Below are 70,799 nucleotides of genomic sequence, written 5' to 3'. Positions count from 1 at the left end.
ACCTCAAGATCACATTCGTGCAGCATGCAACTCAATTTTTGACCGTTTGAAGGCTATAGTCAAGGCAAAAGGTGGTCATATCGAGCTAAAGTGAATATACCTATGTTAAAATTGTAATCATTTTTGAACAATTTTGTGTTTGAATGATGAAAACACTTTTGAAGCGTATTTAATCAAGCTTAGGTTTAGATGGGCCGGTGAGACGAAAATGAGCATATATCGGGTAGGATTAAAATGGGTTAGGCTAGAGCAGAATAAGATAGATAGGGTTACGAGTATTTTTTGTTATTTAGTGCTATTTGTGTTATACGAGTATTCCTTAGATTATGTTTTATATTATTTTATGATATGTTATATTACGAGCTTAAAGCGAGCTCGTGGCGTCAGGTATTCTGACCTTAGTACTGCCTTTTCCTAGCAACAGCCGCCTAATTAACACACTTTCCTTCGTCGCGTAGCCGAGATTAGTGAATATTCATAAACTTATTCATTTTATCCAACGAGCAAACCGGTACAGTAGTGATATGACCTGAACAGCGAGACTCTCTAGAAATTAAAAATGGCAGCTACTATAACTTTCCTTACCTTAGCAAAGCTGAGTTTTTTAAACCCAACACAAAAAAAACCAACTAATCGCTCTAACACTTTTTGTATATATGTGCAAAAGACCCTAAGAAACCTTGTGATATCGGTCATAGTTAAAAAACAATTAAAAGTACAAATAAAAAAGTATCCAGCTTTCGGCAAACTTTTTTTGACACTAAGTCCTCTCGAATACCAGAAATCGCTTTGACTATATGTATATCTTGATGGTTAAAGCCGCAAAGAAGCATCTGAAAAGTTAAAACAAGTGTAATGAAAACAACAGATGACAGCTCAAAAAAAGAAAGCACATCAACGTTGGTCCATATTGTGTTAGCTATGCAATTTTTTTATTGTGGCAACACTGAACTAGAAGGGTTGAATAATGCAGCAGGTGAGAGTGACACCTTTGGGCAAAAGCCTATGCACAAACATATGCACACATTTACACATCAGACAGATGTCTTTTGTATTGTTGAAAAATATTTCACAGTAATATTGTGGCTGCCTCAGGGCGACAGGAAATTTAGAATTGGATTGATATCGAATTGGTGTGCGACGTGAACTATGACTGCGAATACCAGTACAATAACAAAAGTAGGTGCCATGAAAGGAAGGAAAGTGTATAATATGACAGGACTGCGGATTAAAAAGAAATGCGATGCCGACAACTGTCAATGGAATTTGCTTTTGTGGTTAAATGGAAATATTATTGACACAATTATTTGGAGACAATTTTGAGCATAGCGGAATTATACAAGTGAAGTAATAAGAAAATAAGTAACATGAAAATAAGTGGTGAGAGCAGTACAGAAGATTTGACACTGCCCCATTGGAGGGGTGTGACTCTTAAGTTTCCTAAAAGGGGTAAAAGACAGAAATCTAAAAAAAATTATTACCCTTTTTGGCTACTAAATGGGTAATTACTTGGTTCTTTTTTGTAATAAATATATAAAATAAAAAATTATTTATGGGGATACTCCCCACTTGGAAAAATAATTAAGCCACATAAATGAACTAATTTTAGGCACATGTAACAATTTTTTGTATTCAAATTATGATAGATATGAGCCAACCAATTTTCAGCATTACACTTTTTAGTAGTGAGCATTACACATTTAGTACTGAAAAGCAATCAATAATAAAGGGATTTAAAGATTTTACAGAAAACCATATGACCTTGCGACGTCTACTACAGCTGCCATGTAAAGTAGCGCAAATTCGGTGACGGATTTGTTGTGGGAGAGAGACTTCGTCGCCAAGTACTGTCGTTCTCTTCGGTGGAAGAGCGTCTCGCAATAATCTGCATAAAATGCATTTTTTAACATCTCGCTAATTTGCGCCCGCGCCCCTACGGAAAAGAAGGACGAGGCGACCAAAGATTCCTTCTATGAGAGCTTGGAACGTTCCTATGAGCGCTGCCCTCGCCACAACATAAAAATCGTGTTTGGCGACTTCAACGCCAGGGTGGTCAAGGAGGGAATTTTTGGTCCCACAGTCGGAAAATTCTACCTGCAGAACGAATCAGCCGGTAACGGACAGAGGCTGATCGACTTCGCCGGGGCCCGAAACATGGTAGTCTGCAGCACCAGATTCCAGCATAAAAAGATACCCCAAGCTACCTGGCTGTCTTCTGATCGAAAAACACGAAACTAGATCGCTCATGTTGTGATAGATAGAAGACACGCTTCTAGTGTATTAGATGTACGTACGATTCGAGGACCCAACATCGACTCGGATCATTACCTTATTGCAGGCAAACTGCACACACGCCTCTGTGCAGCAAAAAACGTACATCGACCTACGCAAAGAATGTTCAACATCGAAAAGCTGCACTCACAACAGACAGCCAGAAGATTCGCACTGCCCAACAAACCGTCATGCACAAGCAATGGAGCAACATTTCTCGTTCCCTACGTACCGCCGCCGAAGAAGAAATCGGATACCGGCGAGCCCGAAAAAACAGTTGGTACGACGAGGAATGGCATGCTGCCGCTGAAAGAAAGGATGCCGCCTATAGAACCACGCTACGATCGGACGCAACGCGAGCCCTGTGGGATCGCTACAGAGAGCTAAAAAAGAAAGAGAGACGTATTATCCGAAAGAAGAAACGAGAGGCCGAAATACGTGAGTGCGAAGAGCTTGAACAGGAACAACGCCCGAAAATTCTACCAGAAAGTTCGACGGCTTACAGAAGGTTTTAAGACCGAGGCGTTTTCATGTATGAACTAAGACGGCGAACTGGTGACTGAAATCCAGAGCTATCTTAAATTATGGAGGGAACACTTCTCGAACACAGTGATAGCTGCGCATGTCACAGAGAATGTGAAGATTCCGGTCCGCTACCGGACCATGAGGAGGTAATAATAGCGATAACGCGGCTAAAGAACAATAAAGCCGCGGGCGCCGACGAACTGCCGGCTGAGCTATTCAAACATGGCGGCGAGTAGCTGGTAAGGTGCATGCATTAGCTTCTATGCAAAATATGGTCGAATGAAAGCATGCCTGCCGATTGGAATTTAAGTGTGCTCTGCCCAATCCATAAGAATCTGTGCCAATTACCGCGGGATTATATACATACATAATTGGCGCGTACACCCTTTTTGGGTATTTGGCCGAGCTCCTCCTCCTATTTGTGGTGTGCGTCTTGATGTTGTTCCACAAATGGTGGGACCTACAGTTTCAAGCCTACTCCGAACGGCAGATATTTTTATGAGGAGCTTTTTCATGGCAGAAATACACTCGGAGGTTTGCCATTGCCTGCCGAGGGGCGACCGCTATTAGAAAAATGTTTTTCTTAATTTTGGTGTTTCACCGAGATTCGAACCAACGTTCTCTCTGTGAATTCCGAATGGTAATCACGCACCAACCTATTTGGCTACGGCGGCCGCCGCGGGATTAGTCTTCTAAATATCGCCTGTAAGGTTCTACCGAGCGTATTGTGTGAAAAGCTGAAGCCCACCGTCAACCAACTGATTGGACCTTATCAGTGTGGCTCTAGACCTGGAAAGTCTACCATCGACCAAATATTTACAAAACGCCAAATCTTGGAAAAGACCCACGAAAGGAGAATCTACACACACCATCTTTTTATCGATTTCAAAGCTGCATTCGACAGTACGGAAAGGAGTTACTTGTATGCCGCGGTGTCTAAATTTGGTATCCCCACAAAACTAATACGGCTATGCAATATGACATTGCTCAACACCAGCAGCGCTGTCAGAATTGGGAGGGGCCTCTCCGAGCCGTTTGATACCAATCGAGGTTTCAGACGGGGTGACTCGCTGTCGTGTGACTTCTTTAACCTGATGTTGGAGAGCATCGTACGAGCCGCAGAACTTAATCGCTCATCAGCCTTAACAACCGCGCTGTTAGTTCTGCCTTCTCCAAACTGGATAAAGAGGCAAAGCGAATGGGTCTGGTGGGGAACGAGGACAAAACGAAGTACCTCCTGTCATCAAACAAACAGTCGGCGCACTCGCGTATCGCCACCCGCGTTACTGTAGACAGTTATAATTTCGAGGTTGGAAAGGACTTCGTTTATTTAAGAACCAGCATTAACACCGATAACAATGTCAGCCTTGAAATCCAACGGAAAATCTCGCTTGCCAACAAGTGCTACTTTGGACTGAGTAGGCAACTGAGCAGTAAAGTCCTCTCTCGACGAACAAAACTAACACTCGCAGAAGCTTGGACGATGACAACATCCGATGAAGCGACGCTAAAAGTGTTTGAGAGAAAAATTCTGCGTAAGATTTTTGGACCTTTGCACGTTGGCAACGGCGAATATCGCAGGCGATGGAACGAAGAGCTGTATGAGCTTTACGACGGCATAGACAAAGTGCAGCGAATAAAGATCCAGCGGCTACGTTGGCTGGGTCATGTCGTCCGAATGGATACAAACGCTCCGGCTTTGAAAGTATTTGATGCGGTACCAGCTGGTGGTAGTAGAGGAAGAGGAAGGCCTCCTCTGCGTTGGAAAGATCAGGTGGAGAAGGACTTGGCTTCACTTGGTGGGTCCAATTGGCGCCAGTTAGCACGAGAAAGAAACGACTGGCGCGCTTTGTTAAACTCGGCCAAAATCGCGTAAGCGGTTGGAAGCATCCATATCCTCGCTTCCTATATAAAAGGTCCAATTACGGGTTCAAAACACTCTAATAGCTTTAGTTAAAAAACAGCCAACAAAATAGTGAAATTAGTGAAAAAAGATTTTGCATAAGTTTTTCACCGAATGCTTAAAAATTGGGTTGATCGAATGGCCTATTGTAAAGCCAGTCGTGACAGTCATTTGAACGATATTATTTGTCATTCATAAATGACAATGTTAAATCTTCGAAATACAAAAAAAAGTTTGCAAAAATATTGATTAGTTTGTTTTTTATAGCCGATTCAAAAAGCAAATTTTACATGGCCCACCCTATATAAGATTTTTTTCAAGATTGTTCGATTACACCTACTGCTCATCAAGCACTTACTTAAACTTTATGCGGAAATGCATCCTGCACTTGAAAAATAGTTTTTGCTACATTTATTGGAATGGCTTAGACAAGCCATAAGCACTTGAAATATTAGTTTAAGGAAGAAGGAATCCATTATTTTCTCGGTAGTTAGCTGTAGTGATCGATGTTTCTTTAAGTATCGATCAAGCAATTTAAATGAAAAAGCAAGGAGAAAATTAAAAATTTAGCTCCCATACTCTAAAATGTTGGTACAGACCTACACCTTCATCAATCCACATTTTTCTAATTTTTCTTCAAATTTCACAGGACGCACTTGCATATTGTTTTAAAACAAAACATGTAACATTATTTTTATTCAAAACTAGCAAACCCGGCCCCCTTCGCTGGGCACACTAAAATAGAATAGATATGATTAAGAACAGAAAATATATGGTTTTCATATTATTTATTTCTTTATTCTTTATTCAAGCGCTTTGGCATAAACAATATTTTTTGTTTTTCTATTTGTTTTTGAGTAAATATAAAATATAAATTGAAAATCAGGAAAAAAGAAGATTGTTTTTAAATTTCAAATCAACGCATATGAATAAACAATCGTCTTTTTTCCTGATCATCCATGAATTTTTCGTTTCAATTTATATGTTTTATTAAGCATTGGAGCTTTTTTAACCATTATCCATTTATATTTTTCAAAAAAAAAAAAACGAAAAAAATTGTTTTTTCCACGAACACATAATTTCATTCGGATTTCACATTAAATTCTCAAATTTCGTAAGAAATTATTCACTGTTCCAAAATCCACTCCAAAAAAATTCACAAACAATTTTTACATGTTGCACTTACGTTTTTTCCTTATCGCATCCAAATCAGAAAGAAATATTGACACATTGTAACTCACACTGTCAATTTGACAGTTCAGTTCCGCCCCAAGCGTTAAAAAAGTAAGCGACATTATGGCTGGCTCAAAAGAACGCTGTACCCGTTGCCACTGCTCCGAATTACAACCAAACTTTACGAAACCCATTTTCAATACTTACTTAACAATGTGCATAAGTTTGGTTTAATTCGGTGCAAAGACACGGCGGGTCCACGTTTTGGCATATATTTCGAGACCCTAGTCATCAATAGGTATGAAAATTACCCCGTATTAAAGCACTTATCAACAGCTTTCATTTGATACCCATATTGTACATACACAACCAAAGGTTACCCGGGTCCACGTTTTGACCTATATCTCGAGACCCCAGTCACGTAGCGGCATGAAAAATACTCTGTACTAAGGCATTCACCAACAGCTTCAATTTGATATCCATATTGTACATACACGTCCGAAGGTTACCCGGGTCCACGTTTTGACCTATATCTCGAGACCCTATCTACCAATAGGTATTCAAACTATACGGAAATCATCTTCAATACCTACTTAACAATGCGTGTAAGTTTGGTTTAATTCGGTGCAAAGACACGGCGGGTCCACGTTTTGGCACATATTTCGAGACCCTAGTCATCAATAGGTATGAAAATTACCCCGTATTAAAGCACTTATCAACAGCTTTCATTTGATATCCATATTGTACAAACACATTCTAGGGTCCACGTTTTGGTCTCTATCTCGAGACCCTAGTCACGGAGCGGATGGAAATACTCTGAACTAAAGCATTCACCAACAGTTTCCATTTGATACCCATATTGTACATACACATCCGAAGGTTACCCGGGTCCACGTTTTGACCTATATCTCGAGACCATATCTACCAATAGGTAGCCAAACTATACGGAAACCATCTTCAATACCTCCTTAAGAATGTGTGTAAGTTTGGTTTAATTCGGTGCAAAGACACGGCGGGTCCACGTTTTGGTATATATTTCCAGACCCTAGTCATCAATAGGTATGAAAATTACCCCGTATTAAAGCACTTATCAACAGCTTTCATTTGATACCCATATTGTACATACACAACCAAAGGTTACCCGGGTCCACGTTTTCACCTATATCTCGAGACCCCAGTCACGGAGCGGCATGAAAAATACTCTGTACTAAAGCAATCACCAACAACTTCAATTTGATACCCATATTGTACATACACAGCCGAAGGTTACCCGGGTCGACGTTTTGACCTATATCTCTAGCCCTATCCACCAATAGGTATCCAAACTATACGGAAACCATCTTCAATACCTTCTTAACAATGTGTGTAAAATTGGTTTAATTCGGTGCAGACACGGCCGGTTAGCGAACACACACAAAAAGTTGACTTTATTTTATATATAAGATTTTTTTCAGTTTGTGTCCGAAAAATCCAAATATCTTACGGAACCCTATTTTTTTCCAAAATAAAATGTAATCCATGTTACTCGTGGATAATGTAGTTTTCGAGTTTAAAATCGGTCCAGTAGTTTTTGAGCCTATTCGTTACAAACAAACAAACAAACAAACAAAGTTTTCCTTTTTATAATATTGGTATAGATATGGCTCTGAAAAATTACATCATTTAAATGTCCACCATGAGCACATCTATGAGTGAAATCCCAATCTCGCCAAACAATCGATTATGAATGCCTAAGTGTTGATAACGTCGAGATATCGATGGTGGACGCCGTTCAGCACTACTTGGCGCTACAGGAGCAATATTCCCAACATAACGTTCAGTTTTTGGTTTGTCAGTTGTTTTTTACCCTGTGATCAGAAAGCACCGGGAATGTTTAAATAAAACAAAGCAGAGTTAAATTTCAGGCAAATTTATTTTATCTCCTTCAAAATATGACTCGTCTGAAGCAACATACATGTGCCAACGTTTAACCCAGTCCTCCATGCATCCCTGGTAGGTCGACGAAGGGATGGCATTCAGCTCCTTCGTCGCATACTCTTTGATCTCTTCTATCGACTGAAATCTCCTTCCATGAAGTGGTAGCTTCAACTTGGGAAACAAAAAGAAGTCGCACGCGGCATATCAGGTGAATGCGGTGATTCCACGATAGTATTTACTTGATGTGTGGTCAAATAATCCAGCACAATTCGGGCTCGGTGCGATGGCGCGTTATCATCATGCAAAATCCAAGATGTTTGCCCACATTTCCGGTTGTTTGCGACGTACAGCCTCTCTCAAACGCTTCAAAGCGGATAAATAATATTCTTTATTGACTGTCTGGCCCGATGGAAGATACTCACGGTGCACTACGCCTTGGCAATGGAAGAAAACAGTCAATATCATCTTCCCGGTACTTTTTGATCATAGGGTAAAAACTCGACAGGACCAGTTTCTTGAAATTTGTTCACCAACCTACGAATTGCCGACTCGTTCGGAAGATTATTCCCAACAAAAAATCACGAATTTTACTATATGTTGTTCTTAATAAGTTTCAATACTTTCAATGCTTTTTTCTATCGTGTAAAATTATACAGGGTTGCCAATATTTAACGGACCCATCTGGCAACCCTGTATCTTTTTACAGATACGTCAGACCGCTTAATGACATACCGCGTTGGAAGCGTTAGTCCAAGCAGATTTTTACCATGGAACAGTACACACCACGCGAGCGCTCCCAAATTGTTGAAATTTACATTCAACAGAAGAAGTCAATTGTGAAAACTCAACGTGCGTACAAAAAATTAAATAATGTGAAAAGTGCGTCTTCTAAGAACACCATTAAACGTTTGTATGAAAGGTTTTCGACTGGTGATGCTCTTTCTGATCCAAAGAGGTCAAATCAAAACCGACCAAGGCGCCGCGAAGGACATCCCAAAATCGCCGTTCTCAGCAGTTGGGCATTGCTCGGACCACTTTACAACGAATTATCTGCATTGATTTGCATTTATTCCCGTATAAGATTGTTGCCTGCGGACAAGCCTCGTCGATTGGAATGGGCCCAAAGAGTCATCGAAATCCGTCGGGCCCGTCGAATATAGGCAACCCTGTACATCTGTCTACTTGGCAAATGTCAAAGATGACACAAAAAAGGTACCGTGTAGTAATTATTCACTACTGATATCTGGGCGTAATTTTTGAAGGCTACCGAATGTTATAAAATCAACAGAGAAAACTGCCTTATTAATTCGCCTGTATTATTCCGTTATGATTTTTTAGTAATGTATCCGTATTTATGTGTGGGTATACATATATATAATATATGTTTGTGTACAATACAGCGAATATTTGCATATGTAGTAGAAATGAGAAAATCTTTGCTTTAGGCTTCTTATCAATTGCAGATAAGACTCATTAGCAAAAGTGCATTTATAATCGGTTAAAATGCAATTTCAATTATTTATAGTATAATTACGTACATATGTATGTATGTTTACTTACATACTCGTTCAACGGGTTTTCTAGAAGGACATAAAATGCTTTGTTTAACCACAAATTTGTTCTTAAATAATTTTTATGATGAGGCAATGCCAAAGCGTTTTTCAAGGTTTAGAGATTTATCAGAATGAAGCAACATTTGAAAATTATTAAAATTTGCTACCAAAATTACCAAAATTATAAATTCGTGATCGCAAATTTAGATCATGTAAGCCGGTCATAATAATCGTCTCACCAGACTGAATGTGGGTGCTCTAGCGAATAAATTCGAGTCCAAACATTCACTATTGAATTAACCAGTGCGGCAAAAGTACCGGAAATATCACCGCCGTAAAGATTTCACTTCAAAATTAGCCAGTTAGTCAATCGGTCTCCCAAATTCACAAGATCTTCAAGTCATCATTTAGTCTACAGTGTGGCGATGCTTGCGTAGAGATCTTACATGTTAAAATAAAATTAACTGAAAACGTAAACCTCTTCGATCAGTATCGTCTAAAGATAGGGGAAAATCGATAATTTCATCGAAATATCGTTTTCAGCAACGAAACTCGTTTTTGTTCAGAGGCTTTCTTAGTAAGCAAAATGAGCAGTATTGCACATCAACAAAGGTTCACATCTTTCAATAGACTCCACTGAATCCACAGAATTTCTTTGTCGAGAAAAATTATCGCTGTGTTGCCTTCAATAAAGGTCGCTACCGCGCTATGTTGGAAGACTACTTTTAACTGGAGATATAGGTGCTGGCGTAAGTGACATATAGTTCCCACAAAATCGTGATACATGCCTCACAATTGGTAAAGCAATGGTTCTTTAGATTAGATTAGATTTGTGGGGGGTTGTACAAGTCCAAGCACCCATTGTACTACACCCGGATAGATGTCAGTAGAAAGAATAGAGATAGGAAAGATAAAAGGTGGATGGTAAAAACGGAGATCACTCTTCCACAAATCTCTTGGATTCATTGATGAATTTTAAGAGATCCGGAAGAGGAAGAGTATGAACTTTGTCCAAATTTGGAACATCGCATCTCAATATCCTAAGTCTGATTCTGGAAAATGCAGGACAGCTACAGAGAAAATGCTCTGCAATGTTGTTATTCTCCAGACAGGATAGGCATATAGGGCTGTCCACGACCCCCATGGTAGCCATATGCTGACCACAGACGTTGTGCCCTGTGATTACACCCACCAGTACTCTCAGGTCCTTCATGCTGAGTTTTACGAGAAAGGCCGCTGTTTCCCTGTTTGGTTCTTTCACAAAGCACTTGGCTACTCTGCACGAGAATCCAAAGAACATTCGTTTTGTTTGTAAAACAGTAAAAAAAAGAACAATATTTAAAGGCACTGCTAAGCCTAACTTCATACTAATTAACACATATCATATTTGCAAGGGAAGTTAGTAATTCTTAACTTGTATTACCTTTCATGGCATAGTGGTTTTCTTTTTGCCTATCCAAAAAATATTTATATTGAAAATATTTCAAGAGAAATCAAAGAGCCTATCCGACCTTCGGAGTACAGGACAATTCAAGCTGAAATTGAGTTCTTATGTAAAAGGTTGGCTATCTAGCGTTCGGTGTCATCTAGTGGCACGTGAAAGTTGTTCGAGCGACACAAAAAAACGGGACTAAGTTCCATAGAATTTTCGCTTAACGATGTGCCACACCTTATTTGCATATGTAAATATTTTTTCTATTCACTGAGCTTATACAGTGTATATACCTATTATTATACAAAAAAACTGAGAAAGTGCTTAAATTCATCGGAAGCCTCCAATTATAAGCTCACTACCAAACTCCATAGACAACTTCAGAGGTCGTAGTGCACTATGGCCCAATAAAACTAACTGATTAGCTCAAATGAAAGATAGCATAGGACTTGCCCTAACAGCCAAAAGTTTGACAAACGTGATGAAAAGCTTCTAAAAAAGAGCACATCTAGCCGCTGAGGACAGTTGCTGTAAGAAATCCCCTTGGACTAAAATAAATTATGCTGGTACACAAATACTATATACCTATGGAAGACTTTTTTTCCAATTTCAATCGTTTATTAACAAAAAATGGTTACAAATTTAATCTTCAAAATAATAGTCATCGCTAGCGACACATTTTTTGGCTTCTTCGTGAGTATTGAAGCGCTGCTCGGAAAGTACATGGCCCGTCGATGCAAACAAATGATAATCGGAAGGCGCCAAATCTGGTGAGTAAGCCGCATGCACCAGCGGCTCCCAATCGTACGTCTCCACCAATTCCCGGGTCGCTCTTATTCGATGTGGCGGAGCATTGTCACATTGTCAGTTCATGCGGCACCCATCTTCCGACCTTTAAAATCATGCCCATGTCTCTCAAACGTTTGGAAATGGTTTTTTTGGTCACTCCCAACTGCTCTGCCATCATTTCTTGCGTTTCACCATCATCTTCATCCAACAATGCTTGCAATCCGGCATACTCAAACCTTTTCGCTAGCCGGCCACGGTCCTCGTTCTCCACGCTAAAATCACCAGTTTGGAATTTTTCAAACCACCTGAAGCACTGTGCTCTACTTAGAGTATGTCCACCATAAGCTTCTACACATAAGCATTTGATGAGCTTGAGAAGCGTTTTTCTTCAATTGATAACAGAAAATCAACGATGTCCGCAAATCGTGGCACGAAATTCGACATGTTTAAGAGCGACAAAAATGCATTGTTGTATGAAACGTAACAAACAATGAACTGAATATTGTTGACAGATTTTTTTTTTTTTTTTATTGAAACGTTATAAATATTTAAATACATTTCATTCTATTACATCTAGTTCACAACTATCAAGTAATATTATTTTTATTTTATTAAATTCGACAGTATTTACAGGAAATACGTATATAACTGGAAGACAGCTGACAGAAATTTACATATATTTATTTGTCAGACATCAAATTTTCTGGAACAAGATCATTTGGTTTTTTTCGTTTAAGTCTCCGGCACTCGTCATCTGAATTGGCAAGTCGCCGAGCCTCCGGGTTAGTATGTTTTTCGAGCCTTTGGGCATGAGCTACAGCGTAATGTTTGACAACTTCTTGAGGTCACGATGTAAATCAGTGTTCCTCACATACCATGGTGCGTTTACTGCGTTCTTTAGAAACTTATTTTGAAATCGTTGTATTTTTCCGATATGAGTTTGTTTGGCACAGCCCCATAGCTGTATACCATAAGCCCACACAGGTTTAAATACATGATTATAAATTAAAAGTTTGTTTTGTATGGAAAGAGGAGACTTCCTTCCAGTAAGCCAGTTTAATTTTTGCATTTTGAGGTTTAGTCCCACGTGTTTTATTTTAACGTGCTCTTTCCAGCATAGTTTGGGATCAAGCGTCATCCCTAAGTACTTCGCCGTATTGGAGTAAAGAATTTTCGTGCCAGAAATATATACAGGATGATATTGAATTTTTTTGTTTGTAAAATCCACATGAAGTTACTTGGCTTCATTAAGTTTTATACGCCACTTTGTAGTCCATTCGGTGATTTTGTTAACATCTTCCTGAAGTTTGCGAGAGGACTGTGTCTCATCGTCTCCAATTGCTAAAATGCACGTATCGTCAGCAAAGGTAGCTATAGTGCTGGTCTCAGAGACCGGTAGGTCAGATGTGAAAAGCACGTAAAGTATACGGCCAAGGATACTGCCTTGTGGAACCCCGGCTTTAATTCGCTTTAGGCTTGAATAAGAGCTATCGCACTTGATCCTGAAGTATCTGTTATTTAGATACGAAGTAAATAGGTTCGAAAACTCCCTTGGAAGCAAGATTTTAATTTTATGGAGTAGTCCGTCATGCCATACTTTGTCGAAGGGCTGATCAACATCGAGAAATATGGAAGAGCACACTTTTTTCTTTTCGATTGCTTCTTCTATCACATTTGTGATCCTATGCACTTGTTCGATTGTTGAGTGCTTTGCTCGAAATCCGAACTGGTGCGTAGGAATAAGGTGTTTGTTTTCAATCAAAGGCTTTAACCGCTGCAGAATTATTTTTTCGAGTAGTTTGGACATTATAGGTAGCAAGGAGATCAGACGGTATGATGACACTTCGTGAGGACTTTTGCCAGGTTTTGGTATCATTATTACCTCTGAAATTTTCCAGTACGTTGGCACATATTTTAGTTTAAGGCATGCATTTATAATTTTTGTTAGCTTAATCAATGTTTTTTGAGGAATATTATTTAAGGTTTCAGCGGTGATAAGATCGAAGCCGGGTGCTTTTTTAGATTTCAGGAGATTTATTTCACGCTTTATCTCTGCAGGCGAAGACAAACAGAACTGGTTTTCAGCTTGATGAATATCTGTAAGCAATGGTGCATGATGTGCTTCATGGGGCTTAAATGTTTTTTCTAAGTGATCAGCAAAGACTTCCGTTTTTTGAATATCGCTCTTAGCCCACAAGCCATTGGTTGACAGATGACAGACGAAAAAAACAAGACATTTAGGAAGGTTTAAAAACACTCCTAGCGACTATGGACTACTAGCTGAAAGTCTCATTTCATAGGTATACTATATATTTTCTTGGAATTTTGTTAACAAAATGTTTGTATAGTAATTTTATGACTGAGCGCTATTGGCTTTTCTGTTGTTTTTCTTTTCAATAACTGCAAAAATACGTAAAAAATAGATTGGAAAAATAAAATAAAACCATTTTCGTCTTCCGCGACCCCTTCTTACTGCAAAAAAATACTTTTTTACCAAAAAATTTTTATCGTGTAAATAGCCAAATGAACGACAAATGAAAAAAGTGTTTTTTTTTTCAAGAATAACTACATCAATGCTATAATCAAGCCATTGCCAATTTTTATCATTATCAAATTATTTACATCAAATTAACTATAACTCTAACTTTATTAAACCGAAAATTAGTTAGTACAATTGGCGAAAATCAATCAAAAAAAATTTAGTACTTAACAAATGGTAATTATTGTAACTATAACTTTTTCATTTATTCTTTAATAAAACTTGCAATTTTTTCCATTTAAAGGCTATTTAAATGTAATGAAAATAAATATCAGCTCATTACCATTTCAATTAATTTGTAGTTCTCACTTTTTCTGCTACTCTCATATATTCTCTTCAATTAGGTAATATAATAATTTCGATGCTCATAAATTTTATGGAGTTACTAATTGCTCATTGTTTTGTTTGTAAATTTATTTATGCATTTTACTGCAATTAACATAAATGAACAGCATTGTCATATTGAACTGATTGTAATCAAACAAATCTCCATAATTGAAGTAAGAGCATAAAAAGCTGGAAAATTTACAAATGCACATTCTACATATAGATACGTACGGTTGCGATCAAAAAAATAGCACTTCATAGGTGACACCACTTTGAAAACCAATATTTCGAAAATTATTGAAGTAACCAATAATTTTTTTCTTTGTATAAACTCGATAGTACACCGAGCGACCAGGGGACAAATAAAGTGCATTTCCCTTTTAAATTTATCGCTCCGACGTTAAGATCTTTTTAAAGGGGGCTTAAAGATTCAAGGAAATGATTAGTTCCGAAAATTTTTAAAAACGTTCAGTGGGATATATAAGTAGAATAATAATATGAGTATCAAATAAAAGAGAAAAATTTCTAGAATTGAAAAAATCACATGGCATTTTAAAATTGTATCCTTGAATATACTTGACAATGTCCGATATTTATTTTTGTAGTTATACAATTAGTTAATTATACAGGGTTTGATTGAAAAGTAATAAGCCTTCCCGCGCGGAGCGTCTGCCAAGCGATCAACCGAATCGGCTGGTGGGGGAAAATGATCGTTGGACCTTCCCCTTCCACTAGAAACCGGTCCCAGTTCGCTGGCAACAGCGGTGCAGTCAACATCCCTCCGCGCGTGAAAGCTGTTTTAAAAGTGTGTTAGGATTTTGCAGTGGCGAAAATGCAGCGATCATTACTCGATCAAATTTTGCGTAAAGCTAAACAAAACGAATACCGAAACCATTGGGCTACTCAAGGAGGCTTACGGGGACCAATCTCTGTTCAGTGCCCGGTGGCACACGGCCAATCGCCGCGACCCAAGAAGGCGCGCATGTCAAATCCAAGGTCAAAACCATGCTGATCATTTTTTTTGACTCTCTAGGCATCGTCCACAAGGAGTTTGTACCTCCAGGAAGCACTGTAAACGCGGCATTTTACAAAGAAGTGCTCCTTCGGCTGAAAAACCGCGTCGCCCGGGCTCGGCCCGACCTCGTCAACAATTGGACCCTTCATCACGACAATGCGCCGACGCACACCGCCTTCCTCTGCACCTTTGCATTGGCCAAGATGGGGGTTCTGGTGCTTCCCCACCCTCCCTACAGCCCAGACCTGTCCCCTCCGGACTTCTACTTGTTCCCGCACCTGAAAAGAAAGCTGAAGGGGAGGCGTTTCGACTCCATCGAGGCGATCCAAAAAACTGTGACAGCCGAATTGAACGCGATTCCGGCGGATGAGTTTAAAAAATGTTTCCTGCAGTGAAAGGACCGCTACCAGCGGTGTATTGACGCTCAGGGGTCCTATTTTGAAGAATATTAGTTGTATAAGCCAAAAGGTTTAATAAAACTGCTTTAAAAAAATAAGGCTCATTACTTTCCAATCAAACCCTGTATATTTTAGTTAAAACATTCATACCATATATCATTGCTCAGTTTATTCTTCGATTTCAGTATCTTTCGATATAAATCGAAATCATTCATAACATATTAAATGAGATGTATTAATTTTTTTAAACTCAAATTCATAAAGTTAGAAGGACGAAATTCGAGAATGTGCTAATTAGTAAAGATTTTAATCCTTAACTTATATTTTGTTCATAAATATCGGAAATTTTCAACGATATTCAAAGATAAACTTTTAAAAGAGCATTTCCAATAAATATTTGTCCCCTCACACTAAAGGATTTAATTTTTCAGATCCCTTGAAAAAAATTCTGATATCTGAGAGAAATAGAATATAATGGACTCCTCCTTTCACAAGCCTTTTGTTTTTTTTATCTATTTAGAAATTTTTGCACAGTGTTATACAAAAACCATCGACAATGCATGCGGTCAAAAAAAATATCAACTATAGGTGAAATGAGTGACGCAAAAGAAATAAATTAAGTTTGATACGAAAAATTTTCACTAAAATTCATATTTGGTACGTGCCCCTTACTGGCAATAACTACGCTGCAAGCTGCGGCTATGTAGTTAAAGAGTTCATGACACCGTTCCACAAGTTCTTTCAATAGCTTCGCAGTGCCCAAAATTGTTCTGCACTCCCTCTTTAATATCAAATAATACCCAACAACTTTCAATTGTATTCAAATAAGCTGATTATGGAGGCCACTGCATCAAATTTCCAAATTGGCAGGTCTATTGTAACTAATTTCACGTTTACTCCTGAAGTTTGTTTATCCGCTTTTAATAATTAAGCTGAAGTTGATTTTGGGTTGCTCAAGTTGATTTGGGTTGCCAAGTTCCAGCAATGTAATGGGGATTCAAAGATTTCAGAAGGGTGCGCCGTAAATGCTCCTTGGTATAACGACCTTGAACGCGATCTTGACATCAAATCAGGTGTCGCCACAATACAAAAGTATGCTAGGTCGGTCACAGATGGGTAGACTTCAACAGCATATCAACAGCGAAGCTTCGGTACTGTCTGACCTAAACAATTGGAAGACAGGCTTAAACAAAAGAAGTCCCCATAATCTCGTGCAGTAAACAACATCTGTGCAATAGAGTACCAAAGCTTTTAATTAACGTTGTGGGCATCGATTCGTTTGCAGTTGTTTTAGTTTGGAATACAGGAAATTTTATATTTGGGAACATCCGACAAAACAAGTGCTTGAAATATACTTAGAAATATTTGTATTCTTTCAAGTAAAATTTGAAAAACTCATTTTTACAACTTTTCACTCCCTTTTTTGTAATAAACAGCAATTTTCTGATACTTCCAGATTTTAATCTAATCGCTCATAAAAGAGCGAGAGGAACTGTATTCACACTAACATCTATGTTCGATTCTTTTGATTCTTTCGTGCTGGCTTATGAACAGAAATGACGTCAGTCTGGAGATCAAACGAAGGATAACTCTTGCCAACAGTTGTTACTTTGGACTTAGTAGACAATTGAGAAGTAGAGCTCTCTCTCGAAGGACCAAACTGGTACTCAACAAACTGGCGCTCATCATTCCCGAATCCTGCTATATGGCGCAGAAGCATGGACGATGACAACAGCAGATGAAAAATGTTTGTGAGCCTTCGAGAGAAAAATTCTACGTAAGATCTTTGACCCCCTCCGCTTTAGTGAGGAGTACCGCTTACGATGGAACAACGCGCTGTATGAGCTATACAGAGGCATGGATATAGTTAAGCGTGTAAAAATACACCGGCTACGCTGGCTTGGTCATATCACCCGTATGAAAGAAGACGCTCCAGCAATGCAAATTTACGACAACGTACCCCAAAAAGGAAGAGAAAGATCGCATAGCTGTTGGAAGGACTAAGTACTTCAAGTGAAGGACCTGACTTCACTCGAGATTTCCAACTGGCACCAACGAGCGCAGGGCAGATTTTAAATTCGGCCAAAACCGACACACGGTTGTAGCTCCGCGTGATTAATTGCTGATTTAAGGGGACCGCACTTTCAAAAAATCAATATTTTTTTTTACATTTTTCGAAAGTATATGTATGTAGAAATATTGTGTTTAAATTTCAGAGAGTTCGGAGCAGTGTAAATCTATTTTTTTCTTACCTGAACATCACTACCTAGAAGCGCTTGCCTGAGCGCGCAGACAGGTATACGCGCTCTCTCGACCCCTCGGTGGGCTAATCCCTTTTTGACAATAGAGGCAGCTGCTGCTTCTTAGGGTGTGAGATATATTGTCTATTCTGACTTATTCTCTTAGAAAGTAAGCAGTATTGTTCACTTTTTGGAGCAAAACGAGCTTTGAATCTCGTCTACTGCTACTTTACATCAGTTTCGCTTTTGACTTCGTACAAGCAGTATCGATCGCATTCGTCATGGGGAAACGGTACCAAGGAGTTTACAAAAACAGTTAGAGCGATTCTTTTGAAATTTAAACCACATAATTTACACCTCCTAAACGAGGTAGTCCACCTATAAAATATCAAAATTTTGCATTGTTACTAATTGTTTATTTAAAAAAACAGCGAAAAAAAGTGCATTTTTTTCAATTTTTGTCCGCCATTTTAAAATTTTTCGATAAATATTGATTTTTATAGGTGGATTAACTAGTATTTGTTATACTGAATCCAACCCATTTTGATTTTTTTGTTTAAGACTAGCCGTTCCCGAGATCTGCTTGGTACCGTTTTGCACTTCGATTTTAAGACGTTTACGCGCGGCCACCATTTTGTACATTAAAATGCAATAAAATGAATAAAAAAAAAATTTTTTACACAATTTTAGACTTTATTTATTATATCTAACAATATCTATATCTGTATCTTTCATTACATCCTCAAAAATAATTCCCAAAAATAGCTTTTTTTTTGGCGCATGATCTGGTCGCTCCCCTTAAGAGGTAAGAACCCATTGATGGCATGCAATTTGAGGGTTACACATTTTTTTAATTTTTGTTTATTGTTTGACCTTTTTTGACGAAAACAATGAATAAATTTCCAGCATTTTTATATGGAGAAAATGCACAAGACGTCAGAAAAAAAATTATGAAAAATCAACGCGATTTTTTAGTCACTTAATACTAGCACTTTTTGTACCAAAACCAATGGAGTATAAAACTAGATACCCAAAAATAAAGATTAGTTGAAAAGTATAGAAAGCGACATCTACAGGGTTATAGCGTTTGCTTTTTGAACCACCTATTTTTTTGAGAATGGTAACACAAATGACATGTCAAATGTGTTCATAATTTACTTAAAGGTTTGACATTTTCGAAATGGGACGCTATACGCTTGAACAAAATTGGGAAATATTGAAAACCTTTTTCCAAAGTGGTGAGTCTTCTTGTTCTTTTCTGATTTTCACATCGGTGGCTACATCAATAAGCAAAGTTGTCGGATTTGGGGCTCAGAAAATCCACACGTTACTGCAGAGAAGCCAATTCATACACAACGAGTCACTGTTTAGTGCGGCTTTTGGTCTGGCGGCATCATCGGGCCATTTTTTTTTTTCGAAAATGAGCGAGGAACCGCGGTTACAGTAAATGGCGAGCGTTACTGTGACATGCTCAACAAGTTGTTTCCAAAAATTGAAGAGGATGACATGGACGGCATTTGGTTTCAACAGGACGGTGCCACTTGTCACACTGCCAAAGTTACACCCGAACTTTTGGCTACCGTTTTTGAAAACCGAATAAAAAATAAAATAAAAAATAAATAATTGGCGCGTACACCATTTTTGGGTGTTTGGCCGAGCTCCTCCTCCTATTTGTGGCGTGCGTCTTGATGTTGTTCCACAAATGGAGGGACCTTCAGTTTCAAGCCGACTCCGAACGGCAGATATTTTTTAGGAGCTTTTTCATGGCAGAAATACACTCGAAGGTTTGCCATTGCCTGCCGAGGGGCGACCGCTATTAGAAAAATGTGTTTCTTTTTCTTTTGATTTTGGTGTTTCACCGAGATTCGAACCTACGTTCTCTCTCTGAATTCCGAATAACCAGCCGAAATTCCGATAAATTGGCCGCCTCGGAGCTGTGATTTAAGCCCGTTGGACTATTTTTTGTGGGGAGCCGTTAAGGACAAATGCTATGCGAACCATCCAGAGACGATTGATGCTTTAAAACACGAAATCGAAGTTGCCGTTCATGAAATCGGAGCGCAAACAATCGAAAATGTGCTTAAAAATTAGGTTGATCGAATGGCCTACTGTAAAGCCAGTCGTGGCAGTCATTTGGATGATATTATTTTTTATTCATAAATGACAATGTCCAATCTTCAAATTAAAAAAAAAGTTTGAAAAAATATTGATTAGTTTTTTTTATAGCCGATTCAAAAGGCTAATTTTACATGGCCCACCCTATATTACCTAGTAAAGGAATCAAAATTGATATGCTCTTTCAATATTTAATCATTCATTTAGACACACAAGCAATATTATTTTGATCTGTCATTCATTCTCTGTTTATTGGCCATTTGAAATTGACGTGTCAATGCATTGTTTTTTTGTTTTTTTTTTTTTGCAATGGAAAGAACCAAATATCGCGCTTATTTTCGCACAAAAATCTATGAACTAAAAAGCATCGTTAACATTTTTCGTGAATTTATAAGTAAGAGACTGCACCACATGTAGAAAAATTGTTTAATAAACTCTAACCAATCAGGTTAAAGAAAAATATCACTTATGTAGCTTAGCATTATCAGAGAGAGATGCTATTATTTTGAACCCAACTGTGCATATTTTTATTGTATTTCTAGTTAAATGCAATAAATTGCATTGTTTACAAAAATCTCATATAAAATATTGTGTGACTAGATAAAATATTATTAAACATGTTATGCGACAAATACATGCAGAAAACACAATTACTAGGGAAAACATATTCACACTCTTGCATACAAATAAACATTGCAGAATTTGCATAGCAAACACCACAAGTCACGCATACGCCCTGGCGGCAAGTCAAACAAACGCAACTTTTTATTTGCTCAAGTTCTTCACAACTTTTTGCGGTTGGTATTTTCTACGCGGTTGTTTTGTTTTTTCTTTGTTTTGACACTAAACTAAATAGTTGTTGACTTGATGTATGTGCACTAGATGTCGCTTGCATTTAGTACAACCAATAAGCAAAACATTAAGTGCGAGCCTATTTTATATGTATGTATTAGTTCGTCTGCCACACAAATGTTGTGAATATACAGATATACATAAATAAAAATAAAAAGTATATAAGCAGTTATTGGGTGTGTTCAAAGATTCACCGAAGGAATAGTGGATGAATAGATAGATACATAGATAGATATAGAGATTTAAGTCTAATACGGAGAGAGGATGGATGTGATTAGAAGTGTTCTTCGTTTTTGTGGGAGTCTCCAGTTAGTTGTTAGGCGAATATACAACAGTTGTTATGACGAGCCCCCAAGTAGAGCGATGTCAAGGAACAATATCTGCGCTTAGCCAGTGTTACACAAGGGTCCATGATGTGCTATTTCATTGCAACACTCTTCTCCATACAGTAGATAAATTTTTCAATCACCTAATATGTTCTGTTCGAAAATCTGATATGTAGTTGCCTATATTTTGCCTGTTTAAACAGCACTGCTCGTTGTCTAGTACGCCAAGGGGAGTTGGTTAAAAAAATTAAGTAGATTTGGCTGCCGATTTTGAAGTTTATTAAGGCAGGACGACACCTCTGCTAGAGAAAAATATTGGTATTTTTTGGCAGATATTTTACAATATTGCCACTATTGGAACAATTTCAGGAAAAAGGAATGCATGAGACTGGGACGATAACGGAGAATCGTATAAAATATTTAATTTATCCAAAGACAATAAGATTAATAAAGGGGATATGGGGAGTTCTGTCGCTCTGCAGGCAAAGTCTGTTTTATTGGCATCAACCAAATTTGGTTGTAGCCCCGTGAACGACGTTCATCTTTGGTGAAAAAAGGAGAAAATATTGCTTGGATAGATTTCCTAATTGGTCTGGTCATCGGGAAGTCGAAAAACTACCAAAACATGTGCACGATTTGTTCAGTTTTCGATTTGCGCGAGCTGATGCTTTGAAGCTACTCAAATTACTAATAATGAAAAGTGATGCTCTGGATCTGAATCGGACAAAGCTGCTGATGTTTCATATTGTATTGGACTGTTTTAGCTGGGAAAATAAGTTTCATCAGGCAATGATGAGGTAATGTGGTACTTAAAAAGTTATCATATGTGGGGTTTTTTTAATGAAGTTAGACCGAGATGCATCAAATAAAGAGTCTTGAGGGGCTACCCAAAAATCCAAAAAGACGTAAGTATTTGATACTTACGTTATTATGGCATATTTGAAGCAATAATAAAAAAAATACCAGTCTAACGGTTAGACTTGATAGAAGTGAAACCTTCCGTAAAACAAACTGAGAGAGAATAAGACGAAAGCAGCATTAGGAGCGGGATAATTATAGGTTCATTATAATATTGCTATAAAGTTCATATTTTATTTTCTTCATTTTATCATTATTCATCCTCAATGTTTTCAATTTAAACAAATGATACGAGTGGCTTATGATAGATAAAATATGATACAAATATGCTTTGGTTTCGATGTTGTCAAAAAAAAATACCCAAACGGACCGAAGAAACAGACTTACAAATTTCTTCCATTTTCGTCTACTTGTATTCATATAAAAATGTATGGCTCTTCCCACCAAAGCTAAATGTATTAGTATATTTTTTCTTGTATTTATTCAAGGCCGAAATCCCGGCGGTACTGCAATACCGGGTCAACCCGTGGCAGAGGTGGAGCAAGCCCCTAAAACACTCCGCCCATTTCCAAAAATCAGTTTAACATTTGTTGTCCTCCGATGGAGGATCTATCAGATGTTAAGCTGATAACCACACTACCTAGTCAATACATTTTAAATAATAAACCTAATAAACCTTTTGAGAATTACACGCTCACAAAAATTATTTATATCAACGTATAATATAACGCTTCGTAACTAAATAACTTTTAGGCCAGCACCTACAGCATGACGCGGTAGCCGAGCGACTAGCAATGTGAGCTTCCGATCCAAAATCCTTGGTTCGAATCACAAGAAAAAGAAAAAATAAAAGTTATTTTTATTTAGTTCGTCGCTACGTTTATATCAACATATAATATAACGCTTCGTAGCCAAGTTGGTCGCTTTTTTCGTTTCACTTTTTCCCAAATCACTCCCAACGATTCTAAAGAAGTTTTCACTTCAAAAGTCGATATTTTCAAATTACTACTCAGGGGTAATGCTAGATAGTAAGCTGACCGGGAAGACGCACGTCGAGCAGAAGGTTCCTCAAGGCCTAAAAGTCTTCTGTCAGTGTAAGAGAATCTTTGGCAAGACATGGGGTCTTAGACCAGCGATAGTACGCTGGTTGTATATCACCCTGATCGTATACGCCTCTGTAGTGTGGTGTTAGGCTACAATAATTAATTCCATAGTAAAACCCCTAAACGACATCTGGCGATGCCCTTAATGTCATTATGAACTTGCAACCTCTGGATCTTCAAATTCGAAAGGAAGCGATGAAAACGGCAGAGGCTCAAGCTAAACGGAGTCTGAGGAATCGAAGAAAACACTGACCACTGTCAGATGGGCCACCAGTTATCAGCAGATCAATAATTAAGTCCAGAGAACCTATTAACAAGATTTTAGCATACTCTCTACACCGACAGATCAAAAACCAGTAATGGTAGCAGATCTGGATGGTACTTAAACGAAGACACTAAATACGCTACAGGACAAATGGCTATTTTATTCTTAACGGAAGCCAATGCCATTTTGAATGTAGCATACTGGCTGATGGAGAAAAATATGGCGGGGTAGTAGTACCGGAATTTGTAGTGAGAGTCAAACTGCACTAAAAGCCCTTACTAACCCACGCTGCTCCTCGAAATTAGTCGGTGAATGTAACTGAATAGCGTTGCAAAACACAACAAAGTTTGTCTTATTTGGGTACCTGAACATTGTGGAAATCGCAGGGAACGAGTTTACTGATGAGCTGGGTAATGAAGACACACTACCCATAGAAGACGTTGGTCTGAGTTGGACTCCTGCAGAGTAGCCAGGGAATTACAGGGAACGAGTTTACTGATGAGCTGGCTAAGGAAGGCTCACTAGGCCCTCAACCCTTTCTAGGTGTCAATTCTACATCGATTCAACTATGGATTGAAGGCTGCATGAGGCCTACCCATAGATGACGTTGATGTGAGTTGGACTCGTGCAGAGTTGCCAAGTGCTTTGTGAAAGAACCAAACAGGAAACTAGCGGTCTTCCTCCTAAAACTTAGTAGAAAAGACCTGAGAGTATTGTTGAGTGTAGTCACAGAGCACAACGCCTGTGGTCAGCAAATTGGTACCATGGGAATCATTGACGATCCAATATGGCTATCCTGCCGTGAGAATGAGGATACTGCAGAGCATCATCTCTGTAGCTATCCGGCGTTTTCTAGAATCAGACTTAGGCTATTGAGATGCGATGTTCCAAATTTGGTTAAAGTTCATACTCCTCTTCTTCCGGACTACTTAAGATTCATCAATGAATCCAAAAGATGCGCGGAAGAGTGACCTCAAACGAATTTTTTAGTCTTACCATCCATGTATAGTAATACCTATCCTGTCTGTCTATTCCTTCTATCCGCGTGTAGTACAATGGAAATAGGAAAACGTTGCAAAATCTCAAACAAGCTCAGAGTGATTTACGAACTGTCCAAAACATTCAAAACATGTCACAAAATAGCAGATTACAAACAGACGTTGTAGTATTAGTTACTTATGCAGAAGGTTTAATGCTTTTTTGCAACTGTATGACAATTTATGAGGCAACACTAAAGCGCGCTAATAAAGCCGTGTGAAAAACAAATAGTAAAAATTAACAAAAACGGTCATACATTTCAGCTTGTTAATTACACGCTAAAGTACTTGAGGCCTACATTTATTTTACTTTGTTTTTGTTGGTATCGTTGTTTTTATGAATGCTGTATATTTTCTCCCGCTACTTTAGCACCACATTTGTACTCAGTACAGTGTCCGCCCCACAATAAATGCAATTCCAGTTGTCATGTACATATACATATATAATTAGCGCACAGCAAATCCCCCAAAGCTCAGCTGAAGACGCCAAACACAGACGACATATTTTAATTCCTAATAAGCTTTGAACGTGAAAGCACTCGAGCATTAAGTGCGCTCAGCCCAAGGCTGTCAGATATACTCGTATATACATATATGTATATAGAAACCACTATAGAACAGTTACAAAAACAATAAGAATTACATAAACTAAAAGTGTTTGCATATTGGGAAAAAATCTCCAAAAAACACACATACAAAATTGCGTTTTGAGCTTGAAATCTCTGTTGTTGTGTTTTTGCGCGTCTTAGCTGCCACATAGCTTCCTCTACAACAGCCATAAATATCAAATGTAATAACAAGCGCGTGCACATAAATTACAAATTAACATACTTAATGTAATTACAAGCCTCACAATTTTCGCGCATATTTACACACTAAGCTCGCACATTCGCTTGCCAGCAGCTCCATCATCAATACCAATACAAATGCAGTCATTCGCAGGATTCACTGCTGTACGCCATTACTGGGTAATATGTTGCCTAATAATACTGTTTGCTTTGTTGTTGTACATCTTGACCAACAGCAATGACAACGTTAACAACAAGAACAATAATACAAATGCGCCACGTAACAGCGGTTTTCGAACGCAAATTTGCAATAAATTAAATGAAAATCCCAACAGTCAACAGGAAGTGTTTCAGTCTAAGCTAAAGCACCTCAACCCAAGTGTTGATGGCATCGTTGGTATCGGTGGTTCACTAGCCGACCACAACAATTTGCCCAAGTCACGCATAGCTGCCGAACGCGACTGTGGAACAACAAATTGCATGTCAGCAAATAGTAGACACCAAGTGGACCGCAAGAGCGCTAACAGTAGTGAAGGAAATAGAGATAGCAGGAAAGAGATAGATATAGCTTTGAGGCGGGTAAATAGTAAGGAACACAACAGTGATAATATTTATAATGGACCTAATAGAAGTGAAATTAAAAGTGAAACAGATATCAATAATGCATTCAAAGGAACCGCTGTGGAGCAATTGCTGAAAAGAAGATCCAAAAGAATTATTATTTTCAGCGGCGGAGGTGTAACGAAGGTATGTGCATTTAAAACTCTTATTCATTTAGATATAAATTAATATGATATTTCAATATTACTCTTCTACCTTATATATCATCTAATCATCGCTCAATTCCAGCAGAAGTTCAAATAATTTCTTTATACTGGTTTAATTTATTGAATTAAAGGGCTGCAGTGCACTGTCGACTGGTAGAGTATTGCTACCAGAGCACTGTTATGAGGGTACTGATAACAGAGATCAGAAATTATTATTTCATATTTTTCAGATATTTCGCCCTACATAATATTTTCTAATTCTTTTTGAGCGCACTTATATATTCAATACAGATATACCGTCAAACATCAAACCACGTTTTTTGGCTCTCGAAAATCGCTTTAATATTCATAGTCCTTATCTATAGTCCTCACTAGGAGAATCGGTGCTCAGGAGATTGGTAAGTAGAGGTACACCGCAAGGTGGAATCCTCTCACCGTTTTTATGGAACGCAGTTGTAAATAAACTTCTGTTAATACTGGAATCGGTGGGCTGTAAGGTGATAGCTTACGCCGATGACGTTGTTATTGCTGTCTCTGGTAAATTTGTATCTATATTAAGAGACCTAATACAAAATGCTCCAGATATACTTTCTAGGTGGGCAGGAAAGTGTGGTCTAGGAGTCAACCCAGACAAAACACAATTCATACTGTTCACTAGGAAACACAGAATCCCTCAGCTAAGTCCAATTATGCTCAAAGGGGAAGCTCTTGTGATTTCGGAAGAAACCAAGTACTTGGGACTAAACATAGATAGAAAACTGACTTGGAAGTCAAACACCTTAGAAAGAGTCAGGAAAGCGAACCTAGCTTTTTATGCCTGTAAGAGAGCTTTAGGTAAGACCTGGGGAATTAAACCTAAGGTTGCTCATTGGCTTTACACTGCTGTCGTCAGACGCATTCTTCTATATGGAAATGTTGTCTGGTGGTGTGCTATGCAGAAAAAAACCTATTCTAATTTATTGAATAAGGTGCAGAGATCAGCGGAATTAGGAATATGTGGCGTCATGAAAACCACGTCATCCATGGCTTTGGATATCATACTACATCTGCCACCCCTACATCTTTTCTGCAAATACTCAGCGGCCTGCTCCGCTTTAACGCTCAAAGCGAGCTCACAATGGAGAACAACCATTTTAAACTCCTACACGGATATACCCAGTGACTGTGAGTATCACCCTCCCATTCTTTGCTTCGAAAGGAGTTTCCTAATGAAAATCCCTTCTAGACTGGAATGGCTTGAAGGAGATCCAACACCCAACACACCCGTTAAGATATACACGGACGGATCCAAAATGGACACCGGTGTAGGATCAGGGTTATTTTGCGAGGAGCTTTCTATTAGTGAATCCTTTAAACTACCGGATCACTGTAGCGTTTTTCAAGCGAAAATAAACGCTATTCATGATGTAAAAAATGGTTAAAGATAAACAGAATATCATCAACGAATATCTGCATTCTATCAGACAGCCAAGCTGCCCTAGGAGCCCTGAATGCATTACAAACAACATCAAGAAGTTTCTTATGTTGCCGCCAATCTCTAAATGAGTTGGCCAAGCAATATCGTATAATCTAATGCTGGGTCCCAGGTCACAGAGATATACCAGGGAACTGTAGGGCAGACCAACTTGCAAGAGAAGGTACCTGTATGCCAGACATAAGTAATTTTATGGAGATATCTCTCGCAACTTGTAAGCTTCTCATTAAGGACGCATTAATCAATTCTGCAAATCAAAGATGGATTAGCGCTAACACCTGCTAGGCAAACATGACCAAGACTAAACTTACGTCTATCCAAGAGTATTATAAAACTGAGTAGACTTCAAATCAGGACCTTAGTAGGGGCCCTCACAGGACATTGTCTTATAGGAAATCATGCAAGGAGATTAGACGTTTGCACGCATGATTTCTTTCGTAGCTGCAGAAATGAGGAGGAATTGGAAACAATTCAACACCTTTTTTGCACATGCCCGGCTCTAGCCAGAAGCAGGAACCGATTTTTAAACTCCTACTTCTTAACGAATATAGATAATATACATATACACTTTAGGTATCAACAACCTTTTACGCTTTGTCAAAATCTCAGGATGGTTCAATATGGAGAGGGAAATGTAGCCCAGCCCCCGCGGCTCACAACGGTTCCATTTCGTGGTCTAAGTGGCATAGTTGTCTCTATCCATAGTCCTCTAGCTTTCGCTTTAATCAGCATTACCCAGAGCGAGAAAGAATTATATCCCTAGCTTTAATGTTTTCATGCCTCAAAATCAGAAATTTTCGTATGGATGAAAAGTATTAACATCCCTCCTTCCTACTGAACTTGTCTTTAACACAACTGTCCTATTAATAAAATTACCGTTTTCTTTTCTCTTTCAGTTAGTCGTAGGCGTGTCATTCCCAATCGCTCTCGCCGATAAACAACGCTCCCTCGGACACTATTACAATCTGCAAGTCCAATATCCACAAATTACGACGCCCTTATACTGGTGGAACTATTTTAACTCCAGCGCTTTTGCAGCGCGTCATCAACAGAGGCGACAAATCAACGATCCAAGAGAGAAGCTTCATCAACGCCTAAAGCAAGATGTGAGCCGCCAGTTCATTTACGCAGCGATCGAACAGATTTATGAGCGGTACTATCAGTGTTACCTCAAATAATAAAAATTATATATATCATTTTTTAACTTTTAAGACATGGAATACCAGGGGAGTCATGCCTATTGCAAGCCATTTGTCAAGTCTCTCAATTGCCTTTTCATATACCGCGAATTTGGCAAAATAATTTAGGACACTTGTGGCATGCGCTTTTGAATGCAATATTGATGTGCGTAACTGCCTATTTACAAATATTAATACTAGTAAATATTGAATTTCTTACTACTTGAACAGTCCCACTGTACCCAATGTGGCTGTGAAATATTTGCATGCCAGCCAAGCAGGACGTTTCGGCGTTGATTGCGAGCAAGCATTTAGGGAATGTCCGCAGAGAGTAAACGAGTGGCTTAGACATGTGGCGCATTTGGAGTGAGAGCAGAAGTGGTGTAATGAATGGTACACCAAAGCTGACCAAAACTGAACAGTTATTAATTAAAGCAGAACCAATCTTACGCACTTAGAAAAATTTGCTAATTATGCTGAGACATCATTCACGTAAAATGTATTTAAAAAACATTCTATGCATTTCAGTTTTCATAGGTTGATCTGGTAATTGTAGAACTCACACAAAAAAATTCTAGCACTACACTATACATACGTACATACTTGGATTAACTATGTCAGTTTGCTGCCGGGTATGCATTCAATAGCAATAGCAATAGCACTAGCAACAGCAACAGCACTAGCAACAGCAATAACGATAACAATAGCAATAACAATAGCAATAACAATAGCGATAGACTAAAACTAAAACTAAAACTAATATCAAGTAAAATCAACCAAAATCCAATAAAATCAAATAAAATCAAGTTAAATCAAATAAAATCAAGTAAAATCATATAAAATCAAGTAATATAAATGAAATAAAATCAAATAAAGTCAAATAAAATCAAATAAAGTAAAATCAAGTAAAATCAAATAAAATCAAATAAAATCAAGTAAAATGAAATAAAATCAAATAAAATCAAATAAAGTCAAATAAAATCAAATAAAGTAAAATCAAGTAAAATCAAATAAAATCAAATAAAATCAAGTAAAATGAAATAAAATCAAATAGAATCAAATAAAATCAAGTAAAATCAAATAAAATCAAATAAAATCAAATAAAATCAAATAAAATCAAGTAATATAAATGAAATAAAATCAAATAAAGTCAAATAAAATCAAATAGAATCAAATAAAATAAAATAAAGAAAAATCAAGTAAAATCACATAAAATCAAGTAAATGAAATAAAATCAAATAAAATCAAATAAAGTCAAATAAAATCAAATAAAATCAAATAAAGTAAAATCAAGTAAAATCAAATAAAATCAAATAAAATCAAGTAAAATGAAATAAAATCAAATAGAATCAAATAAAATCAAGTAATATAAATGAAATAAAATCAAATAAAGTCAAATAAAATCAAATAGAATCAAATAAAATAAAATAAAGAAAAATCAAGTAAAATCACATAAAATCAAGTAAATAAAATAAAATCAAATAAAATCAAATAAAGTCAAATAAAATCAAATAAAATCAAATAAAGTAAAATCAAGTAAAATCAAATAAAATCAAATAAAATCAAGTAAAATGAAATAAAATCAAATAGAATCAAATAAAATCAAGTAAAATCAAATAAAATCAAATAAAATCAAATAAAATCAAATAAAATCAAGTAAAATCAAGTAAAATCAAATAAAATCAAATAAAGTCGAATAAAATCAAATAGAATCAAATAAAATCAAGTAAAATCAAGTAAGATCAAATTAAATCAAGTAAAATCAAATTAAATCAAGTAAAATCAAATAAAATCAAGTAAATGAAATAAAATCAAGTAAAATCAAATAAAATCAAATAAAGTCAAATAAAACCAAGTAAAATGAAATAAAATCAAGTAAAATCAAATAAAACCAAGTAAAAGCAAATAAAATCAAGTAAAATCAAGTAAAATCAAATAAAATCAAATAAAATCAAATAAAATCAAGTAATATAAATGAAATAAAATCAAATAAAGTCAAATAAAATCAAATAGAATCAAATAAAATAAAATAAAGAAAAATCAAGTAAAATCACATAAAATCAAGTAAATGAAATAAAATCAAATAAAATCAAATAAAGTCAAATAAAATCAAATAAAATCAAATAAAGTAAAATCAAGTAAAATCAAATAAAATCAAATAAAATCAAGTAAAATGAAATAAAATCAAATAGAATCAAATAAAATCAAGTAAAATCAAATAAAATCAAATAAAATCAAATAAAATCAAATAAAATCAAGTAAAATCAAGTAAAATCAAATAAAGTCGAATAAAATCAAATAGAATCAAATAAAATCAAGTAAAATCAAGTAAGATCAAATTAAATCAAGTAAAATCAAATTAAATCAAGTAAAATCAAATAAAATCAAGTAAATGAAATAAAATCAAGTAAAATCAAATAAAATCAAATAAAGTCTAATAAAACCAAGTAAAATGAAATAAAATCAAGTAAAATCAAATAAAACCAAGTAAAAGCAAATAAAATCAAGTAAAATCAAGTAAAATCAAATAAAATCAAATAAAATCAAGTAAAATCAAATAAAAGCTCCACCTCCTCTTTTACCTGCAGCAGGGGCAGTAGTCGTTAGATATGCCTGATGATACTATGAACCACTGTACTAATGGAAGATTGATGAGGAACCTAGTTTTGTATACATTTCTTCTAGTTGACATATATCTGTCTATTTGCCTCACAAATTAGCTCCGTGGTCCTTCTAATGTGGGCTGGCGCAATATAGACCGTCCAGTGAGAATAAACTAGAAGACTAATAACATTTAGTTTACTAAACACTTTCAAGTACATTTAAATATTTTACTTTATACCAAGCGCACTTTCAAATATCTATCAAGAGATATGCCAAAATTTTTATTTCTTCTCAAAAACTTCATGGAGTAACTTCTTTTTTCGGTGTAAAATTTTTTTGACAAAAAAACTTAAAAAACAAACATAACTTTCGGTTTCGTAAAAATTCCAAATTATTTTTATCTAAAATGTTCTCATCGGCCTTAATTGGGCGATCACTAAGTTGCTCTGCTCCACGTCTTTTGCCAAAATCTCTACTGCTTGCAGTGCCCGCAACTGCCACGGCGCCATATGCAGATCGTTTTGCGTCTTCTCGAGCGCAGTGTGCTCAGAATGTTTCCAGTAAAAAGGAGGAAAAAAAGGAAGAAAAACCGAAATCAATGTGGCTGAATCCTGAATGTTGTTTAGATCCGTGCCCTGATCTGTTGCCGCGATACGATGAACTCTACTACAAGCCGTCGGATAAGTTCAAGCGTGTATACACACAAACTTGGGTTGAGTGTCCAAAAGTGAAGATCGCAGTGAAGAAAATCTGTTGCTATAAAAATGTTATACCGCCTCCTTTCAAACGTCGCAAGTTCAAGAGGCGAACAGCAGCAGATGAATGTAAGCCAAGACCAACAAATCTAATGCCTTGCAAGACAAGAAACTTAAAAACCGTATGCCCGAAACTGATAATGCCTGGGTGTAATGCAGCTCGCAGTCCAGCGAAATGTAAACGAGAGAAGTTAAAGGCTAAATGTCGTAAAATCTGTACACCATACCCAAGTTTCTCTGAATGCTCGAAGAAAAAGCCATGTCCAGCGCGAGCGGTCGAGTGCCGGTGCCTAGATATACCATCCTTATGTGAAGTTTGGGAGGAATTACGACGCCGTGCGACATTCAAAAAGATCTGAGCAAGGAGAAAGAGAATCAATTGACCATCACAATATATTAGAATTATTGTCCCAATTTCGAACAAAAAAATAACTATATTTCGTAAATTGAAAATAAATTTGATCCTGTATTACGCTGTATTCCTGTAAAATTAGAAAACAAAAAAAAAAGTAAAAATTTTTCCCATACAAAATTTTAAATAAATTTTTAAAAATAATTGCATTAGCATTTATGGATCTCAAAAGGTAAATATGCACCTGGTGCGACACCCAACATCCGGCTTTGATCAAACAGCCTCTATGTCTGGAGCATCTATTCGCCAGTAGACTGTGCAGCTAGCGCAGGTTCAACTTGAATAAAGCCGCCCGATAAAGAAAGGTACTTCCAAAAAATAAAATAACCAAGAACTTGGTCCTTACTCCTAAGTGCACACTTATGAGCCTTTGTCGGGACAACTAGCAAGTGCAGCACTCAGACATTAATTTTCTTTAAATCTACCCGATCTCCGAAGAAATCTGAGTAGATCTTGTGGTGCCAAGGAGCCAAGATGGTCGCTTCTTAACACATCAGTGCCAAAGACCTCAAACCTGATTCGAGCGAAGGCGGGGCAGACACAGAGGAAGTGGTCCGCCGCCTCATCCTCCTCTTCACAAGCTGGGCAGAGTACACTGTCTGAGATGCCCAACCTTTCCATGTGCTTTGCCCACAGAAAGTGGCCCGTCATCAGTCCAACCAGCCGTCTACACTCCCCTCTGCCTAATGACAGAAGGGTTTGCGACAGTCGATCGGACATGACAGGTAACATCAGTTTTGTCCATCTGCAGCCCCTCTCAGCCTGCCAAGCTCGTTTGTGGGTGGTAGTTACCCATTTGCTAACCCTGGCCGTGATGGCCGCAGAGGGGAGTGGCAAAGCGGGCTCTGGGCCAAAGAAGTTAACCTCAGAGCCCATCTTAGCTAAGGAGTCAGAGGTCTCGTTACCCGCGATACCCACGTGTCCCGGGACCCATGTTAGCATCAGGCTATTATGTCTACCGACATAGTTCAGCCTGGATTTACAGGACTTCACTACCCCTGATGTGGTTGGAGGGCTGTCTAAGGCCATAAGCGCAGCTTGGCTGTCGCTGCAGACACATATAAATCTGCCTCTCCATCGTTTTTCCACAACAAAGTTCATTGCTTCTTGGACTGCATACACCCCAGCTTGAAACACAGATGCATGCATTCCAAGAGCAAAGTGCAGTTTTGTCCCGCTGGATTCCACGTAGACCCCAAAGCCAGAGCCATGCTCGGTCCTGGAGCCATCCGTAAAAATGCGAAAACAGTGTTTACCGGGCTCATTTTCTGAGTCTCCCCACAACTGAGCCTCTGGTAGCACTACACTGTATCTCTTTTCAAGTACGACTCTTGATGGTATGGAGTCAGGGGGCATGGAGAGAATCGTTGGATCGATGTCCATGCCTTCTCTGTGTTCCAATGCCGGACAAGGGCCGTACCAGTTCCCACTGTGTTTCAGTCTGCAGATGGCCTTCAAGGCCTCTCCTTGGATGAAAGCATCAAGTGGTGCTAAACCAATCAGAGCATCTAATGCCGGACCTGAAGTAGTCGGAAAAGCTCCGCTACAACAGATGGCCACAGTGCGTTGTAGTCTGGATAAGGTCCTCCTGACTCCCACTACAGAGAATCTACTCATCCAGACCACTGATGCATAGGTGATAATGGGTCTTATCATAGCCGTGTAGATCCATAGGACCTTGCTAGGAGAGAGACCCCACGTTTTCCCAAAGACACCTTTGCACTGCCAGAAAGCTGTCAGTGCTTTGGATGTCTTTGTTTCAACGTGTGATTTCCATAGGACCTTACTATCGAGGATTACTCCAAGAGCCAACTTAATATGTAACCGTTTTAATATAGAAACAATGATCCAGATTTGCTTAAAATGATCATAACTGGTGATGAATCATGGATATATGTGTATGTATGACTATGACATCGAATCGCCCAATCGTCCCGATTACCCAAGACCAAAAAAAGCACGCTAAGATCGATCAAATGTCAAGGTTTTACTCACTGTTTACTTCGATTACCAGGGCGCAGTGCATCAGAAGTTCTTACCACAAGGTACCGTACGAGTAGGGAGTATTACCTTGAAGCTATGCACCGTTTGCGTGAAGCAATGCGAAAAAAAAACGCCCGGAATTGTGAAAAAGAAATTCATGGCTTTTGCATCACGATAATGCACCTGCACTCATTTTTGCTTGTGAGAGATTATTTGGCCAAAACCAACACCGTTATCATGCCTCATACACCGTATTCACCAGATTTGGTCCCCTGCGACAACTAAGAGCACATTTTCTTATATAAATAAAACGTATTTAGTTCTTTGAACAGGCATCACCCAAAAGTAATAAAAATAAATATTCCCTTTAGTTGTAATTGGGGATGTTTGAATATTGGTGCCTGATGCTACTCATTGCTTTAGTGTGGATTTTAGAGGTGTTTGTCTTCTCCCAACTTCGAAACAGTCATCGTGTCATGGCAGCAGGGTTAATTTACAGTGGTCAAATTGGGCTAGAATACCTATTTGATCCTTATATTTAAGCATAGCATGTTACTCAATTCAGGAACCTGTTGAAATCGTTAAAATATATTACTAAGCCAGTGCGCCCCTGGTCAAACATTCCGTGCACTGCGTCAGCTTCAGTGGAGAGACTGATTTCTGGTTGAGTGGCCTCGTAAACAAGCAGAATTTCTATCAACGGTAGTTTCATCAGGTGTCTCTAAACTCGGAAAAAGTGACTGATTGTTGTGCACTTTCGACCAGATTATCGGCCCTATATATATAGTGTCAAAAAGATGACGTCACATGACATACTGCGAAGATCAACGACTGGCCACCGATGACGTGCGACTTTGTTCTGTACGTCTGCGTGAATTTCTCGTCAACTTAACTCTCATTATTTTTGAACTTGAGAAGTATTACTGCGAAAGTGTCATCCAATTGTAGTCTACAAAGATGCGATCCTAAATTATATTCCATACATGATATCATCGAATAGACATGAAAATAAAGGTAAGCAAATTGAAATATCACTAAAAATGTTTCTTCTACCCTTTATGAATGTTTCATATGCTGATTATTACATAGGATGCTTTCCATTTCAATTCAACCGGACTATTCGGGTCATGTTCTTCGATTTCGATGTAACTGAAATATGTTGCTCTCTGGTCAAAATAATGTAACACGTATTTTTTTGTTCGCCCGAAAAAAATTTTTTTCAAGAGTTATCGGCAATTTTGTTTTTCGGCTCAAACTCGATTTTTTTTATTTATATAAAAAAAATTTTTTTTTAATGCCCATAACTTAGTCAAAAATGAACCGATCTTAATAGTTCTGGGTTCAAAATGATCGTAATTACTTACACGAGCGACTTCATGTAGAAACAATTGCAAAAAAGTAGTTGAAAATTTTTTATTTAGCAAAAAAGAAAAAAAATTGAAATTTTTTCGAAATTCAATATTTCAAAAAGTGTATTTTTTTTTTATAACTTTTTCCAAATCAAAAGGACATCTCAAACTTTAATTGAGCTGAATGCCTAGTAGCTAAAATGAGTTGTTTTTGAGTAATGAATTTTTGAGTAAAAAACCTTTTTCGCACTTTTTGTTTTTTGCAAAATAAAAAATGTTCAAATACTTTTTTTGAAACTGTTTCTACATGAAATCGCTCGTGTAAGTAATGACGATCATTTTGAGCCCAAAATTATTAAAATCGGTTCATTTTTGACTAAGTTATGGGCATTTAAAAAAATTTTTTTCTTATATAATTAAAAAAAATCGAGTTTGAGCCGAAAAACACTCCTACCTATTCAGAATTGAACCCGACATATTAACGATACTAACCAGCGTTAGAGGAATTAGACGCAGATGACCGGTAACTACACAAGCACTGACAGGGTTTAGTAAGCTGCTACAACAACAACAACAACGGTTTAACATCCAATTAAGGTTCATATTTGAATTTGCCGTTTATTTGAGTTTACCGCCAATTTGAAAGCCGTTTTAATGAATAAAATTTACCAAAAAGCATCTTTGCCATCAACTACGAAGATATTTGGAAGAAATATCCAACCTTGGTTTTTACAAGAATACAACGAGCCCAAGCATCGAAGCTAAAGGTACAGGTATGTAGAGCGGAAAAAGCAAAATGGTATTGAAATGTAGATTGGCCTTCACAGTCGCCTGATGCCAAGTCTATTGAAAATGTTTGGGCAGCAATTAAGCAAAAGCTCGATGAACAAAAACGAACGGTCAAGCAGTTATCAAGTCAAGTTTAACTAATTTGGAGCGGACTACCTCTAAGACTTGGGCAGAAATTAACGCAATTTAGGACTCGAAAGTACGAAGTACTTCATTATTTTCCGAAAAGGACGGTTTGTTTGCATTTAAATTATTCGCCTACATTTTTTACTTTAAGCTTTCTTTTCGGTCTTCTTTGGCAAAAGTATAGCTTGAATATTAGGCAAAACGCCTTTTTTGGGAATTGGGAATGTTTATGCTGCCACAACATCAACAACAACTTCATTTTTGTTCGTATTTTTATTTTCCTTTTGCAGGCATCCGGCAACCCAATATTGTTGTCGATTCCAGTGAATTGTTATTCTCGTTTAAAATTGAGAAATTATGATGTTGATAAATGCATTTGCATTTAATATTCATCGAAATATTTTGCATAGAAGTATAAAATCACATGTGTCACTGTACCATATAATTCATGAATTAAAGTGAAGTTTAGAAGAAAATATATTTTAATGTACCAAAGGCAATTTGAAGGCAAATAATTACAAAAATAATATTTCCGAAATATTGGGAGTTACAAAGGTTGTTCAGGAACCACTCCCTAACATTTCCACCAAAATTCATTAAATAAATCAAGCTTTGCATAAACCCTGCATTATACTAAGCCCGTCCCAACACACTTTTTATAAACGCCAACTCAATTTCATTTAATCTTCTATAAATCGACTTCCTGTTTGAAATAGACGCAGAAGTGTATCCACTGCAATATTTCAATGTTTTTAATAATGATGCTCTAATTTTGTTTTATTGAAATCGAAAATAAAATAAACTTGCCAAGTTCTTCTTTAAACAGCTACTTCTTAAAAATTTACCAACAGAAATGTTTTAGCTCCAACCCTTTTTACGCTCTTTTATTGTCCTCTTTTGAAAATCTAGGATAATTATTAGAGGCATTAAATATTTGAGGGTAATGGTGGCATCAGCTGATCAGCTGTCTTTTCGCAGGTTTGTCAGTTTGAGAGCAAGTGGAATTGTGAATTCTCGACGTAGTGAGCGACATAGTGTATATTATATACATACAAACAAACAGAAATAATTTCCAGTACGTGATTAATTTTACTAAAATAAAGTTGCAAAGGAATTCGTTAAAAGGGGAGATTGGAAGTATAAAGAAAAAATGAGAAAAAGAAGCAAACCAAACTAGTTTAACCAAAAATAATTAATGATCAAACTGTAAACAAAACTGCGAGTGCAAACTGGAGGTGACACAAAGAGAGGCAGCAATATTCCACCAAGCTTTGATGCAAGAAAGCAGAAGTGCCGACAGCGGTAGCATTGGGGCAAAAATCAACTAGCTTTATTTATTCGTCATATATTCCACTATTTCGTGTGGCAGCAAAAAGAAAGTTTCAGCGCACAGTGCTGCAGTACACGTCAAAGCATACGGAATTATAGCTTGAAGCAAGTGGAGTCTCTGCGGATGGCGATTATCGTTAAAGGAATCTGTATAATTTCACATTAGGTAAGTAAAGCTGGAACATACAACAGACGTGCTTTCCTATTCCAAATTTTAGTAGCAAATTGAACATGGATGTATGTATCTACTGATAACGAATCCTTATCTAGCTTTTGAGTAAATTAGCTAAAGGTAGGAGGTGCATATCGAGTTCACAACGCGTTAGCACGTAGAAATGCATAGCAGTGCAATGAAAGTAAAGCGAAACGAAGGAAATGCCCACGAACAAAAAAAAAACTTTTTTGTACTTAAATTAATTTATACAGTGAAATTTGCCATATACATATATATATGCATGTGCGCATAGCTAAGCATAAGCATAATGTAAGCAACAGATGATTTACAATATTCCATAGTGCTTGCCTACAAATCCATCAACCGCGAAGACTCATACTGCAGTAATAATTTCATGCTTAATGCACATAAAAATCACCACAATGTTTTAAAATCCGCTTGCTATTGTTGTTAACTTACGCAACCGTATGGCAAATAAACATTTCTATTAAACATTTCCACGTACCGATGTCATAAAATTGCCCTCAAAATAGGTTGGGTAAATTGCATAGCGCAATGCCGCAGCAACGCGCCAACTACTTTAACAGAAACAAACAAAAAACAAAACAAAGTTGACGGCTAAGCTTTCCCTTTATTCAACTATTGCTGTGTACACAAAATACAGTGAGTTAAACAGCGCTCAATGAAAGACATAAACTCATTTCGTTACCTAATAAGCAGTAGGAAAATTACTTGACCTTAAGGTTTAATATTGTCTCAGACATTTAAATGTTTTTTTTTTTTTTAATTATATAATTCTCATGCGAATCCAGCAAGCATGAGTTAACTGAATGGTATTCATAGGTACAATGCAGCATAAAAATGTCTTAATACGTTTAGTTCCCGCCATAGAGCATAAAATATAATGTTACATGTTATTCTTCTTTTCAGAAACTAAAAAAGTGCTGTGCGCCGTAAATCACACCCTCTCGTTCCTAACAATGACATCACAACTTGAGAGCTCTAAAACAAATACAATTGCAGAAACTAGCAACAGTGATAGCGCAACAAAATCGCCGCCTTTAAGCATTGACAACCAACGCCCAGCATCCGACTTTACAACATACATAAAAGAGAAATGGAAAAGAAACAGCGCTTCGGAGCAATTGAGTCAAATAATTTCGGGTGGTTTAGCTGCTGCTATCACGCGCACACTGTGCCAACCATTGGACGTGCTAAAAATACGTTTCCAACTACAAGTAGAGCCACTAAAAAAGCACATCAATCACCAATCGAAATACACAAGCATCACGCAAGCTGTACGCACTATTTACCGCGAAGAAGGTGTACTCGCCTTCTGGAAGGGTCACAACCCAGCTCAAGTGCTTAGCATAATTTATGGCATATCTCAGTTTTGGACCTATGAACAGCTCAGCTTGGCTGCCAAACAAACAGTCTACCTCCGGGATCATGCTAATATAGCGAATTTTCTTTGTGGCGCCACATCCGGCGCAACAGCTGTCATTCTCTCCACACCTATGGATGTAATACGTACGCGACTTATTGCACAGGATAAATACAAGGGTTATAAAAATGCAACGCGTGCAGTTTCGGCGATAATACGTAATGAAGGCATACGTGGCATTTACCGTGGACTAAATACGGCGCTATTACAAATCACACCACTAATGGGTGCAAATTTTATGCTTTATCGACTTTTTAGTAAATCGGCTATGCAATTCTATGAAGTAGAACAACGCAGGTATATGTGCATATTATTGTAAACAAAGATTAGTATAACTCAAACCATTTTTTGTTTGTTTTTCATTAGCGCATTGCCAACTTGGGTTCTACTGTGTTTGGGTGGCTCTTCGGGCATGTTATCGAAGTCACTTGTATATCCATTTGACTTGTTGAAGAAGCGGCTACACATACAGGGTTTCGAATCGAATCGTCAAACATTCGGTGAAAATATACGTGCACGAGGAATATTTAGCTGTCTGCAACAAACTGTGCAACAAGAAGGGCCACCAGGTTTGTACAAAGGTATGGCCCCTACACTTTTAAAATCTAGCATCACGACGGCACTATATTTTGCCTTTTACGACAAACTTCGTCAGATACGTTGGTTCTCTTAACTACCTTTTTATGTATATCAAAATATTAAGTTATAGGTGTGAAGGTTAATTGTTTTTTATATACATACATACATTAGAATAAAGCTATGCTAAACAAAACTGTTCATTCAGTCAATAGTTTAACGCAACGCATGTAAGCAGGTATAAATTAATTAATTAACTTAGGGAAAGTGGAAAGGGGTTTTAATAAATATTTAACTTCCTTTTAAAAAAAATGCATATGTACATATTTTTTTATGTAGCAAAATTTTATTTAGCATAAGAGTAAACAAATTACATTCAAATATCTAACCTGCGACCGGGCCACACGTAAAATGCTTGAGGCATGTCACACAACATCGTATATAGGAGTCATGTTAACCAGAAAAGCCTTAATTGATTTTAAGATCAAAAATGTATCATTTATACAAAGAGATTAATATATACTTATACGTATGTATATTATATAAAGGGAGTGTAAGCTAATGCAAACGAACAAAAAAAAATGTTGTTATATATTTTTCAGAAAATAAATTTGCAATAGTAAAAACAAGCAAACATTTTATTGCACTCGGACTGCTAAACCACGGTATGGGATGAATGTGACTTTATATGACATTAAGAAATGACACTTGAGAAAGTATATATTTCAATAGTATTCTTATCATTCACTTCCAATTCGAAACGATTCCCGCCTAAACATCCTAAACATCACGCCACAAAAACAGAGAAACAGCTGGGCAATGTAAACAGATGGAGAGAGAAAATTTTGTTTACAGCTTTGGCCGAGAGGGTAAAAGTGAGAGAAAAAGTAAAATGCAATAGTACTGTGCCGCTTGTGATTTCGGACGGCGCAAACTATCGCAGCAAATTCATGGACATATTGAAAAAAAAATTTATAGGTATCACTTATAACAGTGTGAAGAAGCAATTAAACTAAGTTAAATATCTTATCTACCAACAAAATATTACATATTTATCATTGCGCGACTAATAAATACATTAATATTATAACTGTTACCTTGCCGTCTACGAATTCCACGCCGTCAATTAAAAAAACACCTGGCGCCTTGCTCGTATGAACGTATTGGGATTCCCAAATTGTTTGTACACAATTTATTTTTTGATTGGATGTACATATTTTCGTAGAATAACCTACAGCTACATATACGCACATATCTAAAAATTAATAAATTGAACAAATTAAGGCAATCAATTTTCCACCGATAATATTGCTGGGAGAAGTAATAGAAAATTTATCATATTTGATAAATCTCATGGACCTCGTGACGATGGTAGACTCGCATAAATCCAAACAAGAGCAGCAGACTGATGAATACAAGGAAGAAAATGAAGTTGTAGAGTATTATGATGATAACTCGTCGGAACTATATTATTCAGAAGAATCCATAGATGATGATCCAACTGGGTTTGGCTTGTACGGTACAATTACAACGGCACAACTTAGGGAGGCACTCGAGGAGTCAATATCTGTCTCTACAGATAAAACCACAAAGTTGGAAATAGTGTTAAACCAAAACTATGGTGACCAGATAGTATATTTAGAATCGACAGAAACGATTGAAACTTCCGGTTTCCCATATATAATAATGTTTCACAGCTTTAAGGAACATGCGTCCAAATTACTTTGCTACACAGATTTGCTCTTTCAGTCTGCACAAAAATACGGTGACGGCATATGCTTTGCTGTAACAGACTTTGAAAACTACGAAGCCGTACTTAATTACAGACCTGGCACTGAATCTTACTGGAAGCGTTACAAGAAACTTGGTTTTAACAAACACCGGCGTCCGGACATTTTCGCAGTGGACACAGATCACCGTATTTACCGGTTTTTAAGCCCCCTTAATGCAAATAATTTAAAGAAATTCAGTGTTAAGTTAATGAATAATGAACTGTTTGAAACCGAACCAGTATCAGAAGATGACGAAGAGGGTTTTGTTCGTGTGGGCGTAGCGGTAAACTTCGAGCAGTTGGTGCTTAAAAGTGACGTTGATATATTTTTAGTGTTGTATGGCAGCAAATGTCCCTGCTCTCGTGAACTGATGCCAATTTTAGAGGAAGTGGGGCAGCTATTGCAGGATGAAGACATCATTATAGTAAAGATGAACGCAGAATCGAACTATTTGCCATTGAAATTTTATGCTTGGTATTACCCAACTATATACTACGTGAGGAGGGGCGACAAGAATAATTTAATAGAATTCAGTGGAGCGACACGTACAGTAAAAAACATTATCAAATTCATCGCCAAACATGCTACAGACGATCTACTGGAATATAATAGAAAAGGAAGATCGAGATTTGATTAGCTAATATTCCAAATAAATCCAAATAAACTTTAATGTTTTTACTCACCGAGTGCTCTTGCTATTGCAATGGCACACAATCGCGTAAAACAGCTGATTCTGATAGCATAGCAGTAAAGCAACAAATCCGTGAATAGTAACCAACAGTATACGGCCGACAACGGCATAAAGTAAAATTTTGTACCTAAAAAATGCATAAAATCGAAATACGTAACAAAATCGCAATATTTCTCGATCATAGAGAATTAATTAATCACATGTATAACAACGTTATAGGTGTACAAGAAGAAAAGTTCGAATTACGCGCTGAACTATTTTATTTTCATGAACGCCGGAGGGGTGTTGTGGATGCCAAAATAATTCAGCAATCAGAGAATGAAGTTCAACAATTGGCACTTGCAGAGAAAAAGTCGAAGAAACGAAAGGCAAATAAAGTCACTGCAATTGCAGAATTACAAGATTTGATAGCTCTAGCAGACGATCTTTTGCAGCTCCTGAAACAAGATAAACTTCTCGAACGACTTGTAAGCCATGATGAAAGTACTTTACCAAGCTATTGGGAGGAAATATCCACCGAAGATTTCCCTCGTTTTAATGGCGTCAATGCCACTGCCTCGTATCAACATTATCGCTTTGGAAAGTATTCCTATCTCATACCACCGCATTGTGAATTCTTCAATTCCGATGTTATAGAATTGCCAAAATTACTGCCACAACTGATGTCCAACTCAAAAGGTTTTGACCTCATTGTATTAGATCCACCATGGCGCAACAAATACATACGTCGTATAAAACGCGTCCGTCAAGAGCTGGGCTATCGGATGCTTAATACCGAGCAGCTGCGTCAAATGCCCATTAAGCAGTTGGTACATGAACGTAGTATAGTTGCAATTTGGTGTACCAACTCCAAAGATCTTCAGCGCGCAATTGTAGAGGAATTGTTGCCGGCATGGAATTTGCGTTTAAAACACACCTTGTACTGGTTAAAAATAAATACCAGCGGCAACTTGATCGGGCCAATAGATTTAGGGGGACAGAAAAAGCAACCATTTGAGATGCTTTACATAGCGTGTCATTTTGAAAGTCCGCAGGACTTCGGCGCCAGCCTGCAGAAAGTAACGGCAATTGTAAGTGTGCCAAGTGTTATCCACTCGCACAAGCCGCCGCTTCTGCCATGGCTAAGTGATGTGCTGCCTACAAAACCCAAATGTTTGGAGATATTTGCCCGCTATTTGAACCCACAATTCACTTCCGTAGGGTTAGAGGTATTTAAATTGATGGACGAACGCCTATACAGCTCTTACGGTGTTAATGCAACATCAAAATTAAGTAGTACTTCAGATTTTGTTTAAGTATTTTTCGTTTTATTGTTAAATGTTAATGAGAAAGTGCAAATTTTGTTTGTAGGTACTAGGCGGTGTATTGAACCACGTAACTAGCGTTTACGTTGCTTCGGCAAATAAATTCATGTCTATTTTTTAAGATTATTTTACCTCGCACTCGTTTGTAAGTATTCTAATGAACATATTTAAGAATCAATAAAAAGGTAAAGAGACGCTTTACAAAAAAATGCATTACGTGAAGAAATTTGAATATTTGCCCATATTGTTACAAGCCAAGTGTTTTATAAATTATAAGTAAGTTAGCGACATTAAAGTGATAATACGATTTTAATCATTCTGCCTTTGCCTTCGTCTTTATTCCTGACCCTGAGCAGCGGCAGCGGGATTCACAATATCATCGCCTCTCTTTTTCGAGCCTGATACAATATCGTCGATGCGAAGCAGCAAAATAGCGGTTTCCACAGCCGTCTTATATGTTTGCATTTTCACGGCTAATGGCTCCCAGATACCTTTGACGTTCATATCGACAATTTCACCGGATTCACCATCAATACCCCAAGCGCATACGCCATCACCTAAAACCGGAAAACAAATGGGTTAGATGTTGTGGGATTGAATCGTCAGTATTTCCTTTCTCACCTGAGTGGGAAGCATGCTTTGCGCGCAGCGCTGTCAAAGTACGTATAGTATTGGCACCGCAATTCTGTGCCAGAGTACGTGGTATGATTTCCAGAGCCTGAGCCACAGCAGTATAAGGACCTTTTCGCTGTTTACGCGACAGCAATTGTGAAACAGCCATCTCGATGGCACCGCCACCAGCTACCAAGCGTGGCTCGATAATCAAATTGCGTGCAACATGAAGAGCATCTTGCAGATTGCGTTCTGTTTCATTTAGTATATCTTTTGATGCACCTCGGAGCAAAATAGTGCATGCCTTGGGCTCCTTACAGTTGGTGATAAATGTAAAGTACTCATCACCAATTTTCTTAATCTCAAAAAGTCCAGCCCCGGTACCAACATCTTTTTCTGTCAGTTCTTCGGTACGATTCACAATCGTAGCACCACAAGCGCGTGCTATACGCAGATTATCCGTTTTACGCAGACGACGAATAGCAGTAATTCCGGCCTTTAGCAAGTAATGTTGCGCCAAGTCGGAAACACCCTTTTCAGTGAACACAATATCGGGTTTGACGGCAATGATATCGGCGCAGATGCGTTGCACAAATTCTTCTTCGATTTGAAGCATCCGTGTGAAATCCTGTTCACCAATGATTTCCACGTTGGTTTGACTCTCGCCTTTTTTGTATTCCAGAGAACAGTCTAGTAACAGGATGCGTGGATTTTCAATGTAACGTCTCATCTTAGGGTGTGTCACGTCTTTGTTTATCATAACGCCTTTTAACACACATGACTCATCGATACTTCCACCGGGAATCTTCTCCACTTTGGCATATCTATAAACATAAAATCAACTTGTTTACAAAACAAAGCTAAGAAAAATCCTTAATTGCTTACCGTTTAATGTCTACCTCTAAACGTCCATTTTCATTCAATGCAACGGTCTCAACAGCGTCAAGTGCAATTTTCACGGCTAAATCAGACCATTTTCCAATGAATTTTGTGCCCACGCATGCCTTAACGACTTCAGCCATTTTATTCTTGTTATTCACATCCAGCGGTACGCTAAGATCTGTCTGTAAATGTTTTATGATATCTTCCAAGGCCTCGCGGTACGCACGAATTATGACTGTGGGATGAATCTGTTGCTGCAAAAATGGCTCGGCAGCAGCAAGCATCTCCCCTGCCAACACAATTACAGAGGTGGTGCCGTCGCCTACCTCCTCGTCTTGTGTGCGTGCAATTTCAATCATGCTCTTAGCAGCTGGATGCTGAACGGTAATTTCGCGCAAAATAGCATTACCATCATTTGTCATCACGATGCCGCCCATGGGGTCCATGAGCATCTTTAGCATTGCCTGGGGGCCAAGACAGGTGCGAATAACATCAGCAATTGCCTTTCAAAGAAAAAATTAAAGTTTTCATATCATATGTTCAAGAATATTCACTCTAATTTATTGCGGTACTATGAGTCACGCAAACATGTTCTCACCTTTCCGGCATTGATATTCTCCAGCTGCACCTTACGACCGGATTCTCGCTTTGTATTTTGGCCTATGTGCAAACATATTAGCAAACTTTATCTTGCCTTTTTGTAAACTTATCATACTTACTTAATACAAGTATAGGTTGTTGCCCTCCAAACATTTTAGACAAATTTTATTCAACTTTTTCACACCTAATTGAAATCACTCGTGCAACAATCGCGTGCGGCTAGTCGTCGTCGAAATACGTTCGAATGACATGAGTAATGTTTTGTGAGGTTATGTGAACTTTCCACTGCACTGTAATAGCTGTCAAATCTTACAAGTATGAAATAGCAAGCCAATGTTTACCTGCTTTAAATGTAATAAGATAGAAAGGTGTGAATAGATGGCTCGTTGAGTGCAGGACGTGTTTATTAGGCATTTTGTGATATATCTTACTTTAAGCCTAAATTAGAGGTGCCGTCCAGAACGCCCCAATTTTTAGGTGCAGAAACTAAAGAAAACATAACATAAAAGTACGTTCACATATGCAGTAATTAACAATAAATACACAAAATTAATCTACCCGTTCACATATGACAGATTACCTGCAAAATTGACAATCAGCTTTCAATATTGCTTTGAAAGATTTTTCTTCACAGAAATTGCTATTGTGAAATAAATATATGAAGTTTTTGGTTTGTTAAATTATTATTAACGATATGCAGAAAAGGCAAGGGGAATGAATAGCTAATTTAACTGCGCAATTGTTTATTACTAGAACAGTTGGATGAAATCCATAAACGACGTTTACTAAAGTTTCAAAAAATTATGACAGCAATACGCATGCGAATTTCGATATTATATTTTATAATAAGTAATAAAAGGACATGCTTTTTTCTGTTATATGAATGCATAATTAATAATACCTAACAAAAATTGTATTAGAACTACGTTTACAAACCTGTTTTCTTTTCCGGCCTCTATTTTATTTAGTTTTTATTTTGATGTTTTTCTGTATACGCATAAAAATAATGATCTATTACACAGAAAACACAGGGTTGTATGCCAAAAAGTATCGTTATTATCTAGGATTATTTTATAATCTCAGATTTCGGCAGATACATTTTTTTTTTTGGAAATCTCGATTTTTAATTATGGATTGGGAGTTAGGTACAAAAAAGTAGATCATCTTCTCATATAATTCGCGAATTACTTGGAGAGCTTACAATCTGTCCCAATTTGTATGAGAAGTGGTTTGCATTTGTGTAAGTTTGAGCGTCGATTTCAGTATGCAAACTTAAGCGAAGATAGAAAGCAACCCTGTCTAATGGAAAAACACAAATACATATATCTCGAGGTGCGTTTATGTAATATTAGGCGTATATGTTTATATTTCAAGGTTTCATAATTCAGATGTCTAGATGAATACCCCTATTATGCTTTATTGGTGGTATTACTTTCAGATTCTATAAAACCAGGACAACCGTGATTTGTCTAACCCTGTGTTAAACAGCTGATTTTACAGCCAATTGTTTATAAATGTTATAAATACATAGATTAAATATGGTCGCAGAGCTGTAAAAGAGATTTAAAGAATAATGGACTCTAAAAAGATATCATTCGGGTTTAGCAAAATATCCAAAAATACCAATTTGTTCCCAATAAATAAAGGAAAGGAAAAAGTAGAAACCAAAATAGAGCTTATAAAATGTTTAGAAGGTCAAGAAATAAAATTAGTGGAGTAAGTAAAAACTTGAAGGAATCTTAATAAATTAGTCTACAATTGATTCAACATTACAGAGAGAAGAAACCCGAAGCTTTAATAGTTATACCTTTAAAGGAAAACACCAAAACTTCTGCTGCACTCGCCAGTTTGATTAAAAGACGCGCTGTTTTATTAGGCGAAGCAGACGAACCGCCACCTGAAGAACCCGTATGCAAAGAAGTCTCTACCACAACCAATGGCAAAAGTGGATATGCCAACAGCGAGAGTTTGGAGGAAATGGCGGCACGCGAATTACTAGCTTCAGTACAAAATAACGGTAGCGAGCCAGTTGACCAAAATCTTGTGCTACCTGCTTTGAAAGCAGACGAGTTACCACTTGAGGGCGCTAAACAGTCGTCAATGGACGATTATGAGAGTATCCCTATAGAACAATTTGGTAAAGCTATGTTACGGGGTATGGGCTGGGTAGAGCCCGTTCAAAAAAAAGGTAAACCGACAGAAGATGAAATGCCATTCGTCCGTCCAAAGGGAATGGGTTTGGGTGCTGATAAAGCACTAAAGAAGCAGCCTTTACTAGTAGCTCCCGAAAAGAATGAAGTGCTTGAAGTCAAGAAACAGGCGTATGTGCGCATACTGGGTGGAAAGCATAAAGACTTGTATGGTCAAATAGAGGGTTTCGACGATCATGCTGGACGCGTGATTGTCAAAATGGCAATTGGCGGAGCTAAAGAAGCATTTAACGAGTTTTTATGTCAACCAGTATCTAGAAAAGAGTTCGCACAATACGGAAAATGCATCAGTAAGTGCTAAAGAACAAAAGTAAATATAATAGCTAACGTTACCTTATTTCCAGATACAGCGAAATATGAAGAATATAAAAGAATGGAAAATGAACATGGACAAATTGTTATTAAAAAGGAGGAAACCGATACAAAGTTAAGTGGGTATAATAAAAAGAGCGAATATAAAAATGAATTTGACGACAACAGCAAATCTGAAAATAATGGCAGAGATAAACGCGATGAAAGGCGAACAAATAATTGGCCCATATCGAAATCGACACAACAAAGTAAGTACGAGAGCGGAAGGCAGCGTTGTGATAATCAGAGCAGTTCCCGCCGCCCTCACTCCAGTAATGGTGACCGAGAAGAAGACACCAGACGACGTGACGATTATAAGAGTAGCAACTCGCGACGTTATGTGTTAGATGAGCAACGGAGTGGCTCTAGTCGTCGAGAACGTTACGATGAACGCCGCAATGATGAAGGTAAACTCAAGCGTGCATCATCAAGGGGCACCAGTCGGACAGATTATGAACAGCAGCGTATGCCATCAGCTAGTGGTAGTAGCAGACGTCAACAGTACACCGATGATACCAGTGCTTCTTCAGGTACGGACAGCGATTCAGACTCGGCTTATGAGCGTAAGCATAAAAAGAAATCAAGCCACAAGTCAAAAGCTAAAAAGAAGGATGCTAAAAAATCGAAACGTAAGCACCGACATAGAGCAACCGACACAGAGATCTCGTCGAACAGTGATAGTGCAGAGGATGAAGATGCAAATCGAAATAGGCGGGAAAAGAAGCAGCACAAGAAGAAGACGAAGAAGAGCAAGAAGCCCCGTTCAAGGTCCCGTTCTCATGACCGTAGCAGCAGGAGGTGACTTTTGCTGAAGCGATAATGAATTCCATACGTAATTTAGCTTATGCTTAAACTGGAGTCATTAGAATCTTATATGAAAATGAAACTCATTTGTTCACAATTATTTGAGTAACCCTCATTCATAATGTAAACACGTACGTACTAATTTTTTAGGTATTATATGTATTTAATATTTGTGAAATAATCGTGTTTGTATTTAAATATGTATTTCGCCAGTAGGAAAAATGCTTAACTATACTTTAGGGTTCGAACACTTAATTTCTTTCACATTAAATAAATCACAATTACAATGAGATTACTTGGATGTAAGCCTTTAAATGCGTAAATGAATCACGATGGCGACAAAGTCGAAATGATAGATGAAGATGGTAATTCCAGTACTATTTGAGATATCTTATCTCGTCGATAAGTGACTCGAGATTTTCTTATAGGATTATGAACGAGTACTCAACTGGATGTTATCAAAGGTTATTTTTTTGTTTAATGGCACTAAGCTTTAATGGTAACATTTTAAAGAAATGTCCACTTTCTTGTGATGTAAAACTACATGAAATAAGTATTATTGGTTGATGAAGTATTTTGCATTCTTTATAACTACATTCGATTGCAAATTTTTTGGTGATTTGCTTAAATATTTGTTCAATGTGTCTTTGATGTTTTAGATAAAGCTTACTCACTAGAAATCTATGTAGTAGAGGATCAAACTTTCAATACAGAATATCGTAATATTTAATATCTATTTGATAAATTTGCGCATATTCGCTCATTATTTATTATTTAAATTCTTAATATTTCATGATTTCGATAATTTAATTAGCTTTGGTCATATGCTTTTTACATTAAATGGAAATGTTGAACATAAAAAGGTGCAATCAGCATATGGAGTTTCCATGAAGTTTTGTTATAAATGACATTATGAACCTATAATGCCACAAATTCATAGCTAAGACAAATAAATTATTTAAAATGTAAAAGAAGATCGTGCGTGAAGTGTAGAACGAAATTTGAAAAAAAAAAACCCACAAAAAAAAACACCCGTGCAATGTCTATCGGACATGCTTAGAACGTATTTCTTTCGATAAATCTGCTCATTTCTCACCCACTCCTTAATCAGCTTTCTTATTTTTTTCACGCAACTGCTGTAGTTTAGAGTTCACGGCGCAGCCAAAGTAATCTTTGATCTTGTAGAAAACGCCTTTTTCCTGTATGCCCGGATACAAAGTCAGCACCATGGTAATCAAATACATGAGAAGTAGATTATTTATTATGGCGCCAATCCAAGCGAGTGACAACAGTGCAACGCTCATAATGGTTACAAACTGCAAAAGTAATTTATTCCGTATGTTAAATAAATTTCAAATACACATTTCTTTGAGCCCGCTATACACATAAATATTAATATCATATATTAACAACTAATATAGTTCCCATACTCACCAAAGTCGATTTACGCTCCTTAGCAGAGAAGAGGTACTCATACCACCCGCCAAGCATTAATTTAAGATTGCACAACTGCGTGCAGACTCGCTCAAATTGTTCCTCCTGATTTCCATTCCAATTATCTGGGCTGAAGAAAAACCGCGACACTGATGGATAAACGAAATCTATTGCCAGCGCAAAGAGACCCGCCAATGCCAGCGTTGTCACCGTTGACATATCTAATGCCCATAGCAGCAAGTAGAATGTCGTAATTGCTGCAGCAATGACTGCTGGATAAAAACTCTTCTCCCAGCTTAACACCGAATCTAGGTGTACGATGAGATTACGCCACGGCTCCAAGTCGTGCTTTAATTTATTGTAAGCGCGCTTCTGAAAGTCCATTTATACAACCATCCAAATAAAACCACCAGTATGAAATTCACGAAAGCGACACAAAAATAATGAATTGAGATTGTAATAAAGATATATGAAAACAAAATATTTTTTCAGGGTGCATGAGTGTAATTTTGAATGCTTATTTCGCTATATGGAGAAAAGTGAAAAATTCAATTACTTACCTGTTCAACAGACATTTTCTCTTGTCAAAATTGAGTTCTGCTTGGAAAGAACAAATGCAGTTTCTCGTAGAATAGAATGCTATATTTTTTCTCGTTTGGTAAAATCAATAGGCTTTTTACTGGAAAAGCACAGAAATTATACCAACCTCACACTCTTTTGACCTATGCGTTTTCCTTATTATACTGCGCTTCGACTTTTCCGCTGTGCTTTGTGCGCTTTCCTTGTTTGTTGTTTTTCTCGGCTTTTGTTTGTTGTTTTGCAAGAACCGTTCCCTTTGAAATATGAGCGACAGGGATGATTCAGCAGAGCTATTATTGCTGTTAATCTTTATGGGAGGTTAGCACTGAGCGATTTTCGACAATGTAATAATACGTTCACATATGCATTAATCACCTATAAATCCACCAAATTAATCTACCCGTTCACATATGGCAGATTACTTGGAAAATTGACAATCAGCTTTCAAATCTGCTTTGAGAGGTTTTTCTTCATAGAAATTATTTTGGTGGAATATTTCGGTGTATTAGGTTTCATTAATTATTATTGACGATATGAAGAAAATACATGGACAAGGAATAGCTAATTAATTTGCGCAATTAATTGGCTACTAATAATAAATAGTTGGAGGAAATCCGTATGCGACGTCTACTGAGGCTGCAAAAAAATTATGGCAGCAATGCGCATGGGATATTTTATATTACATTTTATAATAAGTAATAAGATGAGAAAACGTTTATGGACACGCGCTTTTTTCTGTAAAATGAATCCCTAATTAATAATATTTAACATACATATAATATATAAAAATATAAAAATAATATATAAAAAAAAACATAATTCTATTTACAGATCTATTTTCTTTGCCGGCATCCATTTCATTTAGTTTTTATTTTGATGTTTCTCCTTACATTCGTAATAATAATTATCGATAACACAGGGTTGTATGACGAAAAGAATCGTTATTATCTAGGATTACAGTAGGTTCTGTTTTTATGCGGCTTTTTTTTATGCGGTTTTGAAATAGTGCGGTTTTTTTTTAAATTACAAAATGCATGTCGACCTATCGGGAATTGTACATATAAACAAGATTCTAAACCAGCTAAGCAAAAACTCATCACAGATTACATCAGAAATGCTAACCCTACAAATATGGAACCGCCTGCATAACTATCTAGATCAGACGTGTACATTTCCTAAAGTGACGAAAGTGAATTTACGGCAAATCCTAAACGAACGCGCAACATATGGGTATTGTCTGAATCTATTTCTGACTTAAATTTATTTTTCGATTCTGACGTTTCTTAAATAAAGATATAATTTTCAAAAATACAATATTTTGTTTATGCGATTTTATTTAATTATTTCAGATTCATGCGGTCTATGGAACGTATCTATAGTTATAATATGGGACTAGTGCCCTTTTTTATGCGATTTTATTACATTATTTCAGATTTATGCGGTTTTAGCATTTGAAACGTATCTACAGTTTTACTATAGAACTAGTAGCTTTTTTATGCTGTTTTTTTTTATGCTGTTTCTTGCGGAACGTATCTACCGCATAAAAACAGAACCTACTGTATTTTATAATCTCAGATTTTGGGAGAGAAATTTAACGAATTGACATTGTAGTAAAGATATATGAAATCGCGCTTTTTAATTACGGATTTTGAGTTAAGCGCGCAAAAGTAGATCATCTACTTATATGGGAACGTATTATAATTTCGCTGAAATAATATTCAAAACATACTTCATAAAATCTTGATGTAACTCTGTAGTTATAGAAAACTACTTTTCGTTATTGCTTCTTATGGCACCATTAAGCGTATGAACTAAATGGGATATCTATGTATTCGAAATCGTTATGCTTAGGAAATTAAAACACAACGGTTCGACTTGCTAGGTCAAATCATATGTTTATCTAGTTAATATGTCATTGATTTACCCAAATTCGCTTAGGCGGTAATAGTTTCACTCAATAAAAATAGAAGTTTAATACCAATGAAGTACATTGATCTGGATTCGCTTCCTTTTATTTGGAGTTTCATTACTCCAAATTTTTGACATTTTTCAGATGTAAACATTAAGCATAGCTTTGCCACATTGGCTCTGGACGAGTTCGTCTAAATTTTAATACCTAAACTAATACTCTAATGGAGTTTTGCAGCACTGTTTCAATTAAGGAAAACAGCAACTTAACTATGCGAGCTCGTCTGGCAGCCTGAATTGTTAGTTCAATTTGAATTTCTTTGCTTTTATCAAATATACACATACATACTATATAAAATCCTTATTTATTAAATGTTTACCGATTAGTCTTACCAAACATTAGTTAAAAATGTTATATATAGCAATATAATAAGTTGTTTGTCATTGCTGTATGAATACTAAAAACTGTAAAGAAATTGGTGTACAGTTCTCGCTCGCTCTAACAAATTTCACAGTTCAAATAAGTTTGAGAAGAGTGGGTAAAAATGTTATAAAAGCACCTGGTACAAATGAACATATGTTGGCAACGCAGGAAGAAAGCTGCCTTAAATTACATTTTTTTGCTTTCGCAAATTTTTCGTCAAGTTAATCGAGCATACAGAGCCGGGAAATAGCTAATAGAAGAATATAAATCTTGATACAAATTGGGCCTCTTCCTTTCGCAGAGTTAGCAAGTGGCGAATAGATGAAGCAACTGCTACAAATGAACATGCATATAGCGGCAACGCGGAAAGAGAACTGTCTTAAATTACATAGGTTGGTAAGGCAGTGCGTCGAATGAGCTATGGCCATACTCGCTAGCGGCGAATCTTATGCTGAAAACAGTGAACGACGTAAGCGCAGTCCCCTGTCAGCTGTTAAGATCAAACTAATGAGAACCCCATGTAAATGAAAAATTCCTTCCTTCCGTATCTTAGAATCGTAGATTTTATTTCACGATATTTGAAAAATCCCGTAAACTCCTGTCAACTGAGTACTCTCTCACCACACAGTGCTGCCAAGCAGTACATCTCGAAATCATTTACAAAATAAACTTAGAAAAGTTATAATTTTTATTAAAATAACTTAAAAACACTGTTGATTAATGTTAATTATAGATAAATGAACTATTTGCATTTGTTGGTTTTTGGTTTGGCTTATTAAACAATGAAAAATTGTAACTGATAACGCGGATGTGTGAAAAAGTGTGAAAGCAAAAATGTTAATAGCAACCGATGCATTGTGTAAATATGTAATTAAAAGAACGTAGTTGTTCTCACGGGATACGTTTTTGTGCTCGTTAGGGGCTGCGGTAAGGGACTGTGTACGTCGTTCACTGTTTTCAGCATTACTCGCTAACTTTGTTGTTGCTTTCGCATACAAATTTTTCGTTAAGAACAGAACTATAGGCAAGCAAATTCATATAAGCATCTGATTTTTTGTTGTTGATAAAGGAGTTTATCAAGCCAAAGAATGATTAAATACGAGATTACACCTTCCCGTGACGTCAGTACAGAGAAAAAGCAAACCACAAGAAAACGATATCTGCTTTTTGCCCACGGCGTCATCGGTAACTGCAATTAAAAAAACTGGAACTGAAGGTATTGTTATAAATCCATGCTTTCACAATTTAACGCATGACACTTGATTCTTATTGTATTGTCTAATTAAAAAATTGCATATTCACTAAGCCGTTCACCCTTCCGTTCCATAGTATCGTAGATTTTATTTTGGATAGTTTCCGTAGAATCGCGCCAGCTGATTGCTCTATCACCACACAGTGTTGCCAAACAGTACATTTCGAAATCATTTACAAAATGAACGTTGAAAAATTTTAATTTTTATTAAACTCACTTAAAAACATTGTTGAATAATGTTAATTATAGATAAATGAACTATTTGGATTTGGTGGTTTTTAACTTTGGTATATTACACAATGAAAAATTGTTGGATGTTGACAGATCAACCGTCGGTAAACGTTTGCACGCGATAGGAGTGGTCCAGATAGCAGGTAAATGGGTGCCACATCAATTGAAGGAGAGAGACATCGAGAGACGTGTAGATGCTTCTTGAACGGTAGAAAAGAAACAGATATTTCACCTTCGGGTGACCATCTGTTCCGATTAATGCAGTCAGCCCTTATTGGGGAGCGGTTGACTTCTTACAAGAGCACCGCAAACTGGCTCAATGAATGGATCAAGTCAAAAGAACTCGAATTTTTCGTCAGAGGAATCCGTATGCTACCTAAAAGATGGAGTAAAGTTGTAGCTTCCAATGGCACACACTTCACATAATATCATGTATTATTTAATTGTTTAAACAATTCGTAACTTTGGCTAAGAAAAGACGGAAACTTATTCCCCTACCAATAAAAAATAGTAGTTCTATATAAAAGAAATTTCAGATTTATTTCAAACAAAATCAACGTCAAAGTTTATGTTCTAAAAAAAAAAAACTAAAACTAAGGTCGCATTATTTTTTGTTTTAAGTAGAAGGGAAAGCTCATTTAAAGAATAAAATTCTATGCCAGTATCCGACATATTGCTTAAATATCCTATGTTTAAAGTCGATTAAAATTTAAAAAATCCAGTTTTTCAATGTTAAATAGAAAATTTTACAAGTTAAGATTACATGTTATTCCACAGTATTTTCCTTGTTTTGTGTAATTTTACATTTATGTATAAAATATTTACTTCATTTACGTACTAGGTCTTTAATATTTAATACAATGTACATTATAACAAAAATAAAAAAAACGAAACAGAAAATTAAACATGAAATACAAAGCAGTATGAGAGCCGCAACCACATCTTGCGATTAGTGTAAGAAGTGAAAGCAATGAGACATGTGCAGACGCGATATCAATTTTTATATTTTTTAAATTAAATAGTTTTAGAATTACGGCAAAATAAAAAAAAATTCCAAAACGAAAAAAAGTAATAAATGCAAATATCTTTTAACATTGCTGATCACAAATTCGCGCCTGCACCGTCATTAAAATATGTGTGTATTGTAATACGAAAGCATCTTTCGTTGTTACTTTCAGTTATTTGGATATTGCCATCAAGCTTGTATGCTGTTTACGGTTCTCTCCAGCTCATGGTTTCACTATTGTTCTAAATTGCTGCTACAGTATTTTTTGTGCCGTATTTAGGTTTTTTCCTCCTTTTCCTTGTTATAACGCTCAAGCTCTTTCAGGAATTGCGCTTTCGGTTTCATCACATTTGGACGATCGCCCCGACAATTCGGGCAGAACCACTTTCCTTTCGGTTTTAGCACTAGTGAAACGCAAGAAAAATGGAACCACTCGATGGGACACAGGTCGTTATCGCAGAGTATCATTTCACCAAAAGATATCTGTAAAAAAAATATTTAATAAATATTTTTTATATGCATTAAGAAATCTTATTATTTCACATATATTTTTACACACCTGATTGCATACACAGTACGTTGGCTCATCTGGATCGATAGGATCCGGAGGCGGTGTTTCTTCGCGTACACTCGCCTGTGTTGATGATTGACCGCCGCGCGTCTTTCTCTTCTTTTTCTTCCCAGAATTATTACTACTACCCGCTCCAGTGCCGGAAATACTTCCACCACCTGTTCCACCACTGCCACCACTACTTTGATGTTGGGTATTGTGCTTTTTCTGACCAGCCCCGCTGCTAACTGATGCCTTTTGTCCTGATTGACGTTCATTACTACCACCTCCGTTACTACCACCTTCATTAGCAGAATTTGATTCATTTCCACCAAACTCCATATTGCTATTGTTAGCGACCGCGTTCTCGATACGCCTCCTTGACCGTTTACTGACCGTACGCTGATTTTCAACACCTGCTACGGCAGCAGTCCCCACGGCGCTGGTGCCATTGACAGTGCCACTGCCCATTGTACCATTACTTGTATGGCTCGATCGTTCAGAATTTGGTGTAGAACCGCCACCTCCAGCACCTCCCGACGAACCACCTAAAACGAATTTTCATTTATTAACTGCCCGAGATAACAGCTGATAATTTCTTACCATTTGCACAATATGCATTATTTTCTCGAGTTGGACTTGAGGGCCGTGCCTGTTTCGATGGTGTAGGACCTCCAATATCATCGCCATGCTGAAGTTGATCAATTCGACTCTGTTGTTGCTGCATTTCCTCTTTGATATCGAGGTTCTTTTGGTCAGTATCAAGTTGCCGTGTTTTATGATCGATGAGCTCTTGTAATAAATTTACTATTTGCATTTTCTCATCACCCAATTCCTGTGCTTGTATGAGACTCTGTTGCATGCGTGCTATAGCTCGAGCACGCCTTGTACAATTCGCATCACTGGCGTTGTTATTTTGGAGCGAACGCCACAAATCGTAATAGTGATCAACATCACGTAGTAGGCCTAGATAATTATAAATATTTAATGAAAGTTTCGCAATCACAATTGCAGGGGCACCTTGCCGCAAAAGGTTATGTATAGCTAACCGATTAGCCTGCCATCCATTGGAATACTTACTCCTATACTGAACATCTATATCACGTATGCGTGACAAATGCCGTTGTACATCGTCTGGAAGATTTTCCACCGAGTCTATGTAATTATCGACATATGTAGCCGAGTAAAGGAGCGCTTCAGTAGAAACGGGATTCAACATTTTGCTGCTACTTTAAATTTTAGGAGCCACATTAAACAAGACTGGCCCTTTTTCACTTGCTTCCAGTCGTTATGTGGTACAACAGCACTTGACAACTCCTGCACTTTATTGGGCATATAATACAGAAATAATTTTAATGTATTTTGACAATATTTTAGGGAAAATCTCCAAACTTTTCCTATTTGTTGAGATGTTTAACGAATCTCTGTGGCGTATTTGTGGAACGTACCAGTGGTCCTCTTTCGTCGACTGTACTAATATGGATTTTATTACGTGAAAAGTAATAGAATTTAATTGAAACCAGAAGCAGGGCTGCATGGTAACCAAAATTACAAAATTACGAAATCTCTCGACAAACATCCAAAATCTCTCAAAAATAATCACACATAGCCAACACAATTAAATTCAGCAAAAAAATCGATTACATTTAGTCATCGAGTGGTATTTCTTATGAGTAATCGTGAATCGTGCTTCGCTAGCTTATCGCCGGTTATTTGATTTGATTATTTCATTCACTTTGCGTCTTTTGTACCGATTGGACCATTAAACATTTGTATCGTTTGCTATCGCTATCGTTCATTCGTTATTTCGCTTTTATCCGGTTTATATTCCTTGTTTGGTTGCATTTCATTTTGTAGTACCGCTACATCGTAAAGCATTTTGTGAAGTGTGCGAATCTGCATTTAAGGGATTTATACATATTAAAATTGTGGTAAATTAAAAAGTGTTGAGTACTAAAGCGGTAAACTAAATATTGACTAATTTCCCCAAGTGTTGACGTGCGCGAAATTTGATTCGTACTGTAATACCGCATTTTAATAAATTTGACCATTTAATACTGCAAAGCCAATATCAGGAAAAATGATCAGCAACAGCAACAGCAACTTCGCCGGCATTACCGACAACAACAAGCCCACTAGCAAGTAAGTAAATGATTCCGTAAGCAATTATTGCTAAATGCAAATGTTTTCTCATTTTTCTAATTGTAAATTACGAATAATGAAAGATTTAGATATTCTCGTTGTATTTGCAATCTTCCGTTGCTTCTTTGCTCCGTTTTTGACAGTCAGGTCTCGTGGTGCCTTTTTACATCCTGCATTTGGCAACGCATGTGTGCCATCAAAAAGGAATTGTGATAAATGAAAAGTGTACGGCTGCGCGGCTATCTTTTTATAAGTACATACATATAGATTAAGATAAAAGAAGGCATCTGGAATAAATGAAGGACCAGAACAATAAAGGAGTAGTAAGAGGCCCCTGTAGGGAAGTAGTTTTTTATACATGCTTTTGTAGCTCTCGAATATTTTAGTATCGATTTTAGCAAAACTAGCGTGTACATGCACTATATGTACAATAATATGTAGATAAGTGTGTGTACATACATACATACGGCAGCATGCATTCTGGTTGCATACTTGCAAATGTAAATTACTGCATTTACTGCTCATGTATGTACACATAGTAGAAAAAGTCTGCGTTCACCTATGCAAATATTCTTTGCATTAGAAAAAGTTCAAAACAATAAATATTTCAGAAATTTTTTTTATTTATTTATTTTTTTATTTTATTTAGTTCACTTAAACGTAACTATCACACATATTTCGCTACCAATAACAAAATCCAATTTAAAATGAGATCACATAAAATTAAAAAGGCCATTCAAACTAAACGGAAAAAGTTTGCGTTCACTTGAATAATAATAAAATAAAAGGCTTAAGATCATAGAAATGTTTTAAAATTAATAAATAGCTGGATATCCACGCCTTTTTATGACTTCTAGAAGGCGTCTTTTCATTGATCCAACTAGTTTGGCTGTTATTTCTGGACTTATGGCTTCCCATTCCTCTTTAAGCGCGTTCTTAACCATTTCCTTGCTAGTTATTGTACGCTCTCGTATTTTTTTTTCTAGAACGTCCCATAAGTGCTCAATGGGGTTAAGGTCAGGTGATTGTGGGTGTGTGCGAAGTTGTTTTGGAACATTATACAAAAACCACAACCTAACAATCTCTGCTGTGTGTTTCGGGTCGTTTTCCTGTTGGAAAACAAATCTTTCACCGAGTCCCAGTTTGATTGCACTTTCTCTCAAATTCGTTTTTAAAATATCGAGATAATCATGTCTGTTCATTATCGACTCAATAAACTGTATATTTTCCCCGCCCGAACTAGCCATACACCCCCATATCATGGCACCTCCTCCCCCATGCTTTACCGTAGGTACCAGATTTTGCTTTCCAAGTGCCGTTCCGTTTTTCCTCCAAATAATTTTACGACCTTTTATCCCGTAAATGCAAAACTTGCTCTCATCTGAAAAAATCACACTATTCCAAAACTCAGGTGGCTTGTTTACGTATTCCTTGGCGAAAGCCATCCGCTTAAGTCGATTTACTCGCGATATGAAGGGTTTTTTTTGGGGCCACTCTGCCGTTAAATCTGATTCTTTTTAGAATTTTTCTTACTGTATCTGGATGTACTTTCTTTTGGTATTTTACTTCTATGCCTTTTGAAATTTGGCTTGCTGTTAGTCGTGGATTAGACTTCACAAGAATAGTTATGTTGCGTTCTTCTCTTTCCGTACAATGGCGTACAATGATTTTCCTTTCACCAATATCTATTTCTTTTCGCCTTTGGTCCATAGTAACAAAAAATGTATTTCTAATATCAATTTTTCCCTCTTTAGATTTGTTCTTAACCGCGTCAACTACATGAATGATTTAAAATTAAATTTAACGTAATTGCCATGCAAATAATCGTCACTATTCGAAATGAACGCACACTTTTTTTGCTCAGCCTATTTAAGAAACTGTACTACAATCCCGTTATCTGAACACGACGCAGCTCAAACTCCAAAAAATTTTGTTCATACCCTCTACGAATAATTTTCTTTGAAATAAGTGAAAATAAATAACTGAGAGTTTTAAGATAAACACGTTAAATTATTTTAATACTTTATAACAGTGGGTGAACACAGACTTTTTCTACCATGTGTATATGAATGTAGGAACAGTGGCACAGAAATCTTCAAGTACAATTTTTTTTATTACAAATTTTTGCTTGCGCCACAATTTTTTTAGATAAAACAATATAAACAAAATTTACAACCAGCTTTTATTTGGGATACAATTGGTTTTAGTAATTCAAAATTCTAAAATTGTTTCTACATATAAATCTGCTGCCCACTAATTCTGGCACAAAATATTGTGGACACTTTATAAACAAAATGGAATTAACATTTAATATCAATACCAGAAATTATTTTCCAAAGTTTATTTTGGTCGCGCTTTTGCGTAGGAACTTAGGTATTGGATTCAAAGTACTTCACCCCAATTTTTTTTTAAATTAAGTTCGATTTTGGACCAAAATTTGTCTCTCTGTCATCAGCCGACTTTATTTTAAAGCGCGTTTATCATAGATTTAGCTGAAAATATTATATTTATGTTTTAATTTAAGCTGCGGTTTCTTTGCTCTCTTTCTTGTATACTTTCAAGTATGTATACATATGCGTATTGAATATTTATTTCAGTAAAAATTTATTCAAAATTACTGAAAAAAAATACAAAAAAAAAAAAAATTATAAAAAACTGCAAGCTGATCCAAGCGCGAGATAAATCTTTATTGTACTTTAACTGATTAAAATTAAGAAACTCATTCATTTATTTATAAAAATGCAATTTCTGAAGAACATAACCACATACATACATACATACATAGCACAGAAGTAGAGCGTTCAGCATTTCTTATCACGAGGTTCTAGAATATAGAGCGTTCTGGGGCGTTTCAATTGTTAATTGTTTTCCTTTTGCCTCAACATCAAAGGTAGCTTTGCGAACAGAGAGCGATAAGTTGACTGACGAGCTGCTGATATTATTTTTAATTCCGCTTCTTTGTTGTTAACGCAGCATACGCTTTTCGGCACCTACATATGAGTTTTTGTAACCCTACATAAAAGACCGAAATTAGTGTCGAAGCAGAATGTCTTATTAAAACTGAAGTCCGTTGATAAACATTTGAATCTATATTTTAAAGTGTAAAAACAGAATTCAAACAATAAATATGCAAAGATAATGGAATGAACGAAAAAATATATAATAGGAAGAGGGTCAAAAAGGAACATGCTTCATTTGATCTATTATTTGAGCACTCTAGTTAACCACAACCAAGAGTAATAGTGTGATGTTTGTTGTTGGTGTTGTTATTAACTATCTACAATACTCGTACAAGTCTTATCACAATGTGTGCCCATTTTGTGCTGATGCGTTTTTGCTACTTAACACTTTTGTTTTCCGTATACGTCTCCGATCGCCATCACTCTAACGAAATCATATGTTTTTTTCACATTATTTGTTCCTAGCTTTCGCATTAATTCAAATTAACGATCGTTGGCGGCATAGCGATCGGCTAGTGGGTGTTAGTGTAATTGCTATTACTTTGCATTGCCAACCATCGAAATGACTGTTTTTTTTTTGTTTGCTTTTTATCTGTTATGTTTTTTTTCGGCATGTGTTTTTCGACTTTTTTAGGTTTTTCGTTGTTTGTTTTTGCATACATACTCGGTTAGTGGTTTATTACTTTTTGTGCGCCTTGCTAAGCAACCAACTCTATTTTGTGTCACTACCTACCTTCGGTGCTTATGTACATATGTATGTATATACTTAGATATGTGCTTGCCAGCTTGGGTTGGATGACTACCGGGTACTCGTCATATTCCTATTTTCCTCAACCTCTTTCCTTGTCTGTCAGTCGTCACATTCTTATTATTATTGTTATTGCCGATGCCGGTGCTTGCCACCTCATGGAGGAGGTCGTTATTCCATCGACTTTGCAGCGCTATCTTGTGACTCATGAAAATTTTGCTTGTACCCATAGCAGTACAGTGGTGTGCGATAAAGTAGTGTCACATTCTCCTGAGCTCTAAAAGCAAATAATAATAATTTGAAAATAAATTAATTACTTTTAAGTAGTATGTGTAAAAATTTTATTTAACGAAAATATTGAATATGCTTTTTCGAACAGGGCACATGTCTGAATATTTAAATTTTTCAGGAAGTCAAAACGAAATATTTCCTGAAGTATAATATTTGAATGAAGATGTTTTTTGAGTAAGTCTTTGGGCCCAATTAACAAGCGAATGTTATAGAAATATAATATTTGTTGTTAACGTTATTAAATTTATGAGATGTGCCCAGATATCTACAGCCAGTCGAGCTGTTGATAAATAAGAAGATTGATGCCGATGATTGAGGCACCCAGTGATCTTAATCGACATTCTCTTCTGAAAGCTCCATCTTTTCTGCGCTTTCCTGAGAAATAAGTTGTGCAGTTCTCCTTTAACAGTAGTCAGTGCGATGCCGATGGCCTCTGAGGAGGTCTCTGATACCAATTCAGTCCCCTTCTTGTCAAGCTCATCAGCAGTTTCATTTCTCTCTGTGTTCCTATGTCCTGGAACCCAGATCCGTGAAATGTTACCGGCATAACCAAAAGATTTGATCCCCTCATTATGTTTCCATGGAAGTCGGTTCTACGTAACCGGAACGTCCCGGATTTATATCCGGCCAAGAACTGTCACTTCAACAGCATTCCCCGTATATGTCAGTGCCTTGACCGCGGCTTGACTATCGGAAAAGATGTTAATATCTCCCTCACTGCCACGTTCCTAAGCATTCTGCATGCCTATAAAATCGCATAGACTTCTGCCTAAAAAGCACAACAGTGTTCAGCAATTTTAAGGAAATAGATAACCCCTCTTCCGATTTCCGATTCCATCTTGGAGCCGTCATTGAAGACAGGTTTCAGCTTCGGTGCAGATTTTCCCCTCATTCCAATCTTGCCTACTTGGAAAGATTGTCCTGGTACGATCCTCAAACTCCAGTTCGCGGATAGAGAGATCTGTCCGAAGCTCAGAGAAATACGACAAATAGGTGCCTGCCTAAATATGCTACCATGCCCCTTGAGATATTGGCTCCAGAAGCCAACCTCCTTTAACCTGATTACAATTTGAGCGGTGATGGAACTAACGCCATTGTAGTATTTTATCATAAAATTGTGTAAATTCTGTTGGTTTGTATTAACTGTTTTCTATTCACCAACTAACTAGCGAGTAGTGAATAAAGCAACAAATTTCCATTGAATCTGATATTGCATATGATTTCGAAGCACTGTATTATTTTCGATTTGACAAAGTGTTATGCGATTGCATTGAGTTCTAAAGCCATTCCGGTTGAAAGTATGCAAAATAGTTTGGTTCCATCGTAGGACGGCCAAAAGGCAACTGTCCTGCACCTCAATACATGTCGCTCAAGCTGTTATGTAATTTCATTGATTTTCAAAGTATCCCGCCTAAAAGTGTGCATAATGTAATAAAATATTCCTACTTATACTTGGACCCACTGGTCTAAGCATATCGCATAGCTAAACTATGCTTTCATAGCGTAGCGAGCAGCAAAATTCTCTAACGAGCAGAGAAGTAGTGAATGGAAAGTATATTAGCTATTGCAATATTTTGCATTTTCAGATTTGTAATGGGCACTTTGCCAATACAAGCTGGTTCAGCTTGACTTTTTAAAATACCTTTTACTATAACTTTATTTACACTATTATTTCGTAACCCCACGATTTCTTCTCATATACACCCAGCTGCAAAATTATAAACACACGACTATTTTTTTATAAAAATATTTTTCATACTACACACAAACCGTATAACGCAAAGTTTCAAACTTGAACAATTTCCAAAATTTTTACAATATTTCACAAGATTATACTAAAATTCAATGATCTTTAAAGCTGGATACCTGAAATTTTTCTAAAATTTCTGCTTAAAAATGTTGATGAAAATTTACCGAATTTTCGTTGTAGATAAACTATATTCTTACAAAAAATAATTGAAATTACAAAATAAATAAATTATAAGTCAAAACTTATCAATATGTGGTGTACACTTTCTTGACGCTGATAGTATACACATGTATATTAGGCTGGGTCGATTTGTGGGGAGGCAAAAAAATCGCCCATTGCTCTGTGAAAATCATATTCTAGGGATCAAAATAAGAAACTTTGCCGAAGGAACCATACCTCTAAAACGAATTCTGATGCCCCCCAATTTCGGTCGAACTTTTAGTTTCTTTTGTGGGGAGGCAAAAAAATCGCCCATTGCTCTGTGAAAATCATATTCTAGGGATCAAAATAAGAAACTTTGCCGAAGGAACCATACCTCTAAAACGAATTCTGATGTCCCCCAATTTGGGTCGAACTTTTAGTTTCTTTTCTGGGGAGGCAAAAAAATCGCCCATTGCTCTGTGAAAATCATATTCTAGGGATCAAAATAAGAAACTTTGCCGAAGGAACCATACCTCTAAAACGAATTCTGATGCCCCCCAATTTGTGTCGAACTTTTTAGTTTCTTTTCTATTGTATAACTCACTAAAATTAATTTTTTCATTTACATATGTTCTGACTAAATAAATTTCTTAAGAGAAAAAATAGATATTATTATAAATAAATAATAAATATTATTATAAATAAATAAAAATAAAGAAAAAACATAGCTGATTTTTTCACGTAAAACCAAAAATGGTGATATTTGGAAATGATTGTATGGGGAACCCCCCAGGAGAGTTCCAGGGGGTGTGCCACTGGCATGGGTGGATCGGCCGTCCAAAGTTAGTGGGGGTCGGTCATACATTTGGACTCGATTGGAGCACTCTAAATGGCCTAATTCGGGGATTCACATACGATGTTTGATTGTAATTAAGCATAAACTACAGTTATGAATCCGTGGATATTGTAGGTCTTTGGCTCTATTTTTCCCCACCACCGCATGCCTGTTTTGTTAGAAGCACATTTAAATTCGTCTTGTTTTTTAAGTGTTTATTAAATTGCACTTCAGATAATTTTCACTTCATTTATTTACTTTCAAATAATAATAAAAAAATATAAAACTCTTCTTTATAAGTGCATCTAAATACATATATATACTCGTATATATGTAGATACTCAGACAAAATTTCGTTGCTTTTCCGTTTTTTATGTACTTATCATATTATTTTTTTGAGTCATCGTATGCCCCATTATAACTTAGCACGTCAGCGTAATAGTTTGTGTGCACTTTTTCCTCTACTTTGTTTTAGCAGAACAAAGAAAATGTTGCCAAAATGAAAAAAGAGAAATACAAACATATATTCCCCTCAGCAACGAAACTTACAGCGCCACTTGGTCGCCTCATATAACGCATTCTTCGCGCATTCTTTTTAAATTTATGCCCATCCGTGTGAAGTTCAAGGCAGGAACTGATTCATCCGGCTCAAAGCAGATGGGTGAAATCGCTGGAAAATATTCAAATGCTTATCCGATGAATCAGCTGATAGAGTTCTTCATTTAAAAGGGGGTATGTGCGACACAATTGCAATGAAACAATTCGATTGATGCTTTTTTAAATTTTAAAGTTTCTAATTTTTCAAAATGTTTAAGGGGATAGGTTCACTTGTAAGGCTAAAACTAAATGATGTATTGACAATTTTTTTTAATATAGTTCTTAATATTTATTAACCATTGTTTCTCAGTTAAAAATATATTATATTCCACTTTCCACAGCTTAAAATATATATTCCACTTATAGTAATTTTTTTTTTAATGTAAATAATGTGATAAAATTGCAGCCAACTATCAGCTTGGTAAAAAAAAAGTTTTTTGCGCTGTATTCCGTAACTAATAATTAACTCATCGGTTCTAGAAAAAAAATTAGTTTACAAATAACGGTCTAAATTTTTATACAGTATGTAATCATAGGTTGGCCAACTCTTCAGATTTTTTAAGCAACATCACCAAAAGCCTTGTTTCGAAAAAAAAAAAAAAATGTTTAAAACAGACTTTGCCGCTCCCTAGTTGTATGAGTTCAAAAAACCCTATCAAGTCTAGTTTTGAAAAAATGTTTGCGAACATAATTACAGTAGGTTCTGTTTTTATGCGGTAGATACGTTCCGCAAGAAACAGCATAAAAAAAAACAGCATAAAAAAAGCTACTAGTTCTATAGTAAAACTATAGATACGTTTCAAATGCTAAAACCGCATAAATCTGAAATAATGTAATAAAATCGCATAAAAAAGGGCACTAGTCCCATATTATAACTATAGATACGTTCCATAGACCGCGTGAATCTGAAATAATTAAATAAAATCGCATAAACAAAACATTGTATTTTTGAAAATTATATCTTTATTTAAGAAACGTCGAAATCGAAAAATAAATTTAAGTCAGAAATAGAATCAGACAATACCCACATGTTGCGCGTTCGTTTAGGATTTGGCGTAAAATCACTTTCGTCACTTTAGGAAATGTACACATCTTATCTGGATAGTTATGCATGCGGTTCCATACTTGTAGGGTTAGCATTTCTGATGAAATCTGTGATGAGTTTTTGCTTAGCTGGTTTAGAATCTTGTTTATATGTACAATTCCCGATAGGTCGACATGCATTTTGTAATTTAAAAAAAAACCGCACTATTTCAAAACCGCATAAAAAAAAAGCCGCATAAAAACAGAACCTACTGTATGTACATATACACATATAGCTCCTGCCCTTCTGGATGTCTTTTGATAAGCGTTCTAAGGTGAGTTAGAGTATTTTTACAGGACATGTGACTTTCAAAATTTTATTAGACGCTCAGTTTTAAGGAGACTGGTTGAGGAGCCGTGTCACTATCTACCACAAAAATATTTGCCATACAATTCTATTATAAATCTCTTAATACAACAAAAGCTCAAAATTCAACTTAAACGCAGGTAAGTCAGAATGGAAAATGGGTACACCAACTGCCATATACTGAAACTTGAAAATTGTTTTGGTAAAAACTTTTTTTGACCAAAATCCATTGGATTAACCTTGTTATTTTGAAAATAGTTTGATTTTGTCGAACAGTGTAATACGATAGCATTAAATATCAATATTGTCGTTTCTCTTTCTTCAAAATTCGAGAGTCTTATTATATTAACTTAAAAACCGGGAAGAACGGCATGATAGTCACACAAAGCAAATAAGTCTGTTTTGAAGAAAAGGAAATTTAAAAATATTGTTTGCGTCTTTCTAGTTCGCTTTAAAATTATTTTGTATATTTTCTTGTATGCCATTTACTGTCGGTAATGAAGAAATGCTTCCTGTGGCCTAAATTGGTTTTTTAGTTGGTTTTTGTTTGCTTTGCAAATTGGCGTCCTAATTTCTTCGTTGGCTGCCAACCTTTCCAGTCAAGGCAGTTTAAAATTCTTATAATATAATATATTGTAGGTACCTACCAACGATTGCGTCAACGTAAATCTCTCTTACGTTTTACACACAAATACTATTATGCTTTGAGTACGTTTTGTTGCAAATAAAGAAAAAAAATCAGGAAAATCAATGTAAAAGTGTTGTTGACATTAGACTAAATGGGCAAGGGAAAATGGCAAAAACGTAGGGGACTGCGCAAAATACAACACTTTTATGCAGCTGCTACTGCTGCCACCCACCATCAACTTCCACGTGTGCCACGGCGCAACAAAAGTCTCGTCTTGACCTTTCCAACGTTGAGCAGTGGTTGTATGTGGTGGCTGCTACTTAGCCTTAAATGTGAATGCAGTGGGTAGGTACGTTGGTCATGTCGACAACTAATAGTGGAGCAAACGTATGGCATTAACTTAAAAGTTCTTTTTCATAGTTTCTTTTGCCAATTTGCTTTATAGAAATATTTTTGTTATATTTTTTCCGTTTATTACTATAATTTTTTTATATTTTATTCCGCTTTATTGATCGCTTGATTGAGTGACATGCTTTTTGAATTTGCGTAGTTGCAAAATTTCCATTTATGGCGTATACAAATACAGTAAAACCTCGATATAACGATGTCGAAGTGGTTGTTCAAATAGTTTCGTTATATTTATAGAATATCAACGAAAAATTGAACTTTTTTGAAAAAAATTTGTTGCAAGTATTTTTTTGTAGTTGTTTTGCAGATGAAATAATTAAAGAACACATGATAAAAAGTTTTCAATTTGTGCTAAAATATTCTCATTTGTTTATGCTCATTTTGAATAAAATAAGAAATCGAAATTTCTACAGACGTGAGGTCCTCAAATAAGTAATTCGGTGTAGAGTGTTTACTGGATAACTCATTTTGACAAGAATTAAAACAATACTGACAATTTCCACTCATTCTAAACTTCGTTGTGTTGAGACTTTTTCCAACGGAAACTCAATATATTCCGAATTCGCTTTTTTGAGTTTTTAAGTCGACACTTCGTTATGTAGCCAATATATTACGAAGGTTTTCATGCATTTTTGAAGCACCTCGCAACAACGGGGTTTTCTCAGGGAACTCGCCAAAAAGTTTGTTTGTTCAAGTTTTTAGTTTTCTCAAGGTTTGCTATTTCGAGGTTTCACTGCATTGAAAAATAAATCGCATTTTGTTGCTGAATGCGAAAATTGCATGCAACCATTTTCCAATGCTCTTTGTTTTTAGGTGTGCGTGTGTTTGGGCTCGTGCCCAACCTCTCTGTACGATTAGTGGCGGCATCACTTTTAAGTGTGTGGAAACACTCCCTGAAGACTTCAATTAAGATTACATATGTTTTTAGCTTTTTATTTACATATACATACAAATGTATATTTATGATCGGAATCGTCGATAATTAATTCTCAAAGCACACCGGTTGAAAATTAATGGCGTAGAATCGATCAGCTCAATTTACTCCATATTCACCCAATAAGGTTTAATTATATAATTTCTATTTAAAACTTTAATGTGCTTACCGCTTTCCTTTTATAATTATACAAAAAAGAAAACATCTGAATACCATTTTTGTAATGATCACTGTCAAGGACGATTGCGTCGTTCCAAGCCAATCAACGTCGTCTTCATTAGCTTTCATCCATACATTCACACATTAACTTTTGCCTGCGCGTTCACGCATCACTGCCTCACTGTTTCAACGCACTCACTATTTCACCTTCCCTGTACCCATCGTCGTGTTACACACCGCGACCATTGCTACCTGCCCCTAGACGGTCATACAGTTGCTCGTTGGGTTTCGTACTTCCCTAAAATGGTTCGGCTCGTCATCGATTGCTGCCGTGCTGGGCTTGGCTATTAATTCTTTGCTGTTTTCCGTTTGTTAATTTCCGTGCAGTTTTCTACATTTTTTCTATCGAAAAACACATAAGAACCGGCGGTGTTGCTTGCGCTCATATTTCATTGCCGGCATTTTTTATTTCTCGGTATTACTTTACGCAAAATGGATTTTCAGGATTTGCATGTGCGTCGTGTGGCAGTTCCTCTTTTCGAATGCGTTACAAATGTGGACAGGTAAATGCATAAGTGAAAGAGTTTTTGGTTATGGTGGTGTGTTGTTATACTCTCAAATTGGTGGTTTAGCCATTTCGTATTTGAGGAATAAAATGGACGGAATTATATTTTGTAGGTGTATATGTATATGAAACAACCCTAATAGCTTAGGAGTGCAGCACCAATATTGGAGGACTTTTTTCATTCGATTAAGATATTTTGAAAGTCCCTTACAAGTCTTATCGCTTTAAATTCGAATGGCTTCAAGTTATTGAAC

General features: G+C 36.7%; 9 protein-coding genes and 1 pseudogene across 10 annotated transcripts; 6 read left to right on the top strand and 4 right to left on the bottom strand.

Moving 5' to 3' along the window:
* Positions 1-22,712: 22,712 nt before the first annotated feature.
* Positions 22,713-22,896, bottom strand: LOC129236512 (U2 spliceosomal RNA; annotated as a pseudogene).
* Positions 22,897-24,846: 1,950 nt separating this feature from the next.
* Positions 24,847-29,280, top strand: LOC129253480 (uncharacterized). Its single transcript, XM_054891875.1, has 4 exons — positions 24,847-26,173; positions 28,564-28,820; positions 28,880-29,011; positions 29,077-29,280. The coding sequence occupies exons 1-4, from the start codon at positions 25,565-25,567 to the stop codon at positions 29,213-29,215; spliced, it is 1,137 nt and encodes a 378-aa protein (XP_054747850.1). The 5' UTR covers positions 24,847-25,564; the 3' UTR covers positions 29,216-29,280.
* Positions 29,281-31,732: 2,452 nt separating this feature from the next.
* On the top strand, positions 31,733-32,760 carry LOC129253479 (uncharacterized). Its single transcript, XM_054891874.1, has one exon. The coding sequence runs from the start codon at positions 31,856-31,858 to the stop codon at positions 32,561-32,563; it is 708 nt and encodes a 235-aa protein (XP_054747849.1). The 5' UTR covers positions 31,733-31,855; the 3' UTR covers positions 32,564-32,760.
* A 5,149-nt stretch (positions 32,761-37,909) lies between these two features.
* Positions 37,910-40,616, top strand: LOC129253440 (mitochondrial thiamine pyrophosphate carrier). The gene is made up of 3 exons (XM_054891811.1): positions 37,910-38,358; positions 39,298-40,108; positions 40,178-40,616. Exons 2-3 carry the CDS (start codon positions 39,348-39,350, stop codon positions 40,482-40,484), a joined length of 1,068 nt encoding a protein of 355 aa, XP_054747786.1. The 5' UTR covers positions 37,910-38,358; positions 39,298-39,347; the 3' UTR covers positions 40,485-40,616.
* Positions 40,617-41,338: 722 nt separating this feature from the next.
* Positions 41,339-42,813, top strand: LOC129245311 (uncharacterized). Its single transcript, XM_054883398.1, has one exon. The coding sequence runs from the start codon at positions 41,741-41,743 to the stop codon at positions 42,794-42,796; it is 1,056 nt and encodes a 351-aa protein (XP_054739373.1). The 5' UTR covers positions 41,339-41,740; the 3' UTR covers positions 42,797-42,813.
* A 171-nt stretch (positions 42,814-42,984) lies between these two features.
* On the top strand, positions 42,985-44,380 carry LOC129245302 (N(6)-adenine-specific methyltransferase METTL4). The gene has a single exon (XM_054883386.1). The coding sequence runs from the start codon at positions 42,985-42,987 to the stop codon at positions 44,143-44,145; it is 1,161 nt and encodes a 386-aa protein (XP_054739361.1). The 3' UTR covers positions 44,146-44,380.
* LOC129245291 (T-complex protein 1 subunit gamma) lies at positions 44,136-46,501 on the bottom strand. The gene is made up of 5 exons (XM_054883375.1): positions 46,368-46,501; positions 46,247-46,308; positions 45,652-46,151; positions 44,776-45,590; positions 44,136-44,711 (listed from the first exon to the last, which is right to left on the bottom strand). Exons 1-5 carry the CDS (start codon positions 46,399-46,401, stop codon positions 44,491-44,493), a joined length of 1,632 nt encoding a protein of 543 aa, XP_054739350.1. The 5' UTR covers positions 46,402-46,501; the 3' UTR covers positions 44,136-44,490.
* A 1,273-nt stretch (positions 46,502-47,774) lies between these two features.
* On the top strand, positions 47,775-50,630 carry LOC129249928 (G-patch domain and KOW motifs-containing protein). Its single transcript, XM_054889597.1, has 3 exons — positions 47,775-47,964; positions 48,024-48,748; positions 48,803-50,630. Exons 1-3 carry the CDS (start codon positions 47,822-47,824, stop codon positions 49,609-49,611), a joined length of 1,677 nt encoding a protein of 558 aa, XP_054745572.1. The 5' UTR covers positions 47,775-47,821; the 3' UTR covers positions 49,612-50,630.
* LOC129249938 (ADP-ribosylation factor-like protein 6-interacting protein 1) lies at positions 49,750-51,843 on the bottom strand. Of its 2 annotated transcripts, none has more exons than XM_054889612.1 (3): positions 51,608-51,843; positions 51,048-51,416; positions 49,750-50,929 (listed from the first exon to the last, which is right to left on the bottom strand). In XM_054889612.1, the coding sequence occupies exons 1-3, from the start codon at positions 51,620-51,622 to the stop codon at positions 50,717-50,719; spliced, it is 597 nt and encodes a 198-aa protein (XP_054745587.1). In that variant the 5' UTR covers positions 51,623-51,843; the 3' UTR covers positions 49,750-50,716. The 2 variants fall into 2 exon arrangements, with proteins under 2 accessions (XP_054745587.1, XP_054745578.1); XM_054889603.1 differs by having other exon boundaries at positions 51,048-51,419; positions 51,608-51,840.
* Positions 51,844-56,019: 4,176 nt separating this feature from the next.
* Positions 56,020-58,458, bottom strand: LOC129235970 (inhibitor of growth protein 1). The gene is made up of 4 exons (XM_054870073.1): positions 58,078-58,458; positions 57,601-57,963; positions 57,007-57,545; positions 56,020-56,930 (listed from the first exon to the last, which is right to left on the bottom strand). The coding sequence occupies exons 1-4, from the start codon at positions 58,214-58,216 to the stop codon at positions 56,724-56,726; spliced, it is 1,248 nt and encodes a 415-aa protein (XP_054726048.1). The 5' UTR covers positions 58,217-58,458; the 3' UTR covers positions 56,020-56,723.
* Between the last annotated feature and the right edge of the window lie 12,341 nt (positions 58,459-70,799).

This window comes from Anastrepha obliqua, chromosome 1 (genome assembly GCF_027943255.1).
Source record: "Anastrepha obliqua isolate idAnaObli1 chromosome 1, idAnaObli1_1.0, whole genome shotgun sequence".
NCBI classification, from domain to species: Eukaryota; Metazoa; Arthropoda; class Insecta; order Diptera; family Tephritidae; genus Anastrepha; species Anastrepha obliqua.
Note: the sequence above shows the minus strand (reverse complement) of the source record. Positions and strands in the feature narration are given on the sequence as shown.

Excerpts from the sequence above, each read along its gene's own strand:
- LOC129253480 (XM_054891875.1), top strand. The coding sequence starts at position 25,565 with ATGCAGTCATTCGCAGGATTCACTGCTGTACGCCATTACTGGGTAATA. Across the intron at positions 26,174-28,563 it reads GCGGCGGAGGTGTAACGAAG|TTAGTCGTAGGCGTGTCATT; the intron begins GTATGTGCATTT and ends TTTCTCTTTCAG. Across the intron at positions 29,012-29,076 it reads CTTTTGAATGCAATATTGAT|TCCCACTGTACCCAATGTGG; the intron begins GTGCGTAACTGC and ends CTACTTGAACAG.
- LOC129253479 (XM_054891874.1), top strand. The coding sequence starts at position 31,856 with ATGTTCTCATCGGCCTTAATTGGGCGATCACTAAGTTGCTCTGCTCCA.
- LOC129253440 (XM_054891811.1), top strand. The coding sequence starts at position 39,348 with ATGACATCACAACTTGAGAGCTCTAAAACAAATACAATTGCAGAAACT. Across the intron at positions 40,109-40,177 it reads TATGAAGTAGAACAACGCAG|CGCATTGCCAACTTGGGTTC; the intron begins GTATATGTGCAT and ends GTTTTTCATTAG.
- LOC129245311 (XM_054883398.1), top strand. The coding sequence starts at position 41,741 with ATGGACCTCGTGACGATGGTAGACTCGCATAAATCCAAACAAGAGCAG.
- LOC129245302 (XM_054883386.1), top strand. The coding sequence starts at position 42,985 with ATGCATAAAATCGAAATACGTAACAAAATCGCAATATTTCTCGATCAT.
- LOC129245291 (XM_054883375.1), bottom strand. The coding sequence starts at position 46,401 with ATGTTTGGAGGGCAACAACCTATACTTGTATTAA. Across the intron at positions 45,591-45,651 it reads TTAGAGGTAGACATTAAACG|ATATGCCAAAGTGGAGAAGA; the intron begins GTAAGCAATTAA and ends TTATGTTTATAG. Across the intron at positions 44,712-44,775 it reads AAAGCATGCTTCCCACTCAG|GTGATGGCGTATGCGCTTGG; the intron begins GTGAGAAAGGAA and ends TTCCGGTTTTAG.
- LOC129249928 (XM_054889597.1), top strand. The coding sequence starts at position 47,822 with ATGGACTCTAAAAAGATATCATTCGGGTTTAGCAAAATATCCAAAAAT. Across the intron at positions 47,965-48,023 it reads CAAGAAATAAAATTAGTGGA|AGAGAAGAAACCCGAAGCTT; the intron begins GTAAGTAAAAAC and ends TCAACATTACAG. Across the intron at positions 48,749-48,802 it reads ACAATACGGAAAATGCATCA|ATACAGCGAAATATGAAGAA; the intron begins GTAAGTGCTAAA and ends CCTTATTTCCAG.
- LOC129249938 (XM_054889603.1), bottom strand. Across the intron at positions 50,930-51,047 it reads AGGAGCGTAAATCGACTTTG|TTTGTAACCATTATGAGCGT; the intron begins GTGAGTATGGGA and ends TTACTTTTGCAG.
- LOC129235970 (XM_054870073.1), bottom strand. The coding sequence starts at position 58,216 with ATGTTGAATCCCGTTTCTACTGAAGCGCTCCTTTACTCGGCTACATAT. Across the intron at positions 57,546-57,600 it reads TAATGCATATTGTGCAAATG|GTGGTTCGTCGGGAGGTGCT; the intron begins GTAAGAAATTAT and ends AATTCGTTTTAG. Across the intron at positions 56,931-57,006 it reads CGTACTGTGTATGCAATCAG|ATATCTTTTGGTGAAATGAT; the intron begins GTGTGTAAAAAT and ends TTTTTTTTACAG.